The sequence below is a fragment of the Mus musculus genome, chromosome 8 (genome assembly GCF_000001635.26).
Source record: "Mus musculus strain C57BL/6J chromosome 8, GRCm38.p6 C57BL/6J".
In the NCBI taxonomy this organism is placed as follows: Eukaryota; Metazoa; Chordata; class Mammalia; order Rodentia; family Muridae; genus Mus; species Mus musculus.
The window spans coordinates 72,065,603-72,126,550 of record NC_000074.6 but is presented as its reverse complement, the minus strand read 5'-3'; the positions used below and the strand labels follow the sequence as shown (position 1 = coordinate 72,126,550).

General features: G+C 43.6%; 2 protein-coding genes, 1 long non-coding RNA gene and 1 pseudogene across 3 annotated transcripts; 1 reads left to right on the top strand and 3 right to left on the bottom strand.

Annotated features, from left to right (window-relative positions):
* The first annotated feature begins 626 nt into the window (after positions 1 to 626).
* Positions 627 to 8,100, top strand: Gm39196. The gene is made up of 3 exons (XR_870509.1): positions 627 to 663; positions 2,017 to 2,252; positions 7,557 to 8,100. It is a non-coding gene; the product is annotated as a predicted gene, 39196 (long non-coding RNA).
* Positions 8,101 to 16,041: 7,941 nt separating this feature from the next.
* Positions 16,042 to 19,511, bottom strand: Olfr374 (olfactory receptor 374). Its single transcript, NM_146338.2, has 2 exons — positions 19,381 to 19,511; positions 16,042 to 16,990 (listed from the first exon to the last, which is right to left on the bottom strand). Exon 2 carries the CDS (start codon positions 16,981 to 16,983, stop codon positions 16,042 to 16,044), a length of 942 nt encoding a protein of 313 aa, NP_666450.2. The 5' UTR covers positions 16,984 to 16,990; positions 19,381 to 19,511.
* Positions 19,512 to 25,844: 6,333 nt separating this feature from the next.
* On the bottom strand, positions 25,845 to 26,789 carry Olfr373 (olfactory receptor 373). Its single transcript, NM_146539.2, has one exon. The coding sequence runs from the start codon at positions 26,787 to 26,789 to the stop codon at positions 25,845 to 25,847; it is 945 nt and encodes a 314-aa protein (NP_666750.2).
* A 19,560-nt stretch (positions 26,790 to 46,349) lies between these two features.
* Gm51606 lies at positions 46,350 to 46,463 on the bottom strand (annotated as a pseudogene).
* Between the last annotated feature and the right edge of the window lie 14,485 nt (positions 46,464 to 60,948).

Sequence of the window (60,948 nt, the reverse complement as noted above, 5' to 3'; positions counted from 1 at the left end):
GACTGCATTGATATCAGACATGGAGATGCAGAGTTTGGAGTTTTCCCACCTGGTTTCCTGTTTCGCTTTGGGGATTACAGTTGAGTGACTAAAAGAATCTCAGAAGAGCCCTTGAACTTTGGGCTTTTAACACTGTTAAGACTGCTATAGACTACAGGGACTTTTGAAGTCCCTAAATGTATTTTTCATTATGGTATGTTTAGGTATGATTCCCCATAGACTCATGTCTGAACAAGCCTTTGGGGCCCAAGGAGTGGAATTGTGGGAAGCCACATATGCCATTACAAGGTAGCACTGGCTACTGCTGGCCACCACACATAAGTTTGGGTAAACAACCAATGTGCAGTAAAGTTTTTTGCCGAGTCACTGCCTGGCCTGGGCATGTTAATGAGGTTCTGTGAGGTACTGAGAGCATAACCAATCGGGTGTAGATATGTAAATGAGGTATGTTAATGAGGTTCTGTGAGGTTCTGAGAGCATAACCAATCAGATGTAGACATGAAAATGAGGTAGTAAATGCATAACCAATCCTGGTGTGAGACACTTCTCTCCTAGGCCTATATAAGCAGCACCAGTTCTGGGCTCAGGGTCTTTTCGCCTCTGCAATCAAGTTCTCCCAATAAACGTGTGCAGAAGGATCCTGTTGTGGCGTTTGCTTTGCTGGTGAGTCGGGCGCTCACATGGAATGTGATGGTTTGTATATGATTAGCCCAGGGAGTGGTGCTATTAGGAGGTATGGCCTTGTTGGAGTAGGTATGTCACTGTGGGCATGGGCTTAAGACCCTCACTCTAGCTGCCTAGAAGTCAGTCTACCATGAACAGCCTTCATATGAAGATGTAGAACTCTCAACTCTGCCTGCACCATGCCTGCCTGGATGCTGCCATGTTCCCACCTTGATGATAATGGACTGAACCTCTGAACCTGTAAGGCAGCCCTAAATATATGTTGTCCTTTATAAGACTTGCCTTGGTCATGGTGTCTGTTCACAGCAGTAAAACCCTCACTAAGACACTGTCTTAAGTCTAAGTCACTTTGCTTCTGTAGCTGACATGTCTGTCTGAGTTGTTCTGAGGCCAGAAAGCTACAGCCTCTCGCATTTAGCACCTCGTAGTAAAACAGGGGAATTAAGTAACGTAGCCTTTGTTCTATCCCTGCAGATACTGCAAGGCTCTAACTCCCAGTCTTCTAGTTGAAGTCACTGGAAGAAAAAGAGACACTTTTAATTTTAATCTCTATTTCTAAGTTCTTTCTAAAAAGTTTCCTATGAAAGTTTTCTAAGAAAAGGGGTCAGAGCTGTCCTCTCTTTGTCCTCAGCACTGATACATCTGAGTACATGATCACATGGTAAAAAGCTCATCACAAGTTTATACATAAATTCAAATCATAAATTGAATAAGAAGTTTACAACAGAGAATGTTTATATGCATATCTATTAGGAGTAATTATCTGCCTAAGCATTCATCTTTTGTCACTAACTCAACAGGTTCACGGAGAGTTATAAACCATAACTTTTCTACATTATCATTGAAGTTTTGTATAGATAAATCTAGGCAATATTTTATCGTCTGGTTTTGCACCTATAGTAAATCTTTATTTCCCTTTTTATGACCTTTGAGTAATTATTTTACAACTTCTTGGAATGTGCTCCAAGTTGTGGATGTCTGGTTGCTGTCTCAGAAGCAATTAACTTGTGACACTTGAAGACTGGTAGAGTTATCGTTGCAGTTTTGATTATCAGAGAGGATTTAATAGCAATCCTATTGTAAAAAAAACATGATACTTACTAATATAATTTTAGGAATTCTTATAGGATCATCATTAAGAATTAAGAAACCATCTATTTGTCTATAAAGTATCACTACAAGGCAATAAGTACATCTTCATTGTTCTGCAGAGATCTGCTCAAAAGGGTGGGCTAATACTTAGTGATTGTTATATATACTTAATAATAGCAGGAAAAGCATATTGATAGCATGAATCATTCCTAAAATGAAGCTCTTCTTGGCCTTGTCTAGAGAAGCAAATCTGTCATTAATTTTGGCAGTCCATGTTGGAACCATCTCATGAAGATCACCTGCTAATTTTTAGCTTCTCCTTGGTGGCTCCTGGCACAATTTAACCTCAGATCTTTGACCAGCTATGAGTCTGTGCACGAACTGCTGCTTACTGAAAAATAAGGTCTCCTTGCTCAAGGATGAGAGCAGCATTCATTTACGGAAAGAATTGCTGGCACAGCTGCCTGAGTAGAAAGGTTAGTCCTCTAGTCCCTCAATCTCTCTGATTTCTCTAGCTCCAGCAGGCTCTGTGCTATGTGGAGGAAGGGGAACAAGGACTGTTGGTTTCTGCAGCTTCAGGGTTCCTGGGGTCCTGGCATGTATGGAAGGGGACTATCCTTTCCTGGTGGTTCCCTTGGACTCCTGGACTCTGCAGTATAGCCTTTTGTGTTGAGCAGCCCTTTCTTTTCAGGTCCTGTCTCTCTCCCAGGCCCCACCTTGTCTCTGCGGGATGACTCAGATCTCACTGTGTACTCCTCTCTGCTCTCGCTTTTTCAGGATTTATTTTACTGTTACATATTGTATGTATGCATGTTGACCCCCCAGTACAGGCTGTGTAGGAAGGTTGGCGGGGGCCAGAGAAGTGAGACTAGGAAGAACACACATGTGTGTGGGACTGTGATAGGCAGCCTATTTTGGTTGAATGGGGCTTGCTCTGGTGACCCAATAAAGAAATCTACAAGGGATGGAAAGGTGAGCCACGTTCCCAAAATCAGGTGCCTGTCCATAATTCTGTGACATCACATTGTGTCACACAATGTCCCAAGCTTCTGGCATTCTGGCTAGACTCCACCCCCACAGTTACCTGACTATAGCCAGGTATGCTATAACCCCATATATAACCCCATAGTTACCTGGCAACAGCCTGATAGCCCAGCCCACTATAAGAGAGGCTGCTAGACCCCACTTCACTCTCTTAAGCTCTCACCTTTCTTATTCTCTGGCCCTCCTTTTCTCTCTCCCTTCTTCCCTCTCTCCACATGGCCATGGCCAGCCTCTCTCTTTCTACCTTCTCTCCTTTCTCCCTGCCTTTCTACAATAAAGCTCTAAAACCATAGACTGTCTCTGCTCATCAAGGCCCACCGTACTTGAATGATGGGATAGGCTTTTTCCTAATGAGCCGCATCTAATCTGCTACCAGAAGGACATCCTGTGCTCCAGTCATGGACCTGACCAAGGACTCTCACCCATGTGGGAACCATCCAGTGCCCCCTCTTCCCCTGTCCTCTCTTCCCTTCATCCCCAAGCCCCTATTCTGTTCTCAGCTCCTCTGCCGTATCCAGCATGGGATGTTGGAGGCTGAGAACCTGGTACCTGGGGTTGCCGCTTGTCCACCACCTGGGGTCAGTGGCTTAACACAGCCAGATGCCCACCTGGGGCCACGTGGAAAGTGTGCGCAGTCTTCCCTTGTCTGCCCGCTCAGAGCACCAGAACTCTGGCGGGAAGCGGGTTCTCTCCCACTCCTCTCTTTCCCTTACACCCATGGCCCTGCACATGTAGGGGAAGCAGCTGGGACTCAGCTTCCCTTTGAGTCTTCCTGAGCAAAACCAGAGATCTCAGGTTGGGAGGCTGAAAGAATCACCCAATTATTGTCTTATTTAGTTTATAAGACATGTGTGTCTCTTTGTATGCATGGATGTCAAAGGAGGCCAAAAATGGGTGTCTGAACCCTTGGATTTGGAGTGACAGGCATTTATGAGCCTTCTGATGTGTGAAAGAATGGGAATCAGGTCTCTAATAGAGCAGTAAGTGTTCTTAATTGCTGAGCCATCACTCCAGCTTCACTTGTCCAATTCCTTAAAAAAAATTATTTCTGGGCTGGAGAGATGGCTCAGAGGGTAAGAGCACTGACTACTCTTCCAAAGGTCCTGAGTTCAAATCCCCATATGTGCATCTGAAGTCAGCTACAGTGTACTTATGTATAATAATAAATAAATAAATCTTTGGGCTGAAGCAAGCAGGGACTGAGGGGAGTTGACCAGAGCAAGCAGAGGTCCTAAAAATTCAATTCCTAACAACTGCATAAAGGCTCACAACCTGTGTACTCACATACATAAAATAAATAAATCTTAAAAAAAAGTTAAAAAATTTATTTCTACTAAAAAATGTATGTGGGATACCCACCAGAGAAGACTACTTGGCCACCAGTTTAAGCCTGTTGAAAGTCTTTATTCACTGCTTGGCAACTACACCAGATGCTTAGGATCCCAGAGTAACCCTGAGCCTTTCTTAGGGTGACCTTTTAAGCACTAACATGCTTTAGTTAATGGTAACCAGATGCAGAACAACAGAAGCCAGAAAGCAAGGTTAGCGCATCTAGAGACTGTCCTAGAACTAAGGACTGTGATGAATCAGGCCTTTGTTTTCATTTTAGAAGGTGTGTTGTCTATGTGCTGAGTTTTATAGCCTGAATGTGTGCCCTTCCCCCAGCCTTGAGTAGGGAGGCCTAAGCAGGAGATTAGACATGGCTTGTTAGAGAAAGACTTGGTCCATTGCTCCAGCACGGTGGGTCCTGATGAGAAGAGACAGTCTATGGTTTTAAGGTATTTATTGTCATGGAGTAGAAGGCAGAGAAAGGCAGAGAAAGGGAAAGAGTAGAGAAGTAGAGGCCAACCACGGCCAAGTGGAGAGAGGGGGGAAGGGAAGGCAGAGAGAAGGGGAGCAAGAAGGCAAGAGAGAAGCAAGCAGGAAGAATGAGTGAGAGTAAGAGAGGGAGGAGGGGGCAAGCAGCCCTTTTATAGTAGGTCAGCCTACCTGGCTGTTGCCAGGTAACCGTGGGGAGGAGCATACCTGGCTATTGCCAGGTAACTGTGGGTTGGAACACACCTGGCTGTTGCCAAGTAACTGTGGGAGTGGAGTCCAGACAGAATACCAGGAGCTTGGTGGGAGGGTTGCCCTATGTGACTGATGGCCACAGAACTATGAATCTGGGGGGCCTCATGTCAGGAGCCTGGTGTCTGGGAGCTCGGCAAACTTCCTTCTGTCCCTTGCAGAGTTATCTGCTGGGTCACTGGGGTTTAAACCTAGCTCAACCAGAAAACAGTCTGCCTTTCATGGTCCCACATTTTCATATACATAAAATAAATAAATCTTTTTTAAAGCTTCTAGGAGATGTTACTTGGCTAAGACCTCACCTTAAGCCTGTGTTTGATATTCTCAAGGGGGATGCAAATGAACTGGTGAGGAATGAATAGCTTTGCAGAAAGTAGAGGAAGCTATTAGTTAACAACAGATACATTATATAGACTATAGATCAATTGTTGGCTGTTTGCATTATTTCTACTCATGTGCCCACAGCAATGTTTTGGCAAAGGGGACCATTAATGTGGATTCATTTTTCTTCGACTCCAAGTAAAGTTTGAACACCCTATTGTGAAGCTGTTGTTGTGTTAATACAGAATTGTAGGATAGAGTCATGAAAGTGTTTTGTAAAGAATGTTTTGAGAACCTGCTGAAATGTTTATTCCTTATTCCAAACAGCAATTAAATTGGTCATTGCACAATACTGATATTTGGCCTATTGCATGTGCAACTTTTTCAAGCAAAATTGACGTTACTACAATTTGCCTCTATGAATGCTTTTGTATTTCCTGTAAATTTGAGTATATAGCCAATAGAGAGTGGGCTTACTGTATTTACAGATGGCTCATCTAATGGGAAAGCAGCATATGTGATTGGATCACATGTTCATTCTCTTTGAGTTTCCCTCCACTTCAGCATAAATAATTGAATTACGTGTTGTAGCCGCTATTTTTGAAATGTTGAAAAATCAAGCTTTTAATTTGTATACTGGTAGCCATATATAGCTCATGGCTTACAATCGCTTGAAATTGTTCCATTTTTAGATACTGCTAATTCTCAAATTTTACAGTTATTTATACAAATACAGCTTAATTTAAGAAACATGAACTGTTTCTTACTTTATAGGACGTTTAAGAGCTCATACTGGGTTGCCTGGACAGACCCCTTAGGGCAATGCCACAGACGACTTGTATACCAGGCAGACTATAGGTCTTACAGGAAAATTAGCCAAACAATCTCATTCTTTACATCGTCAAAATAGTAATGGCTTGAGACAATAACTTGGTATTTTTAGAGAATGTGCATGTCAAATTGTAAAGACTTGTTCTCGGTGTCCTCAGTTTCTATCTGTGCCACATAATGGTGTTAATCCTTGAGGACTTATACCCAATCAATTATTGCAAGTGGATGGTACTCATATTTCTGATTTTGGAAAATTAAAATAAGTACATGTGACTTGACACCTTTTCAGGCTTTATAGTTGCAACTGCTTTAACAGAAGCAACTAAAACCGTAATTACACATTGTCCGAACTGTTTTTCTGTGTTTGATGTTCCAAATCAGATTAAAACAGAAAATGGAACTGGCTATTACAGTCAAGCATTTGAGGTGTTTTGTAGACAATTTAATGTTGCCCATATTATTCTTTACAATTTTCAAGGACAAGATATTATGGAACTTTAAAACAATATATTCATAGAAAACAAAAAAGGGGAATTATATCCCTGTACACATTATTTAAATCATGTTTTTTATTTTTAAAAATTTTAAATTTGGATGCCAAGGAACTCTCTGCTGAGTGTCTATGGCACCCTATAACTAGGTATACTCATGCCTAGGTGAGATGAAAGGATCCACTTATTGGCATATGGTATGATCCTGATCAGGTATTTAATATGGGAAAGAGGGCATGTTTGTGTTTTTTTCCTCAGGATGCTGCAGGAGTATGCTAGCTGCCAGAGTGATTGGTGAGACACTCTGATGCTGGGACAAAGAATGGTGCTGACCTGTGAGCTTGCTGAGCACCCTGACAATGGTGACAAGAAAGCTGTATTAGACATATGTTCTTGACCTACCTTTGCTTGTCGATATCACAGTTTGGACAAGCTGCCTTGCTTTAAACTTTTAGACCTTGTGGGACAGAGAACATGGAGACTGTGGAAACGGACTTAGAAAAATTAATCAAGAGGAGAAGTTATAATAACTCTTCTCTTTCCTTTAATGTGATCAGTTATTCTGACTCAGTCATGGACTGGTCTAGAAATCAATACAATACTGGAAAAAAGGAAATGACAGTCTTCATTTAGAGGGCTGGTTCTGGACATTTTCAGAGACATATTTGGAAGTTAGCTGCAGTTCTTTATGAAGTTACACTTGCAGTAGATAAAATTGGACAGGACCTGGATTTCAGACAAATGTTAGTGCATGTGTTTAAGCTCCTAATCTTTTATTCCTTTAACAGGGAGGACTACAGCCCTCCTTGAAGAACGTTACCTTTATATAGATCATTCAGGAATAGTGAAGGATTCTATGGGTAAAGTTCAAGAAGGACTAGCCAAAAGGAAAAGAGAAAAAGGACAGAATCAGGGATGGTTTGAACTCAGATTCTCCACTTCCCCATGGCTTACATCTTTAATTTCTACACTGCTTGGACCATTAATTATAATTTTGTTGCTTTTAACTTTTGCACCTTCACACAGGATCGCTTTCAGCAAGCTCAGCTATTCACCATGGCAGTCATTCATCGCTATGAAGAAATACATTGAGTGCCTATTTATATGTCCTTTATGGCTTTGGTCTGAATGGGAAAGAGTGTGCTATAGAAGGCTGGTAACCAGAGACAGGTAAGAGTGTTCTTGAGCTCCTCCTATTGGCCTAAGACAGAGGCATACATCAAAAAGCTGTTTGTTTTCCCTGACAGTAGCAATATAGCCACTGACCTAAGATAGGCACGGTCACCTAGCCATCCTTTACAGGATTATGGAAAACAAGTAAATCTTGTCCCCCTCTATCCCTCGCCTCCAGCTCATCCTTAAAAAACAAAAAATGGGGAATTGTGCCCTTCCCCCAGCCTTGAGTAGGCTAAATATATCTTAAGTGCTTGCCACAGTTGGACCTTAAGGACCCAAGTGGAGTCTTTCCCCTTGCCACATCTGCAATTTCCTATAGGACCCTTGAGGAACTGGTTGCCTGCTGAGCTTGCTTTGCAACATAATCCAGCTGCGCCAAAGGATGGGGTCTGTGGGGTTTCCCTATATAAATGCAGTGCTGAATATTAAACTTTGATCCTTGATCAGAAACTTTGTCTTGGCTTCATCCTTCTCTCATACTCCATCCTTTTTCATTTCCAGCCCCCCTTTCAGGTAGATCCAGTTCATCCATGGCCACTGGACTGCTACATGAATGGTACCTCCATCACAGTCAGTTGGGCTAAGGTCTGGAAGCCTGTTATTCATGTCTGGATGGAACTATGTGCAGGTGTGGTTGCCTTAGTCAGGGTTTCTATTCCTACACAAAACATCATGACCAAGAAGCAAGTTGGGAAGGAAAGGGTTTATTCAGTTTACACTTCCATATTGCTGTTCATCAACAAAGGAAATCAGGACTGGAACTAAGCAGGCCAGGAAGCAGGAGCTGATGCAGAGACCATGGAGGGATGTTACTTACTGGCTTGCTTCCCCTGGCTTGCTCAGCTTGCTCTCTTTTAGAACCCAAGACTACCAGCCCAGGGATGGCACCACCCACAAGGGGCACTCCCCCCCTTGATCACTAATTGATAAAATGCCTTACAGCTGGATCTCATGGAGGCATTCCCTCACCTGAAGCTCCTTTGTTTGTGATAACTCCAGTTTGTGTCAAGTTGACACACAAAACCAGCCAGTTCAATTGACCCCTTGTCAACTTGACACATAAACACATCACTATTAAGCCTCAATCCTTACTCCTTACTCATCCCTAAGACCTAAATAACTTTAAGAGTCCTACAGTCTTAAAAGTTCTATCCCTTTAAAATATCCAATATCTTTTAAAATTCAAAGTCTCTTAACTGTAGGCTCCACTAAAATACTTCCTTCAAGAGGGAACAATATCAGGGCACAGTCACAGTCAAAAGCAGAATCAAACTCCAACCATCCAATGTCTAGAATCCACTCAATATCTTCTAGGCTCCTCCAAGGGCTTGGGTCACTTCTCCAGCTCTGCCCTTTGTAGCACATACCTTGTCTTCTAGGCTCTAGCTGCCTGTACTCCACTGCTGCTGCTTTTCTTGGTGGTCATCTCATGGTACTGGCATCTCCAAAACACTGCTGTCTTCTGCAACTAGGCTTCACTAATAGTCTCTCATAGGCTCTCTTCATGGTGCCAAGCCTCAACTCCTTTGCATGACCCCTTCAGTCCTGGGTCATAAATTGCAACTGAGGCTGCACCTTCATCAGTGGCCTTCCAAGGCCTGTCACAGTCCTGAGCCTCAGCTGCTCTTCATGACTCTTTCAGGCCTTCAAAACCAGTACCACCTGGGTGACTTACAAATTATCAAGTCCTGCTTCAGCACAAGGTATAACCTTGGCTATCTCTGGAACATAGCCTCTTTGTGCTCTCAGTAAACACTTCCCAGAAGATTTCACCTTGATGATATTGGTCTCTTCTTATTCACCACTAATTTCTTACTTCCAGCTAACCAGCATCAATAGTCCCAGTAATGCAAAGGTTTTGCTTTAGTAGTTCTGGTATGTTGTTAATCACAGCTGATTCTTCAGCCCCAGCTAACCAAAATCACAGAATCTTCACAATCAAAATAGCAACAGCCCTGATAAAAAAAAGTATTTTCTCTCCCCTCTGAAATTTCACAAGCCAGGCCTCCATCTTCTGCACTGTTCTCAACATTATCTTCCAAGCTTCTGAACATCCTGTAGAGCTCTTAACGTCCCAATGGGTCATCTAGCTCAAAGTTCCAAAGTCCTTCCACAGTCCTCCCCAAAACATGGTCAGGTTGTCACAAGAATACCCCACTTCTGGTACCAATTTGTCTTAGGGTTTCTATTCCTGCACAAAACATCATGACCAAGAAGCAAGTTTGGGAGGAAAGGTTTTATTCAGTTTACATTTCCACTCTGCTGTTCATCACCAAAGGAAGTCAGGACTGGAACTAAGCAGGCCAGGATTTAGGAGCTGATACAGAGGTCATGGAGGGATGTTCCTGGCTTGCTTTCCCTGGCTTGCTCAGCCTGTTCTCTTATAGAACCCAAGACTACCAGCCCAGGGATGGCACCACCCACAAGGGGCCCTCCCCCCCTTGATCACTAATTGATAAAATGCCTTACAGCTGGATCTCATGGAGGCATTCCCTCACCTGAAGCTCCTTTGTTTGTGATAACTCCAGTTTGTATCAAATTGACACACAAAACCAGCCAGTTCATGTGGGTGTTTGAGGAGACCTGAAAGGATGTTTGATCCCCTGGAGCTGGAGTTACAGGTGGTTGTGAACCATCCAAGTGGTTCTGGGAATGAATTTGGCAGTCTGCAAGAGCAGCCAGTGCTCTCATTCACTGAGCTGTTTCTCCATGTTACTTATCCAATCCTTGACCTTCATAACTTTCATCTGTTCTTTGTTGCTATAACAAATTAAAGCTGGGTGTGGTGGCGCATGCTTTTAATCCCAGCACTTGGGAGGCAGAGGCAGGCGGAGTTCAAGGCCAGCCTGGTCTACAAAGTGAGTTCCAGGACAGCCAGGGCTATACAGAGAAACCCTATCTCGAAAAACCAAAAAAATTAAAAATTAAAATAAATAAATAAAAATAATTGAGACTGGGTAAGTACCAAAAACGGGTGGTTTACTCCAGTCAGGAAGTTCAAGATTGTGCTAGTGAGCTCTCTATAACAAAACACTCAGGAAATGACTTTATAAGGAAAAATATTTATTTTGATTCACACATTTTTTAAAAAATTTTTTGTGGGGGCACAGTTGAACTGTTTCACCCTGACTCTTCTGTTTCATGTGGAGCTAAGCCAGTGACACTTCTTTTTTTCTGTGTGTGTGGTTCTTTGAGACAGGGTTAGCCCTGACTATCCTGGAGCTCACTCTGTAGACCAGGCTGGTCTTGAACTCAGAAATCTACCTGCCTCTGCCTCCCAAGTGCTGGGATTAAAGACCTGTGCCACCATTGCCGAGCAAGCCAATGACATTTCTATGCTTGAAAGTTGTTTGTCTGCCTGAGAACTGTGTGTGTGCTGAAGGAATTTGAGGAGGGACTATCATCAATGTGTGCTAGAGTCTTAACTGTGTCCTTGACCTTGTTCTTTGAATGTGTTAATTACTTTTCTCATTACTCTGTAATGAGGAGGAGCCCCACCCACTCTTTGGTTTACAGTTTGAAATATACAGTCCACACATCATGGAAGGCATGGAGGAGTGTCTTGTTCTGGGTGGTATGAGCTTGCGGCTGCTACTTATTACATGTAGGCAGATTAGGAAGTAGAGAGCTTTAGTCAAATGTGGGCACTGATTGTTAAGGCCAATGCCAGAGACCATTTCCTCTAGCTAGGCCTCATATCCCAAAAATACATAATCTCTCAAAATAGTGCTAGAGTGCACTAGAGTCTGGTGAGCACCAGGAATCCAGACCTACAAACCTGTGGGGAACACTGCACATTCAAACGGCAACAGAATCTGTACCACCAGCCCCCTTCCAAGAATGTCACTAGACATGGTGGTACACACATGCAATCTCAGCTTTTGGAAAGCCTAGATGAGGGATGTGGGTTGCTGCTGAATGAAGTGAGGACATGTTAGCTCCTAGGTATGACTGAGGAGAAGCCATATTGTAGTTATGAGGGCGAGAACACCCAGAGGCATCTGGAAGAGTCCAGACTAAGCCTGGACATGAGTGTAGAGAGAGGGGTTGGGGTGGGAGAGGGGGACATAATGGAGACGGGGAGAGCAGAGAGAACCATGAGAAGAAGCAGCCAAAATAGCTGAGTTATACAGGCCAGAGGAGCTGGAGGAAGAAAGATGGCTCAGTGGTTAAGAACATTTGCTATTTTTCCTGAAGATCTGAGTCTGATTCCCAGCAACCACATCAAGTAGCTCACAACTGCTTGTAGCTCTAGGGGGAACATGTTCGTATGTGTGTGCATGTGCATGTGAGTGTCTCTGGGGTATTATACAGCACAGCACCCATGTGGAGGTCACAGGACAAGTATGTGAATAGCTTCACTTCTATCGTGTGAGTTCTGAGGATCCAACCTAGACAGTCAGGCTTGGTGCCTGCCGGGGCTTTATCTGCTGAGTCAAGGTGCCAGCCATGTTGGTCTTGGTGGAGACTTAGGAGGACGATGCAATGGAGGATCAACTTAGGCTCAGAGTTGCAGAGCTATGATCACTTGGCTCTACCTGTGTAAACAGAATGTCTTGATGCAAGCCAGGTGGTGGTGGCACATACTTTTAATCCCAGCACTTGAGAGGCAGAGGCAGGTGGATCTCTGTGAGTTCCAGGTCAACCTGGTCTACAGAATGCGTTTCAGGCCAGCTGCTGCTACACAGAGAGACCCTGTCTTGAGAAAACCAAAACCAAAACCAAACCCAAAGAGCATCATGGTGCATTTCTTGTTTAGGTGACATGGTCCCATTTGGGACTGTGTGCCCCATGGCCACTTGTCTGAATTTGATCAGTTGTGGGTCTGGATAACAGGCTCCATCTGCTGCAGGAAGAAGCCCTTGCTGTGACAGGGGAGGGCTACATTTACCAAGAGCTTGCAAATGCCCCTTAGCCATCTCCTAATCCAATTCATCTGACAGTTAACCAGGACACATCTGTGGTAAAGTTAATTAATGGGAGAGAAGAGATGGCTCAGTGGTTAAGAGAGTGACTACTGCTCTAACAGAGGCCCAGAGTTCAGATCCCAGCATGTACACCTAGCAGTTACAACTACCTGTACCCAAAGCTCCAAAGGACCTGTGCCATCTGAGGCATCTGTGGATATAACCCACACACACACAAACACACACACACACACACACACACACACATACACACACACACACACACACACACATACACACACACACACACACACACACACACACACACACACACGGTGGGGGGGGGTTGGGATGAAACAAATATTTTTAAAAGGGGATTAACCTATAAGGCTGGCGAGTTGGCTCAGTAGGTGCGGGGCTTGCTGTCAAGCCTGATGATCTCACTTTGGAGGAGAGATTCAATACCACAAGTTATCCTCTACCTCTACACAGGGGTCATGACACAGGTGCACTGCCACACAGTCACACATATACTAAATGCATACATATAAGAAATGTTAAAGATTAATTTATAAATTAGGCACAACAGTACCCTAATAATACAATAACTAGTAACAAAGTTATATGAAGATGGTCTCTTCCCTCTCTCTTCTTCTCTCTCTCTCCCAACCTCTCTCCTTCTACCCTGTCTCTCCAAGGTCTTACTCTGTAGCCCAGGCTAGCCTTAAAATCCACAGTCTCCCACCCCAATCCCCCAGTGCTAGGATGATGTGACAGATGTGTGTCAGCATGCTTAGCTTCTAACTGTGTTACCATATTGGTTTTGCCCATCTCAGGATATCAGGAGATGATAGAATGCTTATGTGATCATAGGAGCTAATGATACAGGCACTGAGATGGGATGTTGGGATGCTATCTGAATATATACATATAAGGATGTAAGCTTGATGTCAAGTATTGTTTTATTTAAAAAATTAAAATAAAAAAATAAAAAAGAATGTAAGCTTGAAACTGAGATGGTTAAGTCACACAGACACACTGAATAGACCCCTACTCCCATTCTAGGAGGGATGGAGGTGCATAGCATAAGATGTCATCATATGAGTAGAATGCCACATGATTGGGAACTTGGGTGATAGAGAGATGGCTCCACGGTTAAGAACACTTGATGCTCTTGCAGAAGACCCAGGTTCAGTTTCCAGAACCTACACGGAGGCTCAGAACCATATGTAACATCAGATACAGGGGGACACAGAGCACTCTTCTGGCCCCCATGGGTACTGCACCTATGTGGTGGTCAGGCACACATGTAGGCAAATGCTCACATACAGAAAAAATAAAATAGAACTTAAAAACGTAGAATTTCTTTGTTTTGCATACTTTCTTTTATCTTTTAATGAGTCTATCTTGTGTGCAAGATCAATTATCCATTCTAGTCTTATGATCTGTGGAGCTTGCAGTATAAACAAGCCCAGCACACAGACAAGGTAAAGATTTAGGACTTGGTGGAAAAACAAGACAGGAGAAAGTTGGAACCCCCAGTGCACCTGCAAGAAAGCTGTGGCCAATGAGCGGTGGTCAGGTTATAAGACTAGCATGGATAATTGATTCTGCCCTGGAGGCTGGAGAGATGGTTCAGTGGTTAAATAAAGAACATTTACTGTTCTTAAAGAGGAAACGAGAAAGGTTTCCAGCAACGATAACAAACAGATCACAACTGCCTGTCACTCCAGCTCCAGGGGATCTGACGCCCTCTTCGGACCCTCTAGGTACTACACTCACATGAACACACTAAAATCCCCAGACAGAAAATAAATCTTAAAAATTTAATTCTTAGACTCAGCAGTAAAGAACACTGGCTGCTCTTCCAGAGGTACTGAGTTCAATTCCTAGAAACCACATGTAGCCAACATCAAAGTAAATGGAGAGAAGCTGGAAGCAATCCCACTAAATCAGGGACTAGACAAGGCTGCCCACTTTCTCCCTACCTTTTCAACATAGTACTTGAAGTATTAGCCAGAGCAATTCGACAACAAAAGGAGATCAAGGGGATACAAATTGGAAAAGATGAAGTCAAAATATCACTTTTTGCAGATGATATGATAGTATATATAAGTGACCCTAAAAATTCCACCAGAGAACTCCTAAACCTGATAAACAGCTTCGGTGAAGTAGCTGGATATAAAATAAACTCAAACAAGTCAATGGCCTTTCTCTATACAAAGAATAAACAGTCTGAGAAAGAAATTAGGGAAACAACACCCTTCTCAATAGTCACAAATAGTATAAAATATCTTGGCGTGACTCTAACTAAGGAGGTGAAAGATCTGTATGATAAAAACATCAAATCTCTGAAGAAAGAAATTAAAGAAGATCTCAGAAGATGGAAAGATCTCCCATGCTCATGGATTGGCAGGATAAACATTGTAAAAATGGCTATCTTGCCAAAAGCAATCTACAGATTCAATGCAATCCCCATCAAAATTCCAACTCAATTCTTCAACGAAACCACATGGTAGTTCACAACCATCTATAATGGAGTCTGTGGCCCTTTCCTGGTGTGAAGGCATATATTCAGTTAGAGCACTCATACACATAAAATAAATAAATCTTTTAAAAAATTAATTCTCCCACACAAGTACTAACTTTGTTCATCCTGCTTAGCTTCCAAGACTGGACAAGATTTGGTGTGTCCAGGATAGTACAGCCAGGCAGAAATGATGAATTCTTTACCTAGACTGAAGGAGTGACTCCATCACTGTGGAAGTGTGGTCGTTATAAGGGGTTAGTTAGCCTGTGAAGCTGTCTGTTCCTCCTTCTGTCCTCTGCCTCTCCCCCCTTTGCTCCTCCCCTTCTACCATGGGACGAGGCTGTTCTGCAGAGATGGTTCAGTAGTTACAAGCACTTCCACTTTTTCAGAAGCCCCAACTTTGTTTCCAGCACCATTTCAGGTGGCTAACAGCCACCTGTAACTCCAGCCCTGAAGATCCAATGTCTTGTTCTGGCCTCCATACACGTGTGCATGCATGCATGCGTGTGTATGTGTGTGTGTGTGCGCACGCGCGCGCACGAGCGCATACACACACAAAACATACACTCACACACACATTCACATACATGCACACAGTCAAACACACACACTCACACACAAACATGCACACTCTTTTCTAGAATATATACTCTCAAATACATACACACACTCATGCAAACATACACACATTCTCACATACACAGGCAACACACATATACACACAGAAACACACATACAAACACACTAACAAACACACAATCTCTCTCTCATACACACAACAAATCTAAAGCAAACAACTGTTCTGTAAACAACTTTGGAAGAATAAAATAACTGATGAATTGAAGCCATGTGAATGTCTCCGTATAACTTTTGCCCTTCTGAACTCCCAGTCCTATGGCTACCTAACAAGGACTGCCGTCCTTCGGACAAAGGTCATCAGGGCACCTTTCATGTCCTTGTTCCTCAGGGTATAGATGAAGGGGTTCATCATGGGGGTGACCACAGTGTACATCACTGCAGCTGCTGTGTCCTTCTGGGCTGTGTGGGAGGATGTGGGACTGAAGTACACCCCAATCAGTGTCCCATAGAAGAGGGACACCACGGAGAGATGGGAGCCACAGGTGGAGAATGCTTTCCATTTCCCTCCTGTAGATGGGATCCTCAACACTGCTGTGAAGATGCGTGTGTAGGAGGTCAAGATGCCCACAAAGGGGGTGATGATGGGCAATGCGCCCACAGTGTATACCATGATGTCATTGAGAGAGGTATCTGAACAGGCCAGCTTCAGAAGTGGGCTGAGGTCACAGAAGAAGTGGGGGACCTGGTTGTGGCCACAGAACAAGAGGCGAGTCAGAAGGACTGTGTGGGTCAGGGCATTTGCAAAGGCTGAGGCCCAGGATGCAGTGACCAGGAAGCCACACAGCCGTGGTGTGATCGAGGTTGTATAATGTAGAGGGTGACAGATGGCCACAAAGCGGTCATAGGCCATGGCAGTCAGCAAGAAGCTGTCAATGCCGGCAAACCAGATGAAAAAGAACATCTGTGTGAGGCAACCAGAGTAAGAGATTCCTTTGTGTCCTGACACATGGTTGGCCAGCATCTTGGGGATGGTGGTGGAGGTGAAGCAGACATCTACAAAGGCCAGGTTGGCCAGGAAAAAGTACATGGGGGTGTGCAGCCTGGGATCAGCAGCAATGGCCAGGATGATGAGCAGGTTCCCTAGGCCTGTGAGAAGGTACATGCTCAGGAAGGCAGAAAAGAGCAGCTGCTGCTGTCTGGGGTCCTGTGACAAGCCTAGCAGCAAGAACTCGGACACCCCACTGAGGTTGGCTCCTTCCATGGTTGTCCTAGAATAATGGGAAGAACAGAAGAATCTGTGTCTGATGATAACTGAGACTGAATTCTGTCCTTCAGTTGGCATGTATGTGTATTTATGAGCATGAACGCACGCCATGTGCATGTGTCTGTGTCTTAGGGTTCCATTGCTATAAAGAGACACCATGACCAAGGCCACTCTTATAAAGGACAACATTTAATTAGGGCTGGTTTACACTTTCGGAGGTTCAGTTATCGTGGCAGGAAGTATGGCAGTATCCAGGCAAGGGTGGTGCTGAAGGAGCTATGAGTTCTACATCTTGTTCTGAAGGCTTATCCACTGAGCAATTCTCCAGCCCGAGGACCAACACATTAGTCTTTTCAGGGAGCTCCAGATCCAGGGGGTAATGGACAATGATGTCATATCATTTTTTTGCTATTTTTCTTTATTTTTTCTTTGTCTTTTTGTCAAAAGCCCACCTGTGGGACTTGCACTTGATATGTAGTGAAGTGACTCCTGATTCTCCTGCCTCCACCTCCCAGTGCTTGGATGACACAGGTGTTCACTTACATGCCCCGCTCATCATTCCCTGGATGTGTGACCAGAAGTAAGTCTACTTAAGAAGGAGATCCAGGCTGGCAAGATGACTCAGTGGGTAAGAAAGCCTGTTCTCAAGTCTGACAACCCAAGTTCGATCCCCAGGTCCCACATGGTGGAGGGTGAGAAGAGAATCCTACAAATTTTCCTCTGATCTCCATACTATCACACAGACACACAGACACACACAGAAAGAGAGAAGAAAGAGAGAGAGAGAGAGAGAGAGAGAGAGAGAGAGAGAGAGAGAGAGAGAGAGAGACTGAGAGAGACACACAAAGAGGGGGAATGAGGGAGAGGGGCACTCTGTACATAGATGTGGGCAGAATCACATCACACAAAAACAGGTTTCCCTTCACTGTCTTGCCCTTAGTTTGTATAATGAATACAATTTGTCATCCAGCCATTTTTGTTTTGTTTGTTATTTTGAGACAAGGTCTCTATGTAGCTCTAGCATTCCTGGAACTTGCTATGTAGACCAGGCCTTGAACTCATAGAAATCTTCTTCCTCTTGCCTCTGGGTTGCTGGGATTAAAGGTGTGTGCCAGTACTAAACCTAGCCAAGCTGGAGTTCTCTCTCTCTCTCTCTCTCTCTCTCTCTCTCTCTCTCTCTCTCTCTCTCTCTCTCACACACACACACACACACACACACACATTTCAGATCCTAACGCCATTCTTTGCTCAAGGCCACTGACCCAAGGTCCTTAACTCCTCTTAGGTGTCCTGATTCTTGCTGGGCTTGTTCAGGTCCCTACAGGTGACGTCAAGCCTATCTCCATGTTTGGCCTGATTCTGGGTCCCCTGGCTCAGCCTCAGCCCACTGAAGTCACATCTCTCAAGGCAGGGCACTGGGTGGACAGTGGCAGGACCGTAGCTGTTGAAGGGTCCTGACCATCCTGTCTGCCCCTTATCTCTCTCTCTCTTCTTCTTCTCCCTTCTCATTCTTTCTTCCTCTTCCTCTTCCCCTCCTCTTCCTCCTTTTTTCACTTTTAAATTATTATTATTATTATTTGCTGAATACAGGGACTCTGCTGGCATGTGCTTGCTTTTCTACTGTGCCACACCCTTAGCCTTTGCTTTTGGGAATGGAGTCTCACTCTATAGCCATCCTGCCTCAGCATCCTATATATTGGGATGACAGGCATGGATGTCCACACCCAGGCTTCCTCCTCCCGTTGCCTCTCAGCTTGTCCCTTCATTGGTGTCCTTGGTACCAGGATTAATCTCTATAGTGTGCCTGGTCAAGGCGAGAGGGAGCTGCCTCTGTGCTGTAGAAAATCTTGCACTGGCTCCCTGTGCGCCTGGCTCCGGGTGAGCTGCTGCTAATAGCTGGTAGCTAGTGTCCATGAGAAGCTCCTTACAAAGAGTGGGTGGAGGCCCCTGCATCACACTCAGCATTCCAGGTAAGGCTTTTATCTCCATTCATACACAAGGGGACTCAGGAAATTATCAATGGCCCCATACTTCACAATCTGTCTTGTTCCAAACCTCTTAATACCATACTATACAAGCTGAGCATGGTGGGCTCATCTGCCACGCCAACACTCAGAAAGCTGAAGCAGGAGGATGACAAGCTCCAGAATAGCCAGGGCTACATACGACCTTGTTTCAGAAGCAACCCTGACACGCAGGACCCAGATACTCACTACTTGGCAGAACTGCCCATTTTCTTGCATCTTTTTTTTTTTTTTTAAATAGACACAACTTAAGTGAGACCCAGAAAGGCAAAGCCACTTGTCCCAGGTCACACAGTAGGCTTGGCTATACCCTCCAGGCTCACTGCCTGGTGTGGCCCCCTTACTCCCCCCAACCCCCGACTTTACTCACCTATGGAAGGTTTGCTTCTGGCCTTGGGATGCTTGGTGGGAGGTAAGCCAGCTCTTCTTGGGAAAAGCTCCTGGACAGAGTGTGACGCGTGAGGCAGTTTTCTGTCCCTACAAAAGTCTGTGCAAGGCCTTGGCAGAGCACAGCTTACCCTCTGTCCTCATTGCCTGGCTTGTTCCCCAGGGTCTTGTTAGGATCAACTGGTTAATTGTTCTGTGTTCTGTCCCTATCAAGCCAGCTTCTTAGGGGCCAAGGGCACTGTACTTCCTGCCCAGGTTTTCCCTCCACACCTTTGGTGCCAGTGTCTCTAGGATTCTTTGGGGATCCCTTGAAAAGCATGGTTTGGTGGAATTCTCTTGACACTATTAGACCTGCTCAAACCCTGAGATAGCGTTGAGGCTTCCTACTGCTCCCTAAGGGAAATAGACCCTTCATATAGATTATTTATTAACTTTTTTGGGGTGAAGGACACAAAGGCTGTAGCAGATATGATTTCTGTTTTGTCCATATGTGTTCAGGTATGCAGCATTTTCATATCATTCAGTGACGCAGGAATGGAGCCCCACGAGGAAAGGCTACACTAGTCCTCTTAGTCTGACCCCATTCTTTTGAAAGCTGCTTCCCTGACTCACTTCTAAAGCAGCAGCAGTTGGCTCTTTTCCTTCCTTGAGGGGTGCACCCCAACCTCATGTGGGGTCCCGTTCCCACCTGAGGACCTAGCTTTGTCTATAACCACTGTCAGCCTCCCTTTCCCTTCTAAGCCACGCTTTCTGAGGTCCCAGTTTTCTGGCTGGAGTCCCTCCATATCTCCCGCAAGCTTGCCAAGCTCTCTGTTCATCGCAAGCCCCTTCTCCAGGACCCATTTTCCTGGTTCTGGGCCCTCTGTCAACCTGACCTGTGGGCGTTTGCTGTGGCTCCTTGAGCTCACCCCTGCAGTTTCTCACGAAGTCTTGGGGCTGAGCTTTCTCTGCTGTCTTAGCACTGCTGTCAGGGACTGGGGGTCTGGAGCTGGCAGGAGAGGGGCTGTTGCTGAAGTGGACAGGCCACTGCTCTCATGTTTTCCCGGTGGAACACAGGAGCTTTCGGCTGGATGTGCTGTCACTTGAACACTGTGTGTCCTACTCAAAACCACAGTGGACCTTAACCCAATATGAACTGGTGAGGATACCCCAAGAATGCCTAGCATACAAGAGGTGCTGGGTTCCAGCTCCAGTGTCAGAGAGGGGAGGGAGAGGGGCTGGGGAAGGGAGGAGAGAGGGATAAATTGGAGAGACAGCTCAGTGGGTAAGAATTTTCTGCTCTTGCAGAGGGTCTGAATTCAGTTCCCAGCTCTGGTGGTTCACAACTGCCTATAAACCCTTGTTCTTGCTCTGCACTTGGAGAGCACTGCATACACTTGCACAAGCCCCAACCCCACAGACAAACACACAGACACAGATGTGAAAATAAAACAACTCTTTGTTTTTTTGCTTTTCGAGGCAGAGTTTTCTGTTTAGCTGTGGATCTGCCTGCCTCTGCCTCCAGAGTGCAGCACAAGTCTTTTTTAAAGACTTTGTGCATTAGAGCAGCTAGACATGGCAGTGCACTGAGATCTGGAGGCCTGCCTGTCCCCACTGTGTGGAGACACCAACAGTTGAAGAGAATCTAGAGCATGCTAGGGGCCTGACTTTTCAGCACTCTCATGAATTTTAATTTTGTCGCATGCTTTGATGTTGTGAAACACTGAATTGCTTGGCTTTAAACCTTTCCCTCTGGGTGTCCAGAGTTTTGGACCTTCAGGTATCACCCCTGGGTCTGAGCCTCAGCTCTCAGCTGCGAGGCTTGGAGGGGGCACAGCGCCTCTTAGCGGCCTCAGGGAGAAGCACAGCACAGAGCACTGCTGCTTCAACCTTGGAAGGCACCTACTCCCCTCTATTGGCTCCTTCTTTTTCATCTTCCCTCCTCTCTCCCCCTTCCCTCTCCCCTTCTTCCTTCTTACATCTACTTATCTCTTTTTTCTCCATCTTTTCCCTATTCCTTTTCTCACTCCCTTTCCCTCTGCTTCCCTCCCCCTTTTCCTGTGCAGCTGATGAACCCAAGAAGCCTCACATGCCAGGAAAACACTCTTCCACGGAACACACACACCCAGCTACAATCGTTTTCAAATTAGTCAAGATTTTATGGAGTCATGGTTCAAGGCAATGCCAGTGTGTTCATATAATATTGCAGAAATCTCTTCTATCCTGCTACTTTGTGAGACAGGATATCACTAGGCAGATCGGGCTGGCCTGGCCTGACTATTCTCCTGCTTCAACCTCCTTGGTTGTGGAATGACAGCTGTGCCACCATGGCAGGATTGCCTGATTATGTTTTGTTGTAGGTAAGGTCTAGCTAGGTAGCTTAGGCTGTCTTAGAACTCTCCACATGCCTGCCTTCAGCCACTTCAGGGCTTAGAAGACTGGTGTGGACATTCACTTCTGGCTTCAATGACCATAGGTAATGTTTCTTTTTCTGTCTGGTTGGGTCCATCTAGTTGCTTAGTTTGCTTTCTTTCTTTCTTTTCTTTCTTTCTTTTTTTTTTTTTTTTTTTTTTTTTTTTTTTGGTTTTTTGAGACAGGGTTTCTCTGTATAGCCCTGGCTGTCCTGGAACTCACTTTGTAAACCAGGCTGGCCTCGAACTCAGAAATCCACCTGCTTCTGCCTCCCGAGTGGTGCTGGGATTAAAGGCGTGCAACACCACGCAAGGCTTAGTTTGCTTTCTAATGCTATGATTAGAACACCATGACCCAAAGGAACTTGGGGAGAAAAGGTGTTCGCCACCACACCTGGCCCTGTTTTTTTTTTTTTTTAAAAGATTTATTTGTTTTATGTATATGAGTACACTGTAGCTGTTTTCAAACACACCAGGAGAGGGCATCAGATTTCATTACAGATGGTTGTGAGCCACCATGTGGTTGCTGGGCATTGAACTCAGGACCCCTAAAAGAGCAGTCAGTACTCTTACCCACTGAGCCATCTCGCCAGCCCCTTGTCTGCCTCAGTTAAGCACAGATGATAAGCTAGCTGGGTGGGACCCCATCCTGAAATTATCATTTCTCTCACACCTGGGCCTAACCTTGTTTTGTTGCAGGCCCACCCTGAACTGTGATCGCTACTCCCAAAATCTCTTTATTTCCTTCCTTAGTATCTTTCTGACGACTTTCCTCATAGTGTTCTAGTGTTCATAGTGTTCATCTGTTCCTTTTTTTCTATTAAGCCTCTTATACAATTCATATTGCATCCTTATATTTTGCATAGTTGAGAAATTATATATTTTTGAGCTCATATTTTTAGAGTTCTTTTCCACAGCCTTAACAGCTCTTCTGAAGGTCCCAGTGTTTACCATTTTGCTGAGATATTAGCCACACCTTTGCCTCTGGGACTCCTATTGTCTCTGATTATCATGGAGAAAAGCAAATAAAGGTTTGTTTATTTTGGACAGGCACTGACCACAGACCAAAGAGATTACTCTACCCATTATGGCTTAAAGAACCAGTGAGTCTATTAGGGTGACTCAAAGGGAACTACCAAAGCTCATCATAGGATGGATGACAACTCACAAAAGCTGCACAAGTTGCAGGCAGCTCCACCTCAGAGTCTCCACCCTCGAGGTTCTTACTCGTTTATACCCTTGAGGAAGGGACCTTGTAAATCCTGTAAATTTGAAGAGTTTCCTGAGACTTGTAAGTTTTATTTATTTCCTGAGTGATATGGACCTGCATTCTTCCTCTAGAAAATGATGTTCCACTTTGGAGGAAATCATCAGATAACAGTCCCTTCCAGGCTGTGCAAAAATGTTCAGTCTGGGCTATAGGTAGCTGCTTCTGTTTACTTTCTGTTTCTATAACAATGCCATAGACTGATAAGTTAGAAGAAAAAGAGGTTTATGGTTATGTGAATATGAGACTGAAGAGCCTCATCTATCAATGCCACAGACTGGACTCAGTCAGTCCTTCCACCCGCTGGAGAATCAGGGTCTCAGTACAGGTGGGCAGGAAGTCAGTGAAAAGTGACAAACAGACATGAACTCCAGAGAAAGTGCTGCATCTGAATGTAATTCCTCAAAATGAGCACCAGACTTATAATACCAAAGAAAAACAGGAAAGCTAGGTGATACATCAGCCAAGGCACATCAAGATGCACAATGGTTCTGTATACAAAACAAAGAAAATACATATATAAAAGCTGTCGGGAGCCAGGCAGTGTTTACAACTGAGATAGGAACATCCCTATCTAAAATCAGCTATTCACAGGATCCAGGTGAAAGGTCTGATGCAATGCTAGTCTATTGTTAAACCCACCACCAGAGGTTCTGTAGTAAATACCTAATTATGCAATTCCTCTGGGCCTAGTGAAAACATGCATGAGGGGAATTCCATTTTACTAACCCTTTCATGAATAATACTTCAGTTCCTCCTAAAACCCATCTTCTTTCTACTATTATGTAATGTAGGCTGCCATTCATGTCTGTAATGAGAATTCTAAGTTTACTTTGTTAAGCTTGCCCTGAGATTTCTAGCTCCCATCTGGCAAACTGAGATGCCTGATTGCTAACTGTCAGCACTGGGGCATTTCATCTGGATGAATGACATTCTTACCAAATTCCAAGCCCTGGGTCATCTCAAGGACTGCCTAGGACATTGGTAAAGGCCAAGCAGTAGAGTTCAACCTGATTTAGGTATTAGTAAAATCATTCCTTAGAGGCACCTATAATAAAACAATACTGAAAGAAAGCACACAGGTCCACACAGTGACTAATGCAGGGGCAGGTTTGTAGCATTTGTGCCAAGGTTTCAGGAGACTGAGTTTCAGTGAAACTCTTTTACTCATGACTGCATCCAAGCCTTTAGGCCTGTCACACAGTCTTCATTGGAGTGGGTGTGGCAATCAATGGCTTTTTTTTCCTTTTTAAGAAATAATATCGGGCTGGTGAGATGGCTCAGTGGGGCTGGTGAGATGGCTCAGTGGGTAAGAGCACCCGACTGCTCTTCCCAAGGTCAGGAGTTCAAATCCCAGCAACCACATGGTGGCTCACAACCATCCGTAACGAGATATGACTCCCTCTTCTGGAGTGTCTGAGGACAGCTACAGTGTACTTACAATAAATAAATAAATAAATAAATCTTAAAAAAAAAAAAGAAATAATATCATGTAGCCTAGGTTGGGTTCAATCCAATAAGCCCCTTGACTTCCCTTGACTTATTCATTCAATAAAAATGACCTTTAATTACCTTTTTTGGTTTTTTCTTTTTAGATAGGGTTTCTTTATGTAACCCTGGTTGTCCTGGAACTCCCTCTGTAGACCAGGATGGCCTTGAACTCACAGAACCTGACTCTGTCTCTCAAGTGCTGGAATCTACCACCTGGGCCTCCTTGAATTACTTTTTTTTAAAAAAGATTTTATTTTATTTTATTTTTTTTGGTTTTTCGAGACAGGGTTTCTCTGTATAGCCCTGGCTGACCTGGAACTCATTTTGTAGACCAGGCTGGCCTCAAACTCAGAAAAACTGCCTGCCTCTGCCTCCTGAGTGCTGGGATTAAAGGTGTGTGCCAACATGCCTGGCTTGAATTACTTTTAAATTTGTATTAATCATCATTTTCTCTTCTTTCATGTGTGTATGCATTTTTTTTGCATGTGTGGGTGCATGCATATGTGGAGGCTGAAGGCTGAAGTCATCTTATCCTTTGAGTCAAGGTCTCTCAGTAAAACTCAGAGGTGGCTAGTCTAGCTAGCCATCCTGCCGGGATCCTGTCTGTGCCTTTGGAGACTGATATTGCATGTGGCTCTGGGAATCTGAACCCACATCTCTGGCTTATGCAGCAAGCACTTAAGGGCAGCAGGCATCTCTGAAGGCCAACTGTGAAATCTTGATCCTCCTGCCTCTACCTCCCCAATGATAGGCATGTTCCAACATGTCCAGTCTAGAAAACCTGCCCTCTTATTTAAATAATTTACAAAACATTTATTCTATAACTCTGTGTATATGCCATATGTGTGTGGGTGCCCAAGGAGACCAGAGGAGGGCATTAGCTCTCCTTGAGCTAGAGTTACAAACAGTTGTGAGACATGGGTGCAGGGAACCAAACTTAGGTTTTCTGGAAGGGCAGCAGGTGCTCTAAACAACCAAACCATCTGCCCTTCCCCTATTTAAAAAGTTTTTTTGTTTTTTGTTTGTTTATTTGTTTGTTTTGTTTTGTTTTTGAGGCAAGGTCTTGTTATGTATCCCATGCTGGCTGAAAGCCTGAGGTAACCTTCCTGCCTTGGTCTCCCTTGTGCTAGTGCAGGGAAGACAGGCATCCACCCCAAGCTAGGGTATAATTTCTAGTTTTTTACAAATGCACACGGAAATGAGAAGTGCATCCTGGAGGAGGCAGCTGGCCAGTTGCCTCGAACCTTGCATGCGCACAGCCACAAGAAGGCTCCTAGGGAAAATCAGGATCAAAGGACATCATCCCTTCACCTTGAAGTCAGACCTGCCCATGAACTTGACCAAGGACATTCGAACTTCTCTGTTTCTCAAGCTGTAGATGAGGGGGTTGAGGGTAGGGGTGATGAGGCTGTAGAAGAGGGATACCACATTATCCTGTTTTGGGCTGTGGTAGCTGCCTGGGACCATGTATATGAATACAGCTGCCCCAAAAAAGAGACCCACTACAGTCACATGTGAGGAGCACGTGGTGAAAGCCTTGTGTCTAGCTTCAGCTGACCGCATGAGCAGGACAGCTCCCAGAACGTGGCCGTAGGAAATGAAGATGAGAGACAGGGGTAGCAGTAAGATCAGCACCCCAGAGATGGAGAGCGCCAACTCATAGGCTGATGTGTCTGCACATGACAGCTTGAGGAGAGCTGGCATCTCACAGAAGAAGTGGTCCACGGTGTGTGAGGCACAGTAGGGGAACTGCAGGGTGATGGAGGTCAGGATGGAGGCCACCAAGGCACCTGAGAACCAGGATGCACCCACCATCACCAGACACACTTGGTTTCTCATGAGCACCTGGTAGTGCAGGGGGTGGCATACGGCCACGTAGCGGTCATAAGACATGAGGGACAGAAGGACACCCTCAGAGACACCCATGAGCATGAGGAAGAACATCTGAGTGGCACATCCCCCAAAGCTTATGACATTCTGTCCTTGCAGGAACTCAGCCACCACTTTGGGGATGGTAACCAGTGGGAAGCCGACATCCAGAAGTGAGAGTTGGCTGAGCAGGAAGTACATGGGTGTGTGGAGCCTGGAGTCTGTGGCAATCAGAAAAAGCAGGGTGGTGTTGCCTAGCAGGCCAATGATGAACACGGTGGCCATGAGGAAGAACAGGACAAGATGGGGCCCTGTGTAGCTGAAGAGCCCCATGAGGATGAAATCTGAATTTGATGACACATTTGAAGTCCCCATCCCCCAGGCGCATCACTGTCTACAGAAGATTCGGTAGGGTCCCACTGGGATAATTTTACATCACATTGCAACTGTTTGGTGGCCTCCTATAAAAACGTATGAATAAATCCAGGCTCCTACCAGTGAGCGGCCGGAGGAGGAGCTGGAGGAGGAGCTGAAGGAGGGGCTGGAGGAGGAGCTGGAGGAGGGGCTGGAGTGGCTGGAGGAGGGGCTGCAGGAGGAGCTGCAGGCCTGGCTCAGGGGAGGATCCTTGCTTGAAATCCTCAAGTTATCAGAGCAAGGAGAATTCTACCCTGGTGTTCTATTTCTGATATCTCTCAGGCAAGTGCAACCAGCCAGCATCTACAGTTGAAGTCTGTGGTTAAGCTAGAGAGCATAGGACAGCTCTGGTGAAAGAACAGAGCACACAGCTCCCCATACACCCTGGTGCAGGTGTGGGACTTTGAAGAGATCAAGATGACACACAAGGATGAAGGTCGATCAAGAAATGTCTGGGACTGTGAAGAAAGACTTTTTCCATATCCTTGGCAGAGAGATCTGAAAATCAAGAACAGTAAGGAATGGATATTTGGGATGGACTGTTTGTGGGTGTGTTTGCAGGGAGACACAATATCTGACTGTTAGGTTTCTTTTGAGTGTGTGTATCTCTATGTGTATGTACATAGGTATGTACGTGTGTATGCATGTGTGTGTTTGTGTGTGCATATATTTGTTTGTATGTATATGGTTTTCTTTGTATGTATATGTGTGTATGTTTGAATATATGTGTGTATGAAGTAGTTGTTCAACTCAAACATACTGCATGTTTGTTTGTGCACATTTGATTGATAATTTTTGTTTTGTTTTCATTGTTTTTTTCTTTAGTTTGTTTTGATTTTCTTTCTTGTTGTTTGTATATGTGTGCTTGTATGTATGTATATGTGTATGATGTTTATGTGTGTATATCTCTGTGTGTGTCTATGTGTATGTGTCTCTATGTATGTACATGTATGTATGTATGTATGTATGTACGTGTGTGTATGTATGTATGTATGTGTGTGTGTGTGTGTGTGTGTGTCTGAGTGTGTGTGTAGGCTAGATGTTGGTCTTTGGTGCTGTTCCTTAGGTGCTGTACTGTCTATCTTCATTTTTGAGGCAGGTATCTCCCTAGCTTGGAGCATGCAAGGAAGGCTAGGCTGGCTGCTTAGCAAGCCAAGTGGCTGGGGAGCCTCCGCCTCTACAGAGCTGGGATCATAAGCATCTGTCAGCATGCTTGTTTTCACTCCCTCTCTCTGCTGTATGCCCATGCATATAAGGTGGCCAGAGAACAACCTGGAATAGTCTTTATCTCTTCCACTAGGATTGAAGACAGGTGCTCATGCTTGCATGTCTTTCTTTTCTGACAGAGCCATCTCCCAGCCTGCAGCTAGCTCAGAGCAGGCAGTGCTATGTTGAATGTGTGGCCATCTGTCCCTCAACCTCCCCTCCCCTTGAGCTCAGAGCATCTTGCAGTAGTGTTCATGATTCTCACCTCTAGTGCTGAGCATGTCTGTGTGGAAGATGCAGCTATTGTAGTTGATTGGGACACATCTAGAAACACAGATAGGCTGGCTTTGGAGCACCAAACAGACACCTGCTCTGCATGTATCCATAGGATTTGGGAAACTTTAGACAACAGGATCTGAGCCTGGAGGTCATCGGGCACCCAGGTCCCCATGCCTGTTACTATGGATACTGTCCAGACTATCTGACTTGCTTTTCTCTAACACAACTTTGCTGAACTTCATCAAAAACACTTGGTTCAGGGCTGGAGGGATGGCTCAGTAAGGGCATGTGTTGCTCTTCCAGAAGACCTAAGTTTGGTTCCAAGAACCCATGCCAAGTGAGTCACAATCACTCTTATCCCTAGTTTAGGGAATCTGACACCTCTGGCCTTTGCAAGTTTGGCCTCTGAAAGCATTCACACACATACATACATGTGACTTTAAATAAAATAAAATAAAATAAAATAAAATAAAATAAGTAAATAATAAACTTTTGGCAAGGTTCAAGTGAGATGGGTCAGGGGATGGAGATACCTGGTGCTAATTTGGTGACTTTGAAGAGCCCAGAGCAATTCCAGGCTCTGCCATCCCCATCTTACTGCACAAGCCCTACATTCTTTCAGTTGCAGTGAAACTACTTGGGCTGTGTGCGCACCATGAACACTGAGATGAGATGCTGTCTTAGAGTAGCCTGAGACTGTACTGGCATCCTACTATGTGATACACTTGGGGCTCAAGAACTAACCCTTGACTTTCCAATTCCTTCTTTATTATCCCCTGAACATCTGCTCCTGGATTTATGCTTTAAAAGGAGACTGGTTGAGCCCTTCCAAGGTCATTGTGTCAGCTGCAACCCTGACCTCAACCCTAACAGTCTAGAAGCATTTTTCTGTGGTGAATAAAGTTGCTTTTGTTTTATTTCTGATTTTGGTGATCCTTTCTTCATTATTAGTGCTCCATGTCCCCAACAACTTCAGTTCAAGTCCTGAGTACAGCATGGTGGCAGGAAAGAGCTAACTCCTGCAAGCTGTCTTCTGACCTGCATACACAGAGGACGGGCCCTCTACTCAGTTGCCCTCCTTTCTCCACTTCTGTCTTGTTTCTTTTGAAGCTGATCTTCATAACTTCTAACCATTGAAGGTGAAGGGGGTCTATTCATCCCATTTTGTCTCTACTTAGAAACTAGGCCATAAGCCATCTGTTCCAGCAGCAGACCCCAAAGTCCAGGAACAAGACAATAAAATCCCTCACCTGAGGAACAGCCTGAAGGTAGACACATGAATGGGAGATATCTGATCTCAGGATAGGCCATCTGTGCTGGGCAGCAAATCCTGTGGTTAATCATTCATGACTCAGTAATTTAGCTCATATGGGGCATCCTGACACCCATTAATGAGGTTGTACATTACCTAACCCTAAAAATATCATACTAAAACATTTACCTATCTTAAGTTTAAGTCACTTTGCTTGTGTAGCTGACATGTCTGTCTGAGTTGTTCTGAGGCCAGAAGCTGCAGTCTCTAGTATTTCACTTCTAGTTGAAGTCCCAGGACAAAAAGAGGAGCGAGGCCTGTCTCCAGTCTTTGTCCTCAGCACTTTTCCGACTTTCAGAGTGCATGATCACATGGTAAAAGGTTCACCACAAATTTGCACATAAATTCAGTTCATAAATTGAATAAGAAGTTTACAACAGAGAATGTTTACATGCATATCCATTAGCAGTAACTATCTGGCTAAACATTCATCTCCTGTCACTAGCTCTACAGGCTCAAGGAGAGTTAAAAACCATAACTTAGTTATCCTTGAAGTTTTGTATAGATAAACCCAGTCAATATTTTATCTTCTGTCCTGCACGTATAGTAAATCCTTAGTTCCCTTTTTATGACCTTTGGTTAATGGTTTTACAACCTCTTGGAATGTGCTCTTGGTTGCTGTCTCAGAAGCAATTAACTCATGACACTTCAAGACCAGCAAAGTTCTCATTTCAGTTTTGACATCAGAAGGGCCTTAATAGCAGTCCTATTTTAAAAGAGGCCTGAGTATCTTTGTCTGGGTTGCCATTTTGAAGTGGTGGTGACTCCTGCATGCTGGGTGTTTCTGCAGAATAAACAGTCTTTGTTCTTGCATACCATCTGAGTCTGGGGTCTTCCTTCAGTGGTTCTTGAACCCTAACAAAGGCATTGGCTCCTTATCACCTCCTCTTGATTATCCTTTCCCAACCCATTTTTTGTCATGCGGTGTTTCTTCTTGTTGAAACTTCCAAGGCCCAGGAATGGTTGTCAAGTCCTCTGCTAGGCCACAGAAGTATTGGAATGTTTCAGGAGTGTGATCAGGAGACTCAATTCTTAGAGATGCAATTTTGTTAAGTTGCTTCCCACTTTGTCAAGGCTGTCTGGAAGTGCACCATGTTTATGTAAATCACCCCAAGAATGTTAGGTATTTAACAAGACCTGGTCAATGGCTGATTAAGGTGTCTGTTTAAAAGCAGACTCTGCCCTTCCCTCCTCTTGTTGCCCTGTTCAATTTCGACTTTTCCATGTGCCTCTGGCTGGACTCACCCTCATGCATACAACAAACCCTCACCTCAAACATTCCATGGAGCTGTCATGTCCGTATTTATTTATTTATTTTTTTATTCATCTGGAACCTAGGACATGAGAGAAGCATGTATTTGTTGCCTTCCATGGGACTTGGCCTCTCTGAACCCAGCTGCTGGTGGAATCTCCTAAGGGAGGCATGGATCATTGGTTTCTGCCTCCCACCAAAACTGACTTCAAAATCTAGAGTCAGCCTCTGTAGCTGCTTCTTTCCCCAGCCTTCTCTATCTACGGGCCTCTCCTTACCTACTTGGAAAGTCTTCTCTCTGGCTCCTGCAGCCTCCTAGGCTTTCTGGGGGCAGCCATCATGTGGGCAAGACTTACATCTTTGCCTTTTTCAGTGGTTCTTAACCTGTGAGTTATTACCCTTTGGCAAACCTCTACCTTCAAAAACATTTACATTAAATTCAAAACAGTAGCAAAATTACAGTTATGAAATAGCAACAAAAATAATTTTATGACTGGGGGTCACTACAACATGAGGAATTGTATTAAAGGGTCCCAGTGTATGGAGGGTTGAGAACCATTGCTCTATTGGATCCCTACCTTTTCTCAAAAGGTCCCCAGTCTAGCTCTTCAGTTGCTTTCACCTCTCCTTCAAGGCTCTCAGTTCCTTCCTGGAGCTTCCTCAACTCTCCTTAGGAGCTCCAGCACCTCAGTTTCTCAATGCAATTGTGGCCTCTACAATAACATTGGAATCCTCTCTATTTGTAGCCCATGTCCCTCATGGCTACATTGTTCACTGTCTCTCAGCTCCCTCCTGGAGCTTAAAGGAGCTCTGCCTCTGGGGAGATCATTTTGTGACCTTTTCTCCTTATCTCCTGAGATTCAGGGATTTCATTAAATCCTCAGTGTCTTACTGCAAACAGCTCTGCCTCTGTACAGCTCAATAAATGGTGAAAAAGGAATACACTTCATTTTCAAATTCTTTCAAACCATAATAACTTCTGCCACCACATAAACAAATGATTCCCAAATCTCTGATATCTAATACTTCCTTCTCTATAATCCCAAAGTCTTCACTTTTTACTCTTCAGAATCTTTTGTCTTCATGATTTGTCTGTACTCTGCTCTCAAGAATCTTTTAAGACTATTTTGTGTAAATGCTCTCACCTCAGGGTATTCTTTATTGGGTGTGGTTAAAAAATTTGTAACAAAAATTTAGCTTAAAACTTATAGCCAAAGGTTGAATCTTAATTTGCTATATGTGATTCAACTCTTATTTAGAAAAATAGATCTACTTACTGTATGTACTGTATGTAACTTAGAGTCATCTCTTGTTTAAGAAAATAGATGTTTTTAATCAGCAACCATATGACTTGCCTTCATCTTAGCTGATAATCACATCAGGATGGAAGCAACCATGTGTCTGGCAGTCATCTCTATTTACTAAGGTTAAAAAACAGGTTCATGCTATATGACTTCACCACCATCTTGATTAAGATGACCATGGGGTATAAAGCAACTAAGGCAGTACCTATAAAACCTGTCTCCTCTTTAGACTAAGGAGTCAAAAACAGGTCTCCAAAAACTTTTTGGATTAGAATGAATTACTATATGATAAATTCCTATGGTTAAAGGCTACCCCTGTTAACAAAAGCTGATTTAGAGAGTTATTTCTAACCACTTACTTCTTTGCCAAGTGCTCAATACCAGGCTTCTAGAAAATGTTAAATAAGGAACACATTTGATGAATAAGATATGTTTGATAAGGTTTATAAATTCCTAAGGTATACTCAGGTTAACAGTAACTGACTGGAAAATGTGGTCTGGCTTCTTTGTCCTTGCTAACTTTTTAAAAATCATTAGCTCCCTATGGACTGTATTTATGGTTAGAAGTTTTATGTTTGATGCTAAAGAATTTTCAATGAAATCTTCAACTCAAAATTTTAAGTCTCAAACTTAAGAGGGATGAAGCTGTAAAGTCCTAGTCTTACTACTGACTTGTAAACTGTTCAAAATAATGAAGACATGCAAGTTAGTACTCAGTCATCATTCATGATCAAGTTCTTCAATGTTTTCAGAACTAGGCTCACAATCATGCCAAGTACAAATGTAACTCAGTTAGTTACAAGCTTTGTTTTGCTTCCTGTACACCTTTTCAAGACTAAGCCTAAAGCAAGTAAGCAGAATCAAGTAGCTAATAGCAAGTAAAGCTTGTTTAAAATCAGGCCGACAATGGTCCCCAGAGTCTCCAGAGATCTGCTGAATTTAAACTGTTTAATAGAAAAAGCTTCCCATGAGAAACAGAGATGCCAGATCCTAGCAGCAACCCTAAGGTCTCCAAAGAAGATGATGGAGCACAGACTCTAACCACTGGGAAGAACTGCCCCATGACTCACCCATCACCAGTGCCCTGCCTAAATTGTGGCCACTGTTGGATTGACTGCTCTACTCTGTCTCATCAAAGTATATCAGTTTTCTCACGTTCATTCTCACAGGAAACCTCCCTTAGACCTTCTGGGTCTGGTAACTGAAAGCTTATGTTGCCCTGTGCAGCAGCTGAAGATGTTATATTGTCCTGTGACAGCTTAAGACTTACTACTTCTGTCCCCCCCAAAAGCCATCAAGACCACTGAGACCATGGGAGCATAGAGTAAACCATCCAAGTTGTGGTAAATCTGTTATTTTAATTGATACAGAGGCCACTTGGATTATATTTCCTGCTATAATTAATTTTTCTCAGATCTCCTATGGTGTTGACCCCTAACTGTAGTTTTATGTTAACAAGAGCATGCAAAGTAGCTCCTCTCCCCAAGATTGCATCTACCTGGTTAGTTCACTTCCAATGCAAAGTCAGGCCTCAATTTTCCAGAGCCACTAGGTCTCTGGCTGAGAAAGTCAGACACAGTTTACCTTAATGATAGATAAACTCACAAAATAGGTCTGTTTCTCTCTCTCTCTCTCTCTCTCTCTCTCTCTCTCTCTCTCTCTCTCTCTCTCTCAATCATCTGTCTATATTACTATTGCTTTATTTTAAAAAACTTGCTTTGCAATGACTGCTGTCAGTAATCAAACACCTGTGTCTCATGGTAAATGAGTGGATGGAAGGAAAAAGTATAAGGTTTATGTATTTTGTGAGGGTCTAAGAAAGTAGTTTAAGGTATATCAAAAATGAGAAATGCTTTAGGTTTCTTTCCCCTTCTGTGCTCTTGTTATAATAAGATTTCAAAAGCTCACAGTTTGAACATGCATCTCTGACTAGCTATTAATGTAGCTCTGGTAAAGCAGTGTTCCTATAGTCATAGTCACAAGCTCAAAATTTTCTTTGGTTGTCTTCTAAGTATAGACTTAAAAATACTTCTCAACCATGTTGGAGTCATTTCTGTCCAATCTCTATATCCACTCCTCTGGACAGAAGAAAAAGTATTAATGCTTTTAACCTCAAATCATTTTTTGGGGTCCCTGAGCTTTTACTATGACTCAAAGGCATGAGTCTGCTGTATTTTTTACAATATGGATTTCAGTACAAATTACAAGCAGTGGAAATGCTAATAGATCTAAAACTTTTATTTATTCTTTTTTGTAAATGTATAAAAATTCTTTTAGGCTTCGGGAGTCATGAGACTTGGATCCATCTCTCACAAGTCAACAAACTCCAGATAAGTCCTTCGGTCAACCAACAGCCTAAGGTTCCCTGCCTACTGCCTGTTTCTGAGGAGCTCCCCTTTTTACTGGTCTTGGAACTCCTCCCCTTCACCTGAAGACCTAAAATCCACTGATTCCCAGGATAGACTTGAGTTATGTATTCCTCCTGTCGTAGGTGCTCTATTTGGTTTGAATAGACATTTGTTCACTCTCCCCAGGAAAAGTTACACCACACATCCCGTCACTCTTGAGCTCTGCTGACCCTTATTTACACTTTTACAGTGTCTTTGTCACTAAAGGATGCATGGAAACCTGGAGGTTTGAGGCAGGAGATATGGCTCACTGGTCAACAGTGCTTGTTGTTTTTTCCAAAGACGAGAGCTGGGTTCCTAGCACCCATATGGTGGTTTAAAACTTAAAACTTAAAATGTAACTCCAGCTACAGGGGACCCAATGCCCTCTGCTGGCCTCAATGGGCACTGCACACATGCACATGTGCACATACCCACACATAGACACATATACATCCACATAAATAAGAAACAAATCTAAAACATAAAAAGAATCCTGGGGGTGAAAAATACAAGGAGATGATTCCAGAAAGCTCAGAGCCCTTTGGGAAGATAGGAACAAAGGAATTAGAGAGTAAAACAAACCCAACATCTTCTTACAGATGTAACAAAAGAGATTCATTAAGTGGCCCATCACATGGGAAGAGTGTTTGCCAGCAGTTGCCTGACAGGTGTTACTCTCTTGACTATATGAAGATCTCCAAAGACATTAATCAAGGAAACCAAGCTGCCATTCAACACAGGGGCATGGGTTGAATGGACTGTTCTCAAAGAAGAAAAACAAAAGATCAACAAATGCATAAAAATGACATTCAGCCTCCTCAACTTCTAGGGAAATGCAAACCAAAAAGTTGTTGGAGAAAGTGGGCATGGAGGCACAGCAAGCCTGGCCGGTTCCTTTGAGATTGGAACTTTCTGGCTCCCAGGGGAGCTCCTTAAGTAAACAACTCAAAAGCTTCAGGAAGTCCCCCAGAATGACAAGATTCACTAGGCTCCTCCTTCCTCAAGTGTGCCTGAGGTACAGGGCTTACTGAGAGACCAGCCCAGTTGCCTGGAAGGTGTTTAGACTGACTGAGGCATCAGGAAGGGACACTCTTTAGCCTGCTGAGCTGCCCATAAGCTGTGCAGTGAGCTCCCAGCTCTGTGAGCTGTCACTATGCTGGGGTGGACTTCAGTGATAAAACTGTTTTGGAGTCATTTTTGCTTCTCTAAATAACCCCTCATCCATACTTCTGTATGTAACCCCAATAAAACTCATGGTTCACCAAGTTGGATTTTAGTGATATCTATAATTTGACCTGTTGTCAGTTTCCTATCTGCAACGAATAGATATTTGATCATGTCCCCAGTAATAATGTCACACAATGCTTGTCATTCCAGCACTCAGGAGACTGAGGCAGGAGGATCAGGAATTCAAAGACAATCTGGACTATGTGAGACCCTGTCTCCAAACCCAACCCAAAGGAACATGAAGACTCCACTTCACCCCAGGGATACACCCCAGGCTGTATCCAAGAAAATATCAAAGGCTGGTGAGGATGTGGGGGCCATTATACACTGTGGAGTGCAAACCAGTACACGTACCAGAGCAGACAATCTGGGACTTTCTGAACAACAAAACAAAACAAAACAAAACAAAACAAAACAAAACAAAACTGGAACTAGAATTACTATGTGATTCATCTGTGCCTCTCAGGATTTATCCAAAGGAATCAAGGGCAACATTGCTTGTCTGCCACGAGGCAGCTCTCTGGAACTTCCTCAGATAATAAGAAGCAAACCCACAGTAGGATCCAGCAGCCCCAGTAGTGTGTAAATAACCAAAGGAAAGAAGTCAGTATGTGTAAGACAGATCTGCTCCATTGCATGGCCAGCCATAGGAACTAAGGCAGGAAATAACCCATGTCAGGGAAGGAATGATGAAAACTGTGATTGCATGCATGAGATGTATGCTTCTAGTGGAATATTACTCAGGCACAAAAAGGACACCCTGTTATTTGGGACTGTTGTTGTTTATATTATGAATGCTAACTATGTTCCCAAAAAACTGCTTGCATGAGAGTATCTGCGTGTAGCTTCTATGAACCTGTCCCACCCCCGGTTGGTCCTGATTGGTAAATAAAAATACCACCAGCCAATAGTTGGGAAGGACTGAGAGAGGCAGGATTTTAGGATTTCCCAGGATTGGGATGAGGAGGAGGGAGAGGAGGAGATCTGCCATGCCAGGACAGTGTGGAGGAGAAGAGAGAAACCAGGCCTGAGAAGAGTGTAGAACAGAGAGACATAGCCATCATGGGAAGGAGTCAAGAGAGTGCGGCCCAGAGGGCTGCCTAACAGAGTCCAGAGCAGCCAAAATAGAACACAGAATTCAGTAAGTAGTGACTCGGGATTATTGGCAGGAGGTGGAGTCTTACAGCAGTGGAGATTAGGCAGTGGCCCATCTATTATGCTGAATAAGGCATATTAAAATATAAAAGCTGTGTGTGTGTCTTTCATTCAGGAACCTAGACCATTGAGGCAGGTAGCTAGCCACTGCTGGGATTTATTAATAATCATAACTACAGGGAAGGTGTAGGTGAACCTTGAGAATGTTAGGGTTCAAGAATCACTGAAGGAAGATCCCAGACTCACATAGTATGCAAAGGCAAAGAGTGTTTATTCTGCAGAAATTACCAGCTTGTAGGGGGTCAATCATTCATCAAAATGTGGCTGACTTGAGGGATTTGCAGGCCCCTTTTTGTGCAGGGCTAGGGGAATCTTCTAGAAGGGTTAGGTAACCTCTGATATGATTGGTAGGGGGCACAGCAATGAGAATAGTGCAGTCTTGACTGGTTGCTAAGTTATTGCCATTATATTTGATGAGACCTTGAAGAATTTCAGTAACCAGCTCTGTTCTGGCCTTGTTATCTCCTCTGGCCAAGTGTCTCAGAAGCTGACTCAGAGCTAAGACTGATCCTCCCTAAGTCGGGGCCAGCACTGATCAACAGCCTATTGTCAGTGGCTTCCTCCGAGGCCCCCAGTTTGGTTCCTAGGAATTGGAAATTTTTATTCCTTGGGTTTTTATTTCATAGTGAACCTCTCAAGAGTATGGCCTTAAGTGATGTAATTCAGGCACAGAAAGACAGCTATTCCCCACCATCACTTTCATGAGGAGATGGAGCAGTCAACCACAACCAGAGACAGAAAACTAGGTGGAATGTAATGGAACATGCTTCAACCTCAGTACTCAGGAAGCTGAGGCAGGAGGATTGTCATGAATTTGAGGCTAGCCTGGGCTACAGAGTGAGACCTTGTCTCAGAGAACAACAGCCCACACCAACCAGCCAACAACAGCAGGAAGAAAAACACAAAACTAATCCAAGCAATCAGCCAGCCATAAGAACAACCAAACCCAAATTCACCCGTCAACCAACCAACCACAATTGCAACCAAACCTCCAGACCTGTGTGGCTACTCTTGCAGAGGACCTGGGTTCCCAGCACCCATGTGGTGCTGTAGCAGAATTTCCCCCAATTAACTTAAATATTAGTACAACAAGAAACCTGTGATTGGACAGGGAAAAGGGAGGTGGAGCTAAGAGTTTCAGAGACAGGGACAGGAAGAGAGGAGGAGGAAGGAAGATGGAGAGATGGAGGAAGAACAGATGATCCAGATTCCGAGTGGCGTTTTTTTTTTGTTTTTTTTTGTTTTTTTTTTTGTTTTTTGGTTTTTTTTTTTTCTTTGACACAGGGTTTCTTTGTGTAGCCCTGGCTGTCCTGTAGACCAGGCTGGCCTCGAACTCCGAAAACTGCCTGCCTCTGCCTCACAAGTGCTAGGATTAAAGGTCACCACTGCCGAACCTACGTGGCTTTAAATAGCCACAGGTAGCTATGACTATTATAAAAGGATAGAATAATTGGGATAACCTGTCTAATCTAGGTGGGCAGTGTGTAACATTATCAATTGGCTCTGAAATTATTGTGTGGGCATCTTGTGAATTGAGAAATTATATATATATAAACCTGACTGATTAATTATAAACTTCTAGAGTTTTGATTTACTTGGATAAGGGGATTTGTGATAACTTGCCGCAGGGGTAGATGGCTGACAAAGTAGAAGCAGCTCAACTCTGCAGAGCTCAGAAACTAGCCAAGAGGCTGGGAGACCAATGGGGCAGAGCGTTCCCCAATTCCAGAGGATCCAGTGCCCTCTTCTGGTCACTGAGGATACAAGGCACACACATGGTGCACAGACATAGATGCAGGCAAAACACTTCTACACATGAAATAAAATAAATAACCTTAAAAAATAAAGCCCACAAAATAGTCCCCAACCCAACAAACCAGTTGACTACCTACAGACCAACCAACCAAGCAACCAACCCTGAAAGCCGAACAGTGAATGAAAAAGGGGTCACCAGGGTCTGACTAAGCAGCTGCTGTCTGTCTGAGCCTTTATAAGGCACCCCAGAGAAAGCCTAACTGGAGATTAATGTGTAAATTAAACTGCTCATAATAACCACGACCCAATGCATATGTAAATCAGAAAGTTGCATGTCTTAAATATGCACAACTTTTTCTGTCCATTAAATGTTAAAGGAATTAAATAAATTAAAGTGTCTGTCTTGTTCAATCGCAGGACAATATGTGATGTTGAAGGATGGAGAGAAAGGAGAGAAGTCTGGCTGCAAAGCAATCCTGATGGTTACCACCTGCTTCCCCACTGGCAGGAAACATGCACTTTTCTAGGACTCTCACCGTTTACAGTAACAGGCACATTCTCACTTCCTTTGCAACCCCAGTGACCCAGGGGTTTATCAGATTATAATTCCACCCAAGGTGGTCTGGAGCTGGTCTAAAAAATTACACTCATCAAAATAGAGAGAGGGGGGAAAAGACAACCAATCTTCCTAATAACTTTTTGAGTTGTGGTTTGAGAGCCACCACACTGGCTTATACAGCACGTGCTGAGACCCTCACTATGACTCTTCTGTGGTATCCACACATGGGTGCATCCCCTTACTTCCTTTCTGAGAAATTCCCTCTTTTTCGTTAACATTTGTGCTTAAGAATAACAGCAGAACTATGTCAGTGAACTGTGTCTCTTGCAGAGGAGCCCACACCCATGCCATCCTATTTGCATTCCTTCTGTACTTCAGGGGCTTTCTATTTTTCAAAAAATCATTAGTGTGTGTGCCTGTGTGTCTGCCTGTGAGTTTGCATGTGTGCATGTGGAGGTCAGAGCACAATGTTATACTGTCCATTCTTTCCTTCCACTTGTGGGGGTGGGGGTGGGACAGATTGCTAGAGTTGGCTTGTCACAAACACCTTTACCCACTCAGCTTTTTGCTTGCCCTCTTTCTATATTTAAGAGCCCAGCTCAAATCACAAGTTCTGGGTTTGCCTAAGAGATGAAGAGAATGTGGGCCGGAGAGATGGTCAGTGGGTAAGAGTATACATTGCTCTTGCAGAGGATATAAAATTTTTCCCCAGTACTAGTAAATGAACAGCTCAAAATCCCCTAAAGTGCTGATGATCTGACGCCTTCTTTTGGCCTCTGCAGGCACTGCACATCTCCCCCCCACCCCACCCCCTGACATGGTCAATTAGTAATCTTAACAGAAAAAAAATTAAGTCAGCCAGTGTGAGTGACTTGAGGTTGTGCCTCTGTTCCCTCCCGCTGGTGACATAAAGACCCTTTTAAATGGTTCTGAACCTTGGCACCATTGACATTTTAAGGTAGATGAGGGCTAGCAAGATGGCTTAGTGGGTAAGGGCTCTTTCTGCCAAGCTGAAGACCTGAGTTTGATCCCTGGGACTAAGTCAAGCCTGCTTCCCCAGGTCAGCCCTTGTTCCTCTGCCTGAATCATAGCACTTTTAGCATCTCTGTTTAAGTTTTCTTCCCAGGGGAGAAAGATGGTTCAGCAAGTGAAGGACCTTGTAGCCAAACTTGAGAACCGGAGTTACAGCCTCAGGATTCACATGGTGGAACCCGAGTTACAGCCTCAGGATTCACATGGTGGAACCCGAGTTACAGCCTCAGGATTCACATGGTGGAACCTTTGGTGACTCCCAAAAGGTGTTTTCTGACTTCTATACATGTCGTGTGACTATAAAAAATTATCATGTAATAAAAATAAAAAATTTTCCTGTTCCAAGGCAGAAACTGCCTCTCATCCATGGATGTCTTATTCCAGTGTCCCTTTACCCCCAACTCCCTCACAGAACTCACCTGAATCTGTCCTGGGTCTTCTCAGCTGATGGATATACACTGTTGTAGACAGCCATCCAGGCTCTGTTGGGAGCAAGAAGTGAGCTCAGGCCTGCTGGCTGTGGGCTATTGGGTCCCTGCCATGAAGAACACCTGGGGATGTCTCAATGACTTACCAGTCATAGACACTGAGACATTTAATTACACATTCCCCTCAACACTTCCTATCACCTCCTACGGTGTTTGGATGGCCCCACTGCTAGTGGAAATTACCTCCACCAGGGCCTGGAGTCTCTTTCAGGTTGCGCTTGCAATAGTATTTAAAAAAGCTTTTACTACCAATTACACGTAGAGGTGTGTGTGTGCACACATTGTGTGCAGTGCCTACAGAATCCGGAAGAGGGGCCTGGATCCCTGGAGCTGGACTTATGGAGGCTGGGGGTGGGGAGAAAATTAGTGCTTCTATGCACCAAATCCACCCTCTGCAGTTAGGCTGAATGTGTGTAGATCCTGGGAGGACTCTTTTTACAGTTTTCTTGTTATTGTGTGTGTTTGAAGTGTGTGTGTAGGTTAGAGGACAACTTTGTGGGGTTCTGTCCTGCCTTTACATGGGTACTGGGGATCCAACTCAAGTCGTTGGTCACCGGGAAAGTCCTTTCATTCACTTGACACCCTTCCTCACTCTCCCCAGGGATTATTTCCGTGTTTCAGATGGAGTGCTGGGTTCCTCAGGGTGAATGGTCCCTGCCACAGGACCAGGTGCAGTGAGTTGCATATGGGCAGGTGCCCTGCCAGTGAGTTCCACCCCAGGCCTCTTTGGACTTTTCTTGTGAATATTTTTCTTCCTCTTTTTTGCTCTCTTACATAACTGTGTGCAGGAGTGCATGCCACAGCCCATAGGTGTCCGTCAGAGGACAATTTGTTGGAGTCAGCTCTTTCTGCCCCTGGCCACAGACTTGGTAGCAAGCTCCTTTACACACAGCCATCTTTCCGGACCTCGTTTGACCTTTTCTGTTTTTACATTTTGAAACGGGATGTCACTAACTTTCCCAAGCTAGACTGGAACTCACTCTTCACCCCAGGCAGGCTTTAAACTCGCAATCCTCCTGCCTCAGCCTCTGAGCAGCTGGATGAAAGCCCTGTGTCACAGGTTTCTTGGATTGACTTTAACAACTTTCCTTTCACATTTTCTCCCTTGCTGTTGCGTTTAAAGTCTGATGCTGAAAATATGAGACAAGGAGAGGTACCAGGCTTGGGTCCATTCCCAGAGAGCCTTCTTTAGATCCTCCACCCCTGACAGCACCAGGCTCAGGAGACTACATTTATGGAAATGTTTCCTATTTTTCATTTTTGAGACACTCTCCTATAATCAGGGTGGCCTTGAACTCACCACTATGTAGCTAAGGTTGACTTGGAAGTCCTCATTCCCCTGCCTCCATCTTCCAAGGGCTTGAACAACCATGCACCTTTCTAGTTGATGTTGTGCTGGGGATAGACCCCAGGACTTGTCCATGCTAGGCAAGCAATGTACTACCTGAGCCACAAGCAATGTACCACCTGAGCCACATGCATTCTACCTACTGAGCTACAAGCACTTTGCAACTGAGCTACAACTACTCTGCAACCGAGCTACAGCCTCAGTTCCACAAAATTGTTTTACTTTCTTTGAAATTCAGATGGAGAAACAAGACTCTACCCACCCTGGAGTTTATGTGTCTTTAAATTAAAACCAACCCTAAAGTGATATTTAAAATATTACTCTGGTGGGGCTGGAGAGATGACTGAGTAATTGAAAGCATGTGTCCCTCTTGCAGAGTATCCATGTTTAGTACCCAGCACCTACAACAGGTAGCACACAGCCAGCTCCAGAGGATTCCATGCCTTGACTTCTGAGGGCACCTGAGCTCACATGTACAGCCCCCCACCCCCACACACACTGAAAGATAAAATAAAAATCCCCATGAGCCCAAAGTCGTTTGTAGAGGTGACAAAAGGCTTTGTGCCATGTGTTCTGGGTGTGACCCCCTCACCTTTTGTCCAGACTTCATCGTCCCAGTTCTGCAACTCTGTGCAAGCTCAAGGGTATACTTCTAAAACATGCATATGGTATGTCCAGGCTCACAGTAATGTGATTAAGTGAGACTGAATAAGGACTAAGGAGATGGCTTAGTGGTAAAGGGGGCTTGATGTCAAGCCTGATGACCTGAGTTCAATCCCCGGGACCCAAAGGAGAGAACTAATTCTTGCACGTTACCCTCTGACCTTCATGTGGGTACAATGCATGCACACACTCATGTACACCTAACACAGAAACAAATCAACTGAGACTCACCCCTGCAAATGCCTGTGTATCCTCAAACCTGGCCCATTCGTGAAACTGAGTATAGATACAGAGTCCTTTCTCTTCTTACAGAGATACCCAGGAGTCTCCAAGTCCCTGGCCAGCCTCCTACCTGCCCAGATCTATACACACATTTTCCACACTTTGTTCTAGAATGTCTTCCTGACAAACCTCAGAGACCAGCTTCTCTGTTAAAATTACTCATTTGCTCTGAGAAGTCATTAAAAATGCTCCCTGAAGGTAGAGCCCCTGGGGGTGCCATTGAGTCTGGACCCTTCTTTTTATCTCTCAAGTTTTTTTTTTGTTTTTTTGTTTTTTTGTTTTTTTTTTTGTTTAGGGGGAAATTAATAGTTATGGGAGGTAGAGCCCCTGAGACTGGAATTCCTCCCAAAAGATTTTGGAAAACATTTTCATCTCTCAGCTCTGGTTAACTTAGATGATTAACTCAAAACAAGAGGCAGCAGATAAATTAAAGTCTTTACTTGTTTTCTTGTGAGAGCAGAGCCTAGGAGAACTGGTTTCCCCCTTTGTCTTAATTTTCCAAGGGCACACATGCACAAGAACTTAACTTCTAGAGGCTAGGGTTGATTCTCAGTGGTAGAGCACTTGCTTAGTGCATGCCATGCCCTGGGCTGCACACATGTTTCATCTATCTACCATTTAGCCTATATCTGATTGTCTGTCTGTTTCTGTCATCTATCATATTTCATTTTATCATCTATTGGTCAATTACCTATCTATAATCTATATTATTTGTTGATCACCTATCTCTATGTATCATTTCTCAATAATGTATCATCTATCTTCTATTTATAAATCATCTATCTATTCATCATCTATGTATCTATTATCAATCACCTGTCTATCATACATCCATCATCTGTCTCTGTGTATGTATGTATGTTTTGCATCTATCTATCTATCTATCTATCTATCTATCTATCTATCTATCTATTGATCTATTCTTTTATTTATCCATCTAGTTTGCATAGCATGAGGAGACATTGATGTTTCAGATGGGGTAAATGAGTGTCAGAAGCAGATAATCTGGATAAGGAGGCATAGGCTACTTGGGAGAGTGATTCAGGAAGATTGTATATTCCAGGTCAGCTTGGACTTCTGAGTGAGTGTAGGGCCAGCCTTGGCAACTTAGACCCTGTAGTGGCTGGTTTTGTTTTTCAACTTGATACAAGCTAGAGTCATCAGAGAAAAAGTAGCTCCAGTTGAGGAAATGCTTCTATGAGATCCAGTTTTAAGGCACTTTCTCAATTAGTGAACAATGGGGGAGGTCTCAGTCCATTGTGGGTGATGCCATCTGGGCTGGTCATTCTAGATTCTATAAGACAGCAAGTTGATGACACTAGGGACTCCAGCTAAGACACTGCCCTCTTCCTGCCAACTTCCCTTAAAGCACACCCAAGAGTCCCTAACTGTAGTCCTTCCCTTGGTCTCCATATTCTGGCCCACAACATTGGCAGAAGACTTCTGCTTTTCCAGAGGCCACACAGGTACTTGGAAAGCTAGAGACAATGTTGATCATAAAAACCTCAATGGAGAGTCCTACTGTATCTGAAGACTCAGTGGTCACCAGAACCTGAGTTCACTCAGACCAAAAGACCAGAGAAGAAACAGAAACCAAGGGGAAAACACCACAGAAATCCACCTCATAAGGGTAAACTCTGAAATCAGCACCTAAATCTATAACCTTCCTAAACCCAGATGACTAGAGGCCACTGTAAGAACAAAATCAACAAAAGTCAGGGAAATATGGCACCACTGGAGCCAGGTGTCCTTCTACAGCAAGCCCTTACAGCAAGCCCTAGATATTCAAACACAGATGAAACATGAAAAAAAAAAAAGACCTTAAATCCATTCTTATGAAGATGATAGAGGCTCTTAAAGAGGAAATGAGTAAATCCCATAGAGAAATCCAGGAAAATACAACCAAACATGTGAAAGACATGAACAAAACTGTTCAAGACCTGGAAATGGAGATAGAAGCAATAAACCAAAACCAAAACCAAAACAAACCACTGAGGGAGTCCTGGAGATGGAAAAACCTCTGGAAGAGAAGTCCAAGAATCTAGTAGTTGTTCAGTTCCACGTGGCTGGGTATTCTAGCTGGTCTTCTGTATAAGCTGGAATCTCAAAGAAGTAAATGTTAATGCATGTGCTGGCAAAGTGAGTGCAAGGAGGTGTAATGAATAAATGGACCTAACAGATATCTATAGAACAATTTATCCAAACACAGAAGAATGTTCTTTCTTCTCAGCACCTCATGGGACCTTCTTCAAAATTGACCACATACTCTGTCACAAAGCAAACCTTAACAGATACAAGATTATATCTGTATCTGTTTGTATACAAGAACAAAAGGAAGCAAACACATCCAATCGGAGAAGATAGCAGGAAATAAACTCAACGCTGAGTCAATAAAAGAGAAACAAAGCAAACAATTTGAAGAATCAATGAAACAAAGAGCTAGTTCTTTGAGAAAAATCAATGAGATAGACAAACCCCTAGCCAAACAAGTGGAAATACAAAAAGGGAATATCCAAATTTCAAAATCAGAAATGAAAAGGGAGACATATCAACAGACACTGAAGAAATCCAAAGAATTTTTAGGTCTTACTTCAAAAGCTTATACTCTACAAAACTGGAAATTCTTTTTAAAAAGGATGATTTTCTTGATAGATACCACTTACCAAAGTTAAATCAAAATCAGGCAGACAATTTAAATAGTCCCATAACCAATAAAGAAATAGGAGCAATCATTAAAAGTCTCCTAACCAAAAAGAGCCCAAGCCAGATAGTTTTATCTGGGAATTCTACCAGGCTTTCAAAGAAAAGCTAATACCAACGCTCCTCAAACTATTCCACAAAATAGAAACAGAGGAACACTGCAAAATTAATTTTATCAGATCACAGTCACCCTAATACCTAAACCACACAAAGACCAAACAAAATTTCAGATCAGTTTCCCTCATGAACATATATGTAAAAATACTCAATAAAATACTCACAAACTGAATCAAAGAACACATCAAAGACATCATCTACCATGATCAATTAGGCTTCATCCCAGAGATCAAGGAATGGTCCAACATATGAAAATCTGTAAATTTATATACCATGTAAACAAACTGAAAGAAAAAAACCCCCACATGATTATCTGATTAGATGCTGAAAATACCTTTGACAAAATCCTACACTCCTTCATGCTAAAAGTCTGGGAGAGATAAAGGATACAAGGCATGTACCTAAACTTAATAAAGACAATTTACATCAAGCAAACAATCAACAATAAATTAAACTGATAAGAACAGATACTACACTTGATCTTAGCCAAAATACTAAGAAGTGATCCAACATTAAATTAAATGAAGAGAGACTTGAAGCAGTTCCACTAAAATCAGGGACAAGGCTGCCCACCTGCTCCATATATATTCAATATAGTACTTAAAGTTCTGTAGAATCCAAAAATAAATTCAAGACCACCTAGCCACTTCCCCCCTCTGAAGGGACTTTCCAAACTGTATAGTTTTAGCAGTCAAAATGACCAGACCAAGTCTACAGCTGCCAAAACAAAATAACTATAACACAAATAACAGTTCTCAGAAAAATTCTCCTGCCCCACCTCCCACTAAATTCTGAGAAAAACCATAAGGTCAGGCAGAGTGAGTCACTAGGCCAAAGGTAGTCACCCCATGTAAACCAACCAATGCCTGAAAGGGTTACTTGCTACACCAATGAGAATAAGCCAGCTAGCTCTGTTGCCGAAATCTGCCCCTTATAAGGTATAAAAAGTGTGTTCTTTGTTTGTTCAGGGTCTCTCCTCTTGCCTGCATGCTGAGGGGGGGTCCCCAATGTGTTGGATCAACAAAAAACCTCTTGCAGTTTGCAGCGATGTCAGTCTTTGTGGTTTTTGTGAGTGAGGGTCTTTTGGCAGACTCCAACAGTTCTAGCTAGAGTAATATGACAACTAAAGGAGATCAAGGGGCTACAAATTAGAAAGGCAGAAGTCAAATGCTGACAATATGATAGTATACATAAATGACCCCAAAGCTTCTACCAGGAACTCTTAAAGACCTTCACAAAATGGATGGATACAACATAGCTGTGTGTCCACGAGTTCTCACTTGGCCCCCTGTTTTTTTCCCCTTCTTTTTTTCTTCTTCTTCTTCTTTTTTTTTTTTCCTCGAGACAGAGTTTCTCTGTGTAGCGTTGGCTTTCCTGGAACTTACTTTGTACACCAGACTGGCCTCGAACTCAGAAATCTGCCTGCCTCTGCCTCCCAAGTGCTGGGATTAAAGGCGTGTGCCACCATGCCTGGCTCCCTTCCATTTGAGATAGCAGAAATGGCATAAAAATGTAGGGCTACTGTACCTTGGTGCTCTCACTCAGTATATGCAACCTACTGGCAACATTATCATCATGCAGTGCTTTGGAGGCAAAGCCACCAGAATGCCTACAGAAAGTTCAGGGACACCTATTTAACTTCCCTAAGATTCTTCCCTTAAGGAGTTCTTCCCTGGAACTCTCTTGCTTATGAGGCTGGGCATTCTTGAAACTCTTAAGGTCAGCACATGGACTGGCAGGAGTCTCCCTACAGTGTTTTCCATCTCAAAAGCTCTGGGCAGCCTCTGCATAACAGCAATAAAACCTAGGCATCCACTAGGACATCATGCATTTTGCAGATAAATGGATAGAACTAGAAAATGGCATCTTGAGTGAGGTAACCCAGGACCACAAAGACAAACACGGTATGTACTCACTTCTAAGTGGACATTAGTAAAGGATAACCAAGTTATAGTCCACAGACTCAAAGAAACTAAGCAACAAGTAGGGCTAAAGGGGCATGTGTGAATCTCACTGAGAAAGGGAATAGATAGGCATTACTGATTGATGGGGGATGGGAACAGGAGGGATCAGGTGGGAGGAGGACAGTGAGAGAGTACTGGAGAGACAACTGAATCAGGGAACATCTCTGGGATGAGCTAGAAACTTAGAGCAATGGGAACTGCCAAGAATCTATGAGGGTGACCCTAGCTAAAACTCCCAACAGTGAGGGACATGGAACCTGAACTGGTCAAGATTTTAAGTGGAAGGACTGGGACTTCAACCCAGCCACTATTTTGACCTACAATTTATACTGCTTATAGGATGTTCGGGAGTAAAGGTGGAACAGAGGTTGAGGGAGGGGCTAACCAATGACTGGTCCAGCTCAAGACCCATGCCACAACCGGGATCCCACCCCCCTGGTATTGCCTGGATGTCCAGAAGCTAAAGGCTGGATAACCCAGGGACCTAGGATAGAACCAAACAAGACTGGCAAAACATCAACAACAAAAAAGTCAATAACTTAAAGCCTAATGATATTCTGCTATACTTAGATTAGTGTCCAACCCAATTGCCATCAGAGAGGTTTCACCCAGCAACTGATAGAAACAAATGCAGAGACCCACAGTCAAACATTAGGCAGAGCTTGGGGAATCCTGTGGAACAGAGGAGGAAGGATTGTAGGAGACAGAGGGGTAAAAGACACCAGAAGAAAACCCACAGAATCCATCAATCTGAGCCCATATGGACTCATAGAGAATGAACTACCAACAGGGAGCCTCCATGGGACTGACTTAGGTTCTGTGCACATATGTTATGGACGTGCTTAGTTTTTTGTGAACAGCAGGAGCAGGGGCTGTCTCTGACTCTGCTACCTGTCTTTGGGGCCCTTTCCATCTACTAGGTTGCCTTGTTCAGCCTTAATAGAAGAGGATGTGCCTAGTCCTACTACAAGTTGATATGCCATGGCTGGTTGATATGCACGGAAGGTGTGCCCTTTTCTGAAGAGAAACAGAGGAAGAGTGGGTAGGAGTAGGGAAGAGAAGGAGGTGGGGAGGAACTGGGGGGAGAGGAGGGAGGGGGAAACTGTGGTCAAGATGTAAAATAAATAAATTAATGAAAAAAAATTAGGCTAAACAAGCCACAGGGAGCAAGCCTGTGAGCAGCACCCTTCCATGGCCTTAGCTCCTGCCTCCAGGTTCCTGTCCTGGCTTCCTCCACTGAAGGACTATGATCTGGAAATGTAAGCTCAATAAACCCTTTCCTCCCCAACTTGTTTTTTTTTTTTTTTTGTCATGGTGTTTTTATCACAGCAACAGAATATATGACTAAAATAGACCCTGTCTTAAAATAATAAGCAAAAGAGGAAGCATAAAGTCAAGAGGTATGGGGACCAGGCTCAGTGGAAGAGGGCTTGGCTAGCACATTGAGATCCTGGATCTGATTCCCAGTACAGAACGAGAAATAAAGGGGAACAATGGTAAAATATAAAACAAATTTTGGGATAAACAATGGCATCTAACAGTTCCATATTGCAATATTTTAAAATCTTAATAAGATTTATATAATATCTGAGGAAAATGAAAATGAGACAATACAGCTGGTCCATGTCAGGACCCTCAACCACAGACAATGACAAGGCATAAAAAAGATGGAAAGTCATACAAATAAGTGTAGAAATGTCGATAAAATAGAAAAATTACTCCTTTTTTTTGAGATAGGGTCTCACTATGTATCTTTGGCTGGTCTGTAACTCTGTGTTGTCCAAGCCGGCCTTGGAATTGCAGAGATCTGTGAGGTGGAAACTTAAAGGTCAGTTGTGTTGGATGGTGTTTTGCTTGGGTAAACAAACACACAGTGTTTTCCTGAAATGGACACAGGTGAAAGGCTAAGGCCAACTCACAAAGGAAGCAGACAAGCACATGAAAGAACACATGATGAGAAATTCTTTGCTACTGACTTGCATGTATTGGTCTGCCTTATATTGTGTAGCTGCATTTGTTGGACTCCATAGACAGAAATGCACCAAAAAACTTCTGGTGGTGTGCTGCAGTTTCCTGCTGCTTCCGTGGACTCGGGCTGATTGGCAGAGTGATGTCAGCTGAGATAGACACAGGTATTGAGGCAAGACACGTGGAGGACACATGAAGTTTGGAGGGTATAAAAAGGACTCGATGGACAGTGATGGGGGCTGAGCTTGGCTTGGTTATAGAGACCTGTGCAATGCTTGTGGGTCTTTAGTCTTGCTGATCTTCACTTTGCTGAGAGAGGCACAGACAAGAACTTCTCGCACCCTTCCTGGTCCCTCCTGCTGACTAGTGCCGAGGCTGAGGCCTGGCTGTCTCTGCTAGGTTGTGCCACTGCTGCTGATTCCTGTTGCCCAACCTGATTCTACCAAACTGTACTGCTGGTGTATCTATGAAGTGTTTGAGAGGGGATCTAGCTGCTGCTATTGATGACCTGTGAACTGAACTGTTGAGTTCCAGACAACCCAGATGGGAGTTTCTCCAAAGAACTATTTCTAAACATGTCCACTTCCCCCCGTATTCTTTCTTTTCCAATGTCTCTTGTGGTGATTGGCCACAAGGGAGGTTAAAGTATTTGAGGACCATCATTACAAATAGGTTTTGGAAAAATTAAAGTTACAGATCTGCTTGCCTCTGCCTCCTGAGTGCTGGTTTAAAGGCATGCTGCACCATGTCTAGTTAAGATCTTATTTTTATGCTTGTGTAAATGTCTGTGTCTCTGTGAGTAGATAATACCAATGTGCAGATTCCTTTGGAAGTCAAAAGAGGACGTCATATCTTCTAAAACTGGAGCTAGAGGTGGTTGTCAACCACCTGATATGGGTGCTAGGAATCAGGCTCAGGTCCTTCACAACAGCTGCAAGCACTTGCAACCACCAAGACATCACTGCAGCCTCTGTGATGGAGATATTATAAATGCAATCAACAAAATGTACAAACACTCACACACATATTTTTTAATGTTTTTAAAACTTTGTTTATATTTATTGATTTGTGTCTGTATGTGTGAACGTGGGTGTGCACACATAACAGTGCAATTGTGGGAGTCAGAGGACAACTGGGCGGCATTCTTTCCTTCTACCATTAGTTTTAGGGATTGACTTGTGCTGCCAGCTTGTCAGCAAGCACCTTTACAGTCTGAGACACTTTGCTGGTCCATAGACAAATATGTATTAAAGGCATTTCAAAATCATTTAAACAGGAAATGAAAAATGATCATCGCAAGTCTGTTTCGTTCTGGTTTGCACCTGTGCTGGGAGCAGAACCTCTACTCTAGATCCCAGCCCACTCAGCCCACACCCCAATTTCAGCTCTAATTCCCAGAATCACAGGACCACAGGATCACAGGGTCACAGGAGGGAGAGGCTCCAGTCAGAGTTAGTGAGGCCAATTAACACCAGAATTAACCAGATGGTGAGAGGCAAGTGCAAGCACATAAGCAATGGAAAACAATACTACTTGGCAACATCAGAATCTAGTTCTCCCACGATAGAAAGTCCTGGATACCCCAACACACCTAGAAAGCAAAATTCAGATCTAAATTCTCACCTCATGAAGATGATAATAAAAGATCCTCTACCCCTGCGTGGGATACGAGTCGTCCCCAGTGCATTGGTCTTTCTTGAATAAACCTCTTGTGAGTGATTTGGAGTGTCGCCTCTCCTGAGTCAGAACGTGGGGGAGTCCTCACATTGTGGGTCTTTCATTTGGTGCATGGGCTGGAAAACGCGACCACCCCTCACATCTGAGAATCAACTTGGACATACGGCGATCCCCTCTGGAATATGTGCGTGCCAGCCAGTGTCTCTGTTCTGAGTGTCTATTTTCTGTTTTCTGAAATGAACGTGTGCTTGTTGTGTTGGTTTGTTTATCTGTGTCTTGTGTGGAATAGCATGACTACCCTCATCTCTGAAGACCCACTTGGAGGTGAGATTTCTTGTCTGAAACTGTTTCTGTGTGCAGGCGAAGTTTGGAAGTTTCTTTTTGCAGTCACAACATCTCATGGGAGACAGAGATCCGAGTCTCTAGATGAGTGTGATCGGCAGACGTGATAGGATCACCGACTGCCACTCTGCAGGATGCCTCTGAGTGAGGGGAAGGACTCCAGGAGTCCGACTGGGACTGGGGTGAGGATGAGCCCTACCTTATGCATCCTTGGATTGGTTTTGTATATTTGTCAGTCTTTGTGTGTGTATCTCTTGTGTCTGTTTTGTGTTTTTTGTGACTTGGAAGATGGGGCAGACTGTGACAATGCCCCTAAGATTAACATTAGATCACTGGACTGAAGTTAGGTTGAGGGCCCACAACCTTTCAGTGGAAATCAAGAAGGGACCTTGGCAGACATTTTGTGCTTCCGAGTGGCCAACATTTGACGTGGGCTGGTCACCAGAGGAGACTTTTTTTTTTTTTTTTTTTTTTGGTTTTTTGAGACAGGGTTTCTCTGTATAGCCCTGGCTGTCCTGGAACTCATGTTGTAGACCAGGCCGGCCTCGAACTCATAAATCGGTCTGCCTCTGCCTTACAAGTGCTAGGATTAAAGGCGTGTGCCACCATGCCTGGCTTGGCCCGCTGATTCTTAATAGGTTAGTGACATTTGTAAGAGAAAGGATTAGTGCAGTCCAGCTGTTGGTGTTAAGACAACAGTACCAGTCTCTGCAGAACCTTGAAGAAGAGATTGAAGTGTAGTTCTAAGATTAGAACTAGTAACTAGAAGAAGTGGGGAATAAAAGATCCTAACAGAGAGTAAAAATTTATTTAAGCCCCTAGACCTGTGTCCAAAATAGCCCCATTGTTCCAGGATGGCAGGTGTTTGAGGTTTTTGCCTTTCTATAGCCCAATGCCAGGTGTTTGCGGGTTTTGTGTCTTTATAAATCCCTTACCCCTTCAGCTTGTTGTCGTCGACTCCTCTACCACTGCGTGGGATACGAGTCATCCCCAGTACACTGGTCTTTCCTGAATAAACCTCTTGCAGTTTGCATCAAGACCGTTTCTTGTGAGTGATTTGGGGTGTCGCCTCTCATGACTCAGTACGTGGGGGAGTCCTCCCATTGTGGGTCTTTCAATAAAGGACTTTAAGAAAGACATAAATAACTCCCTTAAAGAAATACAGGAGAACACAGGAAAACAAGTAGAAGCCCTTAAAGAGGAAACACACAAGTCCCCTAAAGAAATACAAGAAAACACAATCAAACAGGTGAAGGAATTGAACAAAACCATCTAGAATCTAAAAATGGAAATAGAAACACATTAAAGAAAGCACAAAGGGAGAGAACCCTGGAAATGGAAACCCTAGAAAAGAGATCAGAAGTCACTGATGCAAGCATCATCAACAGAATACAAGAAATAGAAGAGAGAATCTCAGTCCTAGAAGATACCATAGAAGGCATCAATGCAACAACCAATGAAAATGCAAAAAGCAAAAAGTTCCTAACTCAAAAGTTTCAAGAAATCCAGGATACAGGGAAAAGACTGAACCTAAGGTTAATAGGTATAGAAGAGAGTGAAAGTTCCCAACTCAGAGGGCCAAAAAATATCTTCAAAAAATTACAGAGAAAACTTACCTAAGCTAAAGAAAGAGATGCCCATGGACATACAAGAAACCTACAGAACTCCAAATAGACTGGACCAGAAAAGAAACTCCTCCTGACATATAATAACCAAAACGCCAAATGAACTAAACAAAGATAGAATATTAAAAGCACCAAGGGAAAAGGTCAAGTAACACATAAAGGCAGACCTATCAGAATTACACCAGACCTCTCATTAGAGACTATAAAAGCCAGAAGATCTTGGGAAGATGTCTTACAGACCCTAAAAGAACACAAATGCCAGCCCAGCTACCCAGCAAAACTCTCAATTACCATATATAGAGAAACCAAGGTATTCCAAGACAAAACCAAATTTAAACAGTATCTTTCCACTAAACCAGCCCTAATGAGGATAATAGAAGGAAAAATCTAACATCAGGAGGGAAAGTATACACATGAAAAAGCAAGAGATTAATCTTTTCACAACAAACCCAGATGAAGAGAAACACACAAACATAATTCTACCTCTAGCAACAAAAATAACAGGAAGCAACAATCATTGGTCCCTAGTATCTCTCAACATCAATGGACTCAATTCCCCAATAAAACACATAGGCTATCAGACTGGATAATTAAACAGGACCCAACATACAGGAAACACACCTCAGCGACAAAGACAGACACTAACTCAAAGTAGAAGACTGCGAAAAAAATTTCTAAGCAAATGGTCTCAAGAAACAAGCTGGAGTAGCCATTCTAATATCCAATAAAATAGACTTTCAAACAAAAGTTATCAAAAAGGATGAATAAGGACACTAGATAACTCATCAAAGGAAACATCCACCAAGGTGAACTCTCAATTCTGAAAATCTATGCCCCAAATGCAGGGGCACCCACATTTGTAAAAGAAACATTACTGAAGCTCAAAGCACACATTGAACCTCACACAATAATAGTAGGAGATTTCAACATCCCATTCTCACCAACAGACAGATCATTGAAACAGGAACTAAAAAGAGACAGAGTGAAACTAACAGAAGTTATGAACTAAATGGACTTAACACATGTCTCCATAACATTCCATCCTAAAACAAAAGAATATACCTTCTTCTCAGCACCTCATGGTACCTTCTCAAAAATTGACCATATAATCAGGCACAAAACAAACCTCAACAGATATAAGAACATTGAATTAATCCCATATATTCTATTGGACCAAAACGGACTAAAGCTGGTCTTCAATAACAAAAATAACAGAAGGTCCACATACACCTGGAAGCTGAACAAATATCTGCTAAATGATAACTTGGTTAGGGAAGAAATAAATAAAGAAATTAAAGACTTTAGAATTTAATGAAAATGAAGACACATCATACCCAAACTTGTGGGACACAATGAAATCAGTGGTAAGAGGAAAACTCATAAGTTTAAGTGCCTCCAAAAGAATATGGGGAGAGCTTACACTAGCAGCTTGTCAGCACACCCCCAAAGCTCTAGAATAAAAAGAAGCAAATATACCCAAGAGGAATAGACAGCAGGAAATTATCAAACTCAGGGCTGAAATCAACCAAGTAGAAACAAAAAGAAGTAGTATACAAAGAATCAACAAAACCAGGAGCTGGTTCTTTGAGACTATCAACAAGATAGATAAACCCTTAACCAAACTAACTAGAGGGCACAGAGACAGTATCCAAAATAACAAAATCAGAAATGAAAAGGGACAAATAACAACAGAAACTGAGGAAATTAAAAAAAAATCAGATTCTACTACAAAATCTATATCCAAACAAAACTGGAAAATCTAGATGAAATGGGTGATTTTCTAGACAAATATCAAGTACCAAAGTTAAATTAGGATCAGATAAACCATATAAACAGTCCCATAACCCCTAAGGAAATAGAAGCAGTCATTAGAAGTCTCCCAAGTAAAAAAAGCCCAGGGTCAGATGGGTTTAGTGCAGAATTCTATCAGACCTCAAAGAATACCTAATACCAATACTTCTCAAATATTCCACAAAATAGAAACAGAAAGAACACTACTCATTTCATTCTATGAAGCCACAGTTACACTGATACCTAAACCACAAAAAGATCCAATAAAGAAAGAAACCAATTTTCCTTTTGAATATTGATGCAAAGATATACAATAAAATTATCAAAAACTGAATCCAAGAACACATCAAAGCAATCTTTCATGATCAAGTGGGCTTCATCTCAGGAATGCAGGGATGGTTCATACACTGAAATCCATCAATGTAATCCACCATATAAACAAACTCAAATAAAAAAACCACATGATCATCTCAATAGATGCTGAAAAGGCCTTTGACAAAATACAACACACCTTAATGTAAAAAATATTGGAGGAATCAGGAATTCAAGGTCCATACCTAAATATAATAAAAGCAATGAACAGCAAACCAAGCCAACATCAAAATAGGTGGAGAGAAACTCAAAGCAATTTTATTAAAATTAGGGACAAGACAAGGCTGCCCACTCTCTCCCTACCTATTCAATATAGTACTGGGAGTTCTAGTCTGAGCAATTAGACAGCAAAAGGAGATAAAAGGGATACAAATTGGGAAGTCAAGATATCACTATTTGCAGATGATATGATAGTATACATAAGCAACCCCAAAAATTCTACCAGAGAGCTTCTACAGCTGATAAACAACTTCGGCAAAGTGTCTGGATATAAAATTAACTCTAACAAATCAGTAGCCTTCCTCTACTCAAAGTATAAATGGGCTGAGAAAGAAATTAGAGAAATGACACCCTTCATGATAGTCACAAACAATATAAAATATCTTGGTGTGACTCTAGCCAAAGAAGTGAAAGATATGTATGATAAGAACTTCAAGTCTTAACCTCAAGCTGTACTAAAGAGTAATAGTGATAAAAACTGCATGCCTATTGGTACAGAGACAGGCAGGAAGTCAATGGAATAGAACTGAAGACCCGGAAATGAACACACACATTTATGGTCACTTGATCTTTGACAAAGGAGCTAAAACCATCCAGTGGAAAAAAAGCATTTTCAAAAAATGATGCTGGTTCAACTGGCGGTTAGCATGTAGAAGAATGCAAATTGATCCATTGTTATCTCTTTGTATAAAGCTCATGTCCAAGTGGATCAAAGACCTCCACATAAAACCAGATACATGGAAACTAATAGAAGAGAGAGTGGGAAAGAGCCTTGGACACACATGGGCACAGGGCAAATTTTCCTGAACAGAACACCAATGGCTTGTGCTCTAAGATCAACAATCGACAAATGGGACCTCATAAAATTGCAAAGCTTCTGTAAGGCAAAGGACACTGTCAATAGGACAAAACAGCAGTCAACAGATTGGGAAAAGATCTTTACCAACCCTGCATCCAGTAGAGGGTTAATATCCAAAGAACTCCATAAGCTTAGGCTCCAGAGAATCAAATAACCATATTTAAAAATAGGGTACCGAGCTAAACAGAGAATTCTCAACTGAGGAATCTTACATGGCTGAGAAGCACTGAAAGAAATGTTCAACATCCTTAGTCATCAGAGAAATGCAAATCAAAACGACCTTGAGATTCCACCACAAACTAGTCAGAATGGCTAAGATCAAAAATTCTAGTGAAAGCAGATGTTGGCAAGGATGTGGAGAAAGAGGAACACTCCTCCATTGTTGGTGGGATTACAAGCTGATACAACCACTCTGTCGGTTCCTTAGATACATGGAAATAGTTCTACCTGAAGACCCAGCTATACCACTCCTGGGCATATACCCAAAAGATGCTCCAACATACAACAAGGACATATGCTCCACTATATTTATAGTAGCCTTATTCATAAAAGCCAGAAGTTGGAGACAGCCCAGATGTCCTTCAGCAGAAGAATGGATACAGAAAATGTGGTACATTTACACAATGGAGTACTACTCAGCTAAAACAATGACTTCATGATAGTCACAGGCAAGTGAATGGAACTAGAAAATATCATCCTGAGTGAGGTAACCCAGATACAAATGAAAACACATGGTATGCACTCACTGATAAGTAGATATTAACCCCCAAACTTACAATGCCCATGATACAACCCACAGACTCTATGGAACCTTGGAGAAAGGAAGGCCAGGGTGTGGATGCTTCAGTCCTGCATTGAGGGGGAAATGGATTATCACAGGAGGTGGAGTGAGGGGGTGTTAGAATCCGGACATTCCAAACTTATGAGGCAACAGTATTACCTGTGAGCTGCAGACTGTTTGCCAAGACAATGGCCACCATATTCCCAGAATTCACTTGGCTCACCTCCCACCCTTACTTGGGTTAGGTCATTTTCCATATAAATAAGGATAATGCCCCTTCCTCACTCTCTCTCTTTCTTTCTCCTAGGTCTCTTTCTCCCTCTTCTCTCTCTGCTACTTCTTAGTCTCTCCCTTCCAACAAAACCTCTTCCAGTTGGAACTGCTTTGGCCTAGCATGCTGTTGTGGTTTCATCCACCATTCTAACATATCAGGGGGGACCTGGGAAGGAGAGATGAGGGGAGGAAATAAGGGGATCAGTATCAAATACTGGAGGGGACAGGAGAGAGGCACAGATGGCCAGGAAATTGAATAAAAATATGAAGCAGGGAGGATGAGGTAACGGGGTTAGCCATTGGAGGGTCTCAGATGCCAGGAAAATGAGAGGCTTCCAGTACCCAACGGGGATGATTTTAGCAGAGAAGGGATGATAGAACCTGTTGAGACCACCTATAGTAGATAGGCATGCTCCCCCTGGTCAAGGGATGGGGCCACACACCCATCTCAAAATTTTTAACCCAGAAAATTTCCTGTCCAAAGGAAGAACAGGGACAAAAAAAATGGAGCAGAGACTGAAGGAAGGGCCATCTGGGGCCTGCCCCACCTGGGGATCCATCCTGTCTGCAGACACCAAACCATGACAGACACTGTTGCTGTCTTCATTACAGTCAGGACAGAGACTGACAGGTGTGGCCACACACACACTTCTGTCATGCTGGAAACTGTGAGGCTGAGATTAGAGATTCAGGAGTTCAGACTATCTGGGTTTCATGAGGCCCTATCCCAAGAACAAAAACCCCAACAGATGTTTTTATCATTTGGAAAGCAACCAATTTGGTCTGGTGATAGCTCAACAGCTAAAGGTGCTTGTCAAACCTGACAACCTGAGTTCCTTCCATTCCTGGGATCCACAGTGAGGGGAGATTTCTCCATATTGCTCTGTCACTTACCTTGTGGAGGCCCCACATGATAAATCTTAAGGAAGCTTTAAAAAGCTTATGGGCTCTTAAAAAAAGCTCTTTAGAGACATGAATGGAAACCCACAAATTGAGACCATGCTCATGGTTGGGACATGACACTGTGGATGCAGAGAAGCCCCAGGATGTGGACAAAACCAAGACTAATTAAAAAAATCATATGTATGTATGTATGCATGTGTGCATGTGTCATATCACATGTGGAGACAGAGGACATCGTGTGGGAGACAGTTTGCTCCTCACCGTGTGGGTCTCAGGGACTGAACACAGGTTGCTAGGTTTGGTGCCAAGTGCCCTTATCCACTGAGCCATTTTGTCAGCCCCAAATGATGACTTTGTGATCTTTGAGGAAAAAGGAACAGTGAGACTGATGAGGCCATTCATATGATCCCTGGAATCCCTGCCATGTAGGATATGGGTGCTTCCTGCTGCAGGTCTAGCTCTGAACTAGCCTCTGGCCTGGTGGATCACTCTCAGCCTTACTGCAGGGGGCTAGGGAAAGCAAGAGGCACTCTGGCCTTACCTGGGGTGCTGCAGTGTGGTTTGTTGCTTGGCTGCTTCTCCTTCCCTCTCCACTTCCCTTACCACAGGAAGTTACTACACACTGTTTATCTCAGCTCTGCAGGGGAAGGGTGCAGTAGGCATGTAGGTGTGTTTCAGCTGGTCTGCCTGCTGATCTGATGCCAATTTGGCTGCAACCTTAGACAGTGTGTACCTCTGTGTGACTCAGGTTTCTGTCTGAGGTCACTGCTTGTCCCTTTCCCCTATCACTGTGTCCTGTACAGTCCTTCATTCTAGTAGGTCTTTGCTATGCTAATTCCTTTGAAAGGCTCCACCATCTGACTGTGCTGTTACCTGTTGGCTTCCCCCATCAGACATAAGCACCATGACGACAGGGATCTTATATGTCAGATTCTGTGTTCTGAGTCCAAAGCTGCAGGCCATGGACATTGTAGGAGCTCAAATAGCTCACTGAAGCAGGTATAACCCCACCTCCCCATTTTAAGGAAGAGAAGAGACACAGAGGGTAGCTACTTGCTTGCATTTGTGTAGCCAGCTTGGACTCAGTTCCAGTGAATGATCTCAGAGGAAGAGAGAGGTGAGGTTTTTAAAGGCAAACAGCATGAATGTTAGTCTACAGAGACCCCAGGAGCCAGGCATGATGGTGCACATGACTCTAATCACAGTACTCAGGCTGAGGTAAGAGGATTGCCAGACACCCCTGTGATATGTATTGATATGATAGGTTTTGTGTGCATATGTATAGGAATACGTATATGTATACAGTGTATGCAGGTGCATGAGTGTGCATATGTGTGGGTGTCAGTCTTATGTTTTGAATCAGGATCTCTCACTGATCTGGAGTTCTTCAGGTATTGTAAGCTGGCTGGCCACTGAGCCTCAAGGATCCATCCACCTTTATGTCTCAATTCTTAGGTAGCCATGCCAGTTTTTTAAAAAAAAATTATTATTAATGTTGCATGCCATCCAGTGGCTCTCGAGGAATGGGGTATGGCTGAAGTGGCAGACTCGAGCTGAAAGAAAGGGAACTAGAGGGACAAGAAAAGGAACGGAGCTAAGACAAGGTTCTGATCAAAGCTCAATTTTACTATTTGGTGCACCAGGTTATGAAGAAGGGGGAAGGGGTCCATACCCGCCAAATCATCCTTGGAGTCCAGTTGCAGGTGACCATGTGTTTGGCTCTGGAACAGCTAGGCGGCAGGTAGCAGCAGTGGGAGTTGCAGAATGATAGGGTGGCAGGGTCCACCCCGATGCTCTCTTCCTGCTAACAGTGAAACCTGAGAAGCCAGGTTTCAGGCTGAGGGGGGGGGGGAGGTTACATATTAAGACTTGGTGTGCACGTTATGAACATGTGAAGGTCATGCTCTTACCCTCCTAGATCCCAGGCTTGAATTCAGGCTTGAGGTCACGCGGCTTTACCTGCTCAACCACCTTGATGGTTCAGGCCCAGTATTTTCCAGGGGTCCTGGGAATTCAGGGGTCCAGGGGTCACAGGGTTTCATGCTTATAAGGCAAACACTTAACCTATTGAGCTGTGCCCCAACCCTAGATTTGGGCCTAGATTTGTCTAATAGAATTTTTGAAAAGCCCTGGAGAGCTTTAGAGACCTGTATTCCAGCTATGAAGACTGAGGTTCAGGGGTAATGGGCCAGAGGCTGGTCTCCTGGGACAGACTGC

What these genes read in the sequence shown, in the direction of transcription:
- Olfr374 (NM_146338.2), bottom strand. Translation starts at nt 16,983, where the DNA reads ATGGAAGGAGCCAACCTCAGTGGGGTGTCCGAGTTCTTGCTGCTAGGC.
- Olfr373 (NM_146539.2), bottom strand. Translation starts at nt 26,789, where the DNA reads ATGGGGACTTCAAATGTGTCATCAAATTCAGATTTCATCCTCATGGGG.